At 47.3% G+C, this 72089-nt stretch overlaps 1 protein-coding gene and 1 long non-coding RNA gene across 3 annotated transcripts; one reads left to right on the top strand and one right to left on the bottom strand.

Moving 5' to 3' along the window:
* The first annotated feature begins 4631 nt into the window (after positions 1-4631).
* Positions 4632-18421, top strand: LOC144172815 (uncharacterized). Its single transcript, XR_013323110.1, has 3 exons — positions 4632-5126; positions 15060-16354; positions 18088-18421. It is a non-coding gene; the product is annotated as an uncharacterized LOC144172815 (long non-coding RNA).
* A 23462-nt stretch (positions 18422-41883) lies between these two features.
* Positions 41884-63466, bottom strand: LOC144172763 (uncharacterized). 2 transcript variants are annotated; one of them, XM_077701368.1, is made up of 3 exons: positions 63168-63466; positions 53193-54146; positions 41884-42205 (listed from the first exon to the last, which is right to left on the bottom strand). In XM_077701368.1, exons 1-3 carry the CDS (start codon positions 63450-63452, stop codon positions 42032-42034), a joined length of 1413 nt encoding a protein of 470 aa, XP_077557494.1. In that variant the 5' UTR covers positions 63453-63466; the 3' UTR covers positions 41884-42031. The 2 variants fall into 2 exon arrangements, with proteins under 2 accessions (XP_077557494.1, XP_077557493.1); XM_077701367.1 differs by having other exon boundaries at positions 41885-42205; positions 52849-54146.
* Positions 63467-72089: the final 8623 nt, after the last annotated feature.

The following is a 72089-nucleotide window of genomic DNA, read 5'->3' as shown; positions in this document are numbered from 1 at the left end:
AATAAATAAATTAATCATTTTATTGCACAGTCCAGTTGCCCAAGCAAACATTAAGAAAAAACCTACACTATGAATTTGTTTTCATACCGAGCTGAAAGGGAAACTAAGAAACAAAAACACAGCACTAAAAAAGAAAACAAAAACCCTCCTGAATTTTTCCCCGAGCCCGTTTGAACTAGTTTTAACCGGTTCTAATTGATTCGAGCCTGTACGGAATGGTGCTGGGGAGCCGAACCCTTAATAGACCACGTAAGGCTTGAACCCGAACCCAAACCTATCCCCCGGAAAATTCCGCTTCAACAGCCTGATTCACCATGCAGTTGTACACCAATAGGAACTCCTGCCTGCTTTCAATACAAGGGCTCACCCGCAGGCATGTGGTGATAGGAAATGGCTTGAAATCGTGCTTTCTTCGAATTTCCCTGAAACAAGCTGTACCAAGTTGGTGTGCTCGAAGTACTACAAACTCATGGGAAGTACTGTGTAGTAGGTGTAAAAAATAATATTGTCAATTTTATGACAGAGAACACGAGTTGAAAGAAGTTTGAGGGAATAAATTGAAGTTTGAAGGGATAAATCATTTGACTGTGTATGTTGTGTTGTCCGCACGAATACACTCGCCCTTGAGATCGTGAATACGCTCGCGATTAAACGTACACTTAAAATTGCGTTCCCTTCTTTGTAGCCCCTTAGTAAACCCCAAAAATATCGCTGAGGAAGTAAAAAAACGATCAATTATCTAAACGGCTCAGTACATAGAATATATAGGCACAGGTCACCGTTTACTACAGAAGTTGGATCATCGCTCAGTGTCAAAAGGCCCCGATGCGGAGGGTGCCATATTTCTTATTCTGTACGGGCCGTGTTCGTTTAGGACGATATCAGCGCAATAGCCAGCCGCCAAAGAATATAGAGATGCTCCACGGAGGTCCAACGCGTGCACTGCCCGAACGACCTAGCTGCCCCTGCCTGCAACTGCCTTGTAAATAGTTTGTAAAAAGATTCTCCTCGGGACATGACATGTAAATAGCTGTTTTGACTGATCTCCAACACTACATTTAAGAAATATGTAAATATCAGAGTTTTACAGCTTATTGCTCAGAAAGAAGAGAAATGAATTATTTAGAGCTTCAAAAGCAGCAACAGCTGTGATGTCGACGTACCTCAAATGGGCTCAGTGTGGCTCTATTTTGGGCTAGTTCGTACCGGTACGTACTTTAAAAGGGAGCGTTTGTATTTTACTAGGGACAGACACAGGAAAAATTGCAGATGACACCTACGTTTAGGTCTTAAGATGTATGACGCGCTAGCGTTACTCCGGCGCCGAGGGAGCATTTTGGAACGGAGTTACATGGATTTGCCATTTGTGCTTTCTAAGTACTGAATTTCAGGGAACAGAGCTAGGGTAGCCTGAATTTTTAATAGCCGCGGCGGAGAAAACTCTGAGGCCTTCTACGCTAGCGTGGCTTAAGATACTGGCGTGAAAAGTTGCAGCGGCGGGGTTTCGGTCAGTTCGAGAGGGCAATAAACAGTGTCAAAGTTTAGAAGTGTTTATCGCGCTTCGGTGACTGCAGTTTGGGTTTTTTATAAGACAAAGAGAGAAAGAGAGAAGAAGAGAAGTGTCTGTGTAGTAAAATTTATCGACTCTTCAGGGGACGGGGATAAAGAGAGGGTAAACCCTATGGATTGAGCCATAATTCCAGCACCCCAGAATCAGCTCACGCTGATCTTGAGCTGACAAGCTGATCCCGGTAGCCTGCCATGTGTCGATATAAGTTGGGTATGTAATGCAGTGATTGTGCACCCATGCGCATATCCTTGACCTTGACCAGCTGGCGCAGAAGGAAGTGGTTGTTCGCTCGTATTGAGCGGTTTTAGGTCCATTCCGGACATTTCCTGCCAAAAAACGTCGCCCATCTACATTTGTGGACAGATTTGTTGGTTTGTATCCTAACCAGTGTTGGTGATTTTTAAGAGATGAGATGTGGCACGGTGAAGGAGGGTGTTCTCACGCGTAGGATGAGGAGACGTTTTCCATATTTTTTCGGAGGGGTGAGTATGATAGTCGTGGTCAACAGGAAGCATGAAAAGTGAGTTCGAGTGGATCTTGGTCGGTTGCGTCGTTCCCTTCGAGACCCTTGCGTACTTCTGTGAATTTATTTGTGAACCTTTGTCATTATTTGTGAACCTTTGTGAATTTATTTGTGAACATTTGGAGAATATTTTTCAAGCCCTTCGGCACTCTGCCTGAAGCCTACATACTAATGGCCTATTGAGCGTATGTAATGATATTTAAGCATGGATTCAATAGTTGCGATAGGGAGAACGCAAAGGGGATTCAATTGATATGCGTATGGTGGAAATTTAATTACAGCGATTGCCACAGTACTCCAGAACGACAATTGCTGACTGGTAGTTTCCAGCGTCCCTTCGTCGACTTGTACTGCAGTTCTCATGGTATTGGAACTTTTTTCAAAGGAATTTGATCCTGATTTGTCGTCTGCCCTCACGTAGGTTTGAATGTATACTTGTCAGTAAGGGTAGGGCTTTTAAGGAAAGTTACTGGATCACACTTTAAGAAAGAAGAAAACGGAGCGCAAGCTAGACGTGGACGAAGAAACCAAGGTAAGACATATACAGGCGCGTATCTGTCCTGGCGTCCCGCCTTCATTTTTCAGGAGATGTGCCAATGTATTTTATAGGATGACCGGTCCCAATTTTGCTTGTACCAGTCACTCCTTTTGTGCTAGGAGAGTAACCTTTCTGATTTCTTTAAAGGTATTATAAAACACAATTTCAAGGCCCTTGCAGTGATTTTGAAACTAGGAAGGTTGAAGGCTGCCCTCAGAAAAGGTGAAGGAATTTTCATGTCGTACAGACGCCTTCAAACAGTCCTTTTTCCCCCGCACAGCAGCTGATTGGAATACTTTACCGTTTAACACGCTTGACCCCAACTCTGTACCTGCGTTCCTAAACGAACTGCCATAACTGTTTTTCCAGTTTGTATTACAGTAAAAAATGTCGCGGTCTGTTTCTCTGTTGGTTTAGTTTCCAACGAGTACGTTGTAGTCTTACCTATTACATTGCTTCCATAAGTTTGTCATAACCATGGCTTGTAACTAGCTCTTCCGCGCATACAAGTGTGTATGTGTGTGCGTGTAAAACTATGTCCATAAGATTGTCATAACCATGGCTTGTAACTAGCTCTTCCAGGCATACAAGTGTGTATGTGTGTGCGTGTAAAACTATGTCGATATTGTATAGTATTGTCTGTTGCATAATCACGCGACCTGTCCTTCTCCTCACTGTTATTTTGGTGAATATTCTTGTACCACTTTCCCCCCCTCCTGCTTAAAGCCTGGAAATCAGGCTAGCAGTATGTCAATAAATAAATAAATAAATAAATAAATAAATAAATAAATAAATAAATAAATATGCTACCCAAATGATGCTGCTTACTAGGACTCCTTCAGTGTTGGTTAGTTGTTTCTGAAACTGCAGGCGTTACGATATCTGGCCCATGGTCAGTGCCTGCAGAAGTTTTATCATTTTTTCTCAGTCTGCTTACAGCGCCACTGTGCACGCGTTTACTACCTGGGCAAAATTGATAAAATATTTTTTTTTTTACTTTTCGCGATTGTGAGATCGGCCATACTGTGGAAACTTACGTGAATTCTTTCTGGGATAGCATGCTGGCCGATTTTTATGGTTGTTTTTTAATTCGCCCCACGGCGCCATTCAATCTTTTACGGACAGACCTTTCGGCCATATGACACGACCGTGAAAGATTTTAAGTTTTTTTATTTTCGCGTAATTAGACGCCGTATAAGGCGTCTAATTACGCGAAAATTGAAATGGGTCCCAATGCGAAACAAAACTGTATGTATGTATACTCGTTTTTGTTTCTTACCCGCCGCGGTGGCTCAGTGGCTAAGGCGTTTCCGCTGCTGAGCACGAGGTCGCGGGTTCGATTCCCGGCCGCTTTTCCGATGGACGCGAAAAGCAAAAACGCCCGTGTGTACGAGATTTCGGCACACGTTAAAGATCCCCAGGCGGTCAAAATTAATCCGGAGCCCTCCACTACGGTGCGCCTCATCGCCTGCGTTGCGTGGGCGCGTTAAACCCTACAATCAATCAATCGTTTTTGTTTCTTATTGAGACACATTTTAATTCTTTACTGGTTACAATGTCGGCTTTGCTTGGTTTACGAGAGGCTGTTGTTAATCTTATGCCGCCTTCTTAGGCTAGGTGACACAATGTTAGCGCAGGCATTAGGATGCATCCATGCGGGCACGCCTGTGTATGTACGGCGCCGCTGGCATCGCGGCACCCTAGCCGGTTTCATTTTATGTCGTCGGAAAGGCAAAGTACTTTGGTAATGGCGTAAGTTGAGGGCACGGTTTGCGACCGTGTCTGCTCAGCAACTAACTGCATTGCGCACGTGCGGTGCCTGCTCAGATCACGTATCTGAGCTTTTGCCTCGGCCGTAGTATGGAATTGCCGCTGCTCGTCATTACAGATTCCGGCGAGCCCTCGTGTGTGGCTGCCTCTGTTGTAGTTTTATGTTCGCACCGGTGACGTACACAGACGGACAGACAGACAGAGCTAGGCAGTTTAAGTGCGTGAAGCTGCAGCCCCAGACCAGAGCAGAAATGTTCTGATTTTACCAGCGGAGATACAGTACTGCACGTGCGAAGCCCGATAAACGTAGCGATAATCGGAAGCGAAGGGCGGAGCGCCGACGGAAAAGAATTGCGATAAGCCCCCGCCGTTGTGTTTCATCGCAGACGGCGAACGAACACGGTCGCGCTCGGTGCAGGGCATTGCGGCCGTAGCGAAAAATGTCGTCGCCAGGCCACGAGTACACGCTGGTGGGCTTCTCAGAGGAAGTGGACCGGAGGCCGCTCATCTTCGTCGAACCTTTTCCCGCGGCAAAAGTGTGCAGCGCCTGTGGACTCGTGCCGAAGGCTATCGCTCTGCACGAGTGCGAGCACTACTTCTGCAAGCCGTGCTACGAGCAGTGCCTGCGCCGTGGCGACGTTGTGTGCCCGCTTGATGGCCAGGCCTGCCTCGAGGATGAAATCACCTGGATAAACTACAAAACCCGGACCGTAATGACAAAAAAGGTATGGTTGGAAACGCGACTCAAGTGCCGTATGCCCTCTTTTATTTGTGGGAATTTTGAAACCGTGATTGCTGGAAATAGCTGATGTGGTATGGGTGTATTTTCATTAACGACCTTCTTAGACCCCTCCGAAACTTTGGTACACCATTGTGCATGCCCAGATAGGAATTTCATAAAGCACGCGATGGTGTGTTATGACGACGGCAAATCCTGATAATGTCTGATAGCGTCGGAAGCAGGAACTTCACAGGTTGGGTGCACATTGGCAGAGGGGGGGTCTCAAAGGAGCATTAGGGGAGGATGCAGGGCTTTACTTACTGCAGCTATTGTGAGTGCGCAAATCCGGCATTCTCTTCTTTACCTTTCGGTCTTACCTTCTAGCGAATATGTGATACACAAAGATCTATAGGGGGAGGGCGTTGAAGTTCGTATTGTCGCAGAGGGATTTCCGTGTACAGAGGTCCAAGCTGTTAACAACAACGCGCGAACGCGTGGGCTTCGATACGCGCAGCGCAGCCTGCTGATAGCCACCGGCGTGACCAGCGAGATTAGGGGACGGCGCAGGGGCGGCTTGGCATGCGAAAGCTATGGCCGATTCTTCCTCGTTTTGGGGGGAGAGGTTTGACGCCGAAAGTCGCTCACCACGACCTCACAACGCTTCATGTGCCTGCGCATGCGTGGTAAAATTTCAGCGCGCCAGTAATACACGTCTTGAGGCAATTTCTGAGTCAACGTTACTTTCCTGCACAACCTACGTTAGAATGGCTGTGCCGGACCCACATTCCACCATTGTTATTTCGGAACCATAGCAAAGGCGAAAACAAGACTGCACTTGTTATCAGAGTAAGATAACGTTTAATATAGGCTTTAGCGGCGGTCGTGGTGAGGGAATTTCGGCGTCTAACCTTGTCCCCCAAAGCACGGAAGCATCGGCAACAGCTTTTCCATGCCAAGCCGCCGCAGCGCCGTCCCCTAATCTCGCTGTCACGCCGGTGGCTATCGGCAGCCTGCGCTGTAGATATCGAAGGCCACGCGTTCGCGCGTTGTTGTTAACAGTTTTGACCTCTGTACAGCTTGGCAAAGCACCGCGGCAGCTGCTGCATAGCGTATGAAGATTTAAGGCGGCCGGTCATCATGTTTGGCGATGTCGAAGGGAACTAAGAGGAGGACAGGTTCGGTTGAAGTGAACTAGAATAGCCTGATCCAGTGGCGCGAACGGGAGCCGCTCTGCAGCGCTCGGCTGAAGCAAAACGCGTCTACCGCCGCCAGGGGCGCCACTGCGCCTTCTTCGAACGGTGCCGCCGTTGAATGGGCCATTGCTTGCGGCGCTGGCCAGGTATTGCCGCTGGCGTTTTTTTTAGTGTGTCACAGTAATTAACCGTTATGGAAGAAATATACTCGCTTTTGTTCTCTCTGTACCTTTCTAGGGACGTTTTGTCGCTTATCAGACCCCTTTGAGCCATTGGGCAATGGCTACAAACAATGTTGCGCTGTACCGCCTGAAAGCGGCGCAGACGATAAGCCTATGTGCGATGCGTTGGCGGCGCGTGATCAGAGAGATGGTCCGTCTGTTTCTGGTCGAGACCGTGCATTTTCTGCGTGTGTTGCGTTTCCGTGATGCTCCCCTACAGCAGCAAGGGATATGCAATTGTCAGAAAAATACTTATTGCGAGTGCTGTCTAGCTCCTATACCCCTCAGCGCTTCTATACCAGTTTGTGGCTGATTTGGAAAATGCCTTCATTACGTGTCTGAGCCTTGATATTGTGGAGGTAGTAAAGGCAAAAAGGGAGCTCCAGCTTGGCTGCCCTCACCACTGCAACAATTTGGCAGCCGAGCTCACTGCTTTTAAAATAATACGCTTTTTTCACACACTCGAAAGCGCCAGGATTCGAAGAAACTGAGACGCACAACTTAAACTCGCAGGTGTGTTGCTTTGTTTTAAATACTTTTATGCGATATAACTTCACCTGGCTAAGCCATTGCCGTGACTCCCGCCTAGGGAAAATGCGTTTTCATTTTTATTTTCCAAACTTTCTTGAACTTCCGAAAAAAAGCTCACCTTTCTCGTATTACTTATCGTCCTGGCAATGTCATGCACATTCTGCAAGTGAGGCTCCAAAACATTTGGGGTGCAAAATATAGGAAACAGAATAGGCCGCCTAAATTAAAAGTTCCTATGCATAGTACGGGGATGCCAGATGAGACCACCCTTTTTTTGTAAAGGTTAATTACTGCCAAATATTGAAACAACGACAGCCATAACCACTGCCGATCACCGGAAGTACAGCGACTGCCGCGGCGGCACTTCTCGAAGAGGGCGCGGTAGCGCCACCTGGCGCTTTCTACACAGAAGAGCACGCCCCTTCCTCGCCGTTCGCGCCACTTGATCATTCTAGTTCACTATAGGTTCGGTGCCCGGCTGAGGCTCGCGAGCTTCCGTCGGGCTGGATTGGCTTGGTTCCCTGTAACATAATGGTGGAGGAGCGGGGTTAAAAAGGGGTTCTCGTTTCTCGCTACCGCTGCTACTTGCTTAACGTGGCGTCCGCTATGGACCTTCGCGATGCGATGCATTGCGTCGTGCACACCGCATGCTGCCCGCGTAACAATAGGGTCGCAAAGACCAAAGAAACTTCTGTGTCACACCGTCGTGGCCACCCTGGCTTCGTTTGAGGGTGGCGCTTTCTACTTTCTTCACACTTCCTGCTAGAGTCGGCAGTAAAATTTTGCGAGATAAGCCGTGCGTAGCGGAACGGCTAAAACTTGCATTGCTGCCCCGTAGGGCACAGCAATGCTGGGCCTTATAACGCAGCATTAGCGGTCTGTGGCAGGAGATGACGCCTGGTTGAAGCTCACGAATCTTGCACGCCCATTGGTTCATGCCTGTCGTTACTTTGTTGTCAGGCATCACGGGTAAACTCGCTTCTTCTTTACGTGCTTTCGGTATTTACAGCAGCCGCTGTGGCGCCGCTGGTCTGCTTACACTGCTGCAACAACCCATGAAACGCAAAAAGGGCTATTGTAAATCTTAAAGACATCTACACAAGACGATTCAAACTGCTTAGAGACATCTCGGCCAAGAACGTATTTATAAAAGCAGTCCTGAAGAAGTCTTGTAGCTGTGCTAACGCGACGCTTATAGCCGTCTATCAGGGTGCTTGCAAGACATCTACAGGACTTCTTGTAGGATGTCTCAGCACCTTCTTGTGGACGTCTATACAACTTCTTTTCAAGGAGTTTTAAGAACTTTTCAAGAGTTTCAGGAATTACGTGATCTACGTTTAGAGGAGTTCCTTCGTGGCACCCGCTAAATTATTTCTCTGTACACACAGGCTAGCCTGAAATATAGCTACGAGCTGTCCCCACAATTGACGCACCCAGCAGCTGCTTTTGGAACACTGACTCGACTGCCCGCTGTTCTCCGAATAAATATCTTTGTTTAACTGGCACGCAGTTTAAAAGATGCTTAATCGGAGAAGGGCTGCTCATTGTTGAGTGTTCTGGAAGCAACCACTGGGCATGTTAATTGTTGACAGCTGGCAGCAACATCCACAACCGGCCTGTGCGAACAGAGAAAGCATCAAGCGGGCAGCACAACTGAAGGTGATGTTAGCACAACATAAATAGGGGGTATTCGCATAAACTCACAAGAATAGAGTTGCTTGATGCCAGCTAGGTCTCATTTCACATGTTTTGTGTCCTGTGTACAACAAAACGATAAAATGAACCCGTGACCTTTTGAAAACCAAGCTTTATTTGTAGTGCAACATTAGGTATATGCGTTAAAGCAGAAGGAATTACAGGAGAAAGCTCTCACAAAAAAAGGTAACCGTCAACCCGCTATATACTTATAAGCAGGGATGATAGCTTCATGTGGCAGTCATCAGCAGTCTGGCTTGTTCCCATGAATCTGAGTGTCCTTGCTTCTTGCCTCCAGCTGTGTTGCCCCGTGCCAGCAGGATACCTGGGTAGAACACAAGGCACTGTGTCACTTACAATGGGTACCAGTAGTGAGCAGAGACAGGTACCAGACAGACAGCTGCTTATTAAATTTCGTTGATGCAAAAGCAAGCCAGACAAATGGTTCGTTGGGGCGAGGACTGTGTTGCACTGACTTCTCTGGAAATTTTTCGTCGAAATGGAAATTTCGTTGAAGCAGAGTTCGTTGTAGTGGGGCTCGACTGTATTATCCATATGTATATGTATATGTATAAGAATTAAGGCTGCAGTAATTTTTATCCTTTACCAAAATGAATGAATTTCCAGGAAGGCTCAAAGGAATGTGCACCAGCAGCTGTAAATAGTCACACTTAGACCAGTATGTCCACTCGTGTGGGGAGTGGGGGAGCGAATGACAGGCAGATAGAGGGGAGAGACAAAGGCATGAGGGGGTATTGATTATGTTTTACGCGCCGACGCTACACAGGTGATGAGATGCGCCATAGTAGAGGGCCCCAGATTAACATTCTGACCACCTGCACGGGATCTCGAGTACAAAAGCGTTTTTGCTTTCAACCTCCATCAGAAAAGCGGCCACCAGAATTGAGAAGCGAACCTGCGACCTCAGGCTCAGCTGAACAACGCCTTAGCCACTGAGCCACAAGTGGCGGGTTGTGGGGTATTAAAAGGACACCGAATTTTTGTAAAGCTCCTTTCTTTTTTGTTTGAACTTCGTATAATGGCTCAAATAAACACTTTTCATCGTTTATCCTGTCGATAAGCGGTATTTATTTTACGAGGCCTGAAAAAGGAAAAACTGCCATGCGCGGTCTGAGGCAGCCACAGCAACTAAAGCAGTGACATTCATACAAGTTACTAGGTAACTGGACGATGTCCAAGATTACAATTCAAACCAGTTTGTTTCAGTTCTGTAAAATACGGTATTTACTTGCATAATTTGCACACCCTTAAGTTTTTCCAGGTTTACAAAAACAAAATTTACCTACATATTTTGCACTCCCTGTCTCGCCCAAGACAACCGATCAGCGCGCCCACCAAACAAGCACGCTTTGGATGGCGGCATGGCGCATGGGAGCACAGTGATACACGCATGATACACGATACTGCGCGTGCCTAGTCTTCTTTCACTTTTTACCGTGTCCACGCCTGGATGTTCCTCCCCATCGCCCCTCTGTGACGGAGCGTAGGCGAGAAGGAACATTCAGGTGTGCTACCCGGCTACCCGCCTTTCCCAACACATGCACACCACTTCTACCCGCCGCGGTGGCAGAGTGGATAAGGCGTTGTGCTGCTGAGCACAACGATGCGGGTTCAATTACCGGCCGCGGCGGCCGATTTTTTGATGGAGGCAAAAAGCAAAAACGCCCATGTTTGAGATTTATGCGCACATAAAAGATCCCCAGGTAGTCAAAATTATTCTGGAGCCCTCTACTACAGCGCACCTCATAGCCTGCGTTGCACTGGCGCATTAAACCTTACAATCAATCAAATCAATCGCATCACTTAAATCGTCCTCCGTAGGAGTCAGAACTGCTCAAGCGTGAGCCTTCCACCTCCTTTTCATTCTCCTCCACGGTGAGAATTCACACACAACACGCACAAACGCCTCCGCGGAGTCGACTAATTTCTGCATTGGAGGAGTGAGGGCATATCAGCCCCGCCGCGGTGTTGCCCCAGCCTTGCCAAGTGCCGGCTCATGTTGTCGGCTGTAAAATGCGTCAGATAAGCCTGCCAGCACAGCTTGGAATCGCAACAATCACTAGCTGAGGCATACGCAGTGGATGAATGCCGTCCGCACAACCGGAGACACCCAAAGCGGTGTGTTTTCCCCAACCTTTGGTGTTTGCCTGGCTTCTACTTGTATTGTAAGAGGCGTGTTCACAACAGGCCAGCAGTCGGCCAATTCAGGACTGTGCCCGCAAGCAGTTGGTGCTTGTGGCAATACCACGCCAAGGAGAATTCGCCAGTGCGTCAGTGTCAGTCTGCACGCATTCTGCGAACTTGCTTGTGGGGCAATGAATGTTACGGTGCCAAAATTGTGAATTCAGTATAGAAAATACCGCCCAAAAACAAATAAACCACTCAAAAAAATAAAAAAGTGCTAGTGGGATTTGAGCTTGCGAATTGCATAACAATATACCTAGTGCTCCAGATCACTCTGCCATAAGCCAGTGTTGGCAAGGGCAAAAATATAATGTATATAATGTATACCCAGTTCACATTTTTATCTACGTCTGGCATTCCAAGCAGCTCAGACGACTATTTCAGAGTAAGCGTCCCTCACATTTTCACAAATACCTCACCTTTAGTGACTGCATTCCTTTAGCAGAAAAGCGTTCACAGATGTGTGATCGTGCTGCTAACTGCTGTGCTAGTTTACCCAGCACAAAAAAGCGCTTCATGCATCCTGATTTTTCCCTGTATGGTAAAAGTTTCAGCTGACCTTATTCCCTTAGTACCTATATTAAGTAGAATAGAATGGAAGCTTGGGGTAGTTGGTACATACCGAAAAAGAAAACTGCATAAAACGAGGACACAAGAGAAGATGACAAGACACACAGGGCACAGACCAGCAAGTGATTTCTTATTTGAGTGAGAAACACACCATGAACGAAACTGCGATCTACGCATGTGCGATAACCTAGGGCACAGGACTAAGATAAACAACCAAAACTACAGCCAAAAGACTGAGTGCAACACGGGGGGCAAGGAACCCTACACTAGGCATGTGCAATTGCCTCGCACATAAACAAACAGGCGAGGGCCGGGGTAGTCCAAGGGCACTAAAAATCACCCCCAAGAGTCCAGTCACGAAACGCAACCTCGGTGCTTAGTAGAGACACCAACGGTCAACTGACGCAATCATTGCCTTTTTTTTCAGAATCGCGTACTCTTCAACAATCTCCGTCCTGCGCACACCCCTGTAATGCTTTGTCACTTCGCATGCTTCGATGTATGCTTCGCGGCCTTTGCAGTATTTACAGTGGGTGGCTGGGTTGCTGCCGGTAAAACTGCGGAGGCCGTCAGCGTGTACCGTCAGTCGATAATTAATGCATCGGCCCGTTTGGCCAATGTACTATCACCCACAGGACAAGGGGGTTTCGTAGACGATGCATGCTTGACAGTTACCAAAGGGCTTCTCGTGTCTTTCCGGCACCCCGCATGTCTATTTTCTTCGGAGTTTACACGCTTACACAACTTGGGTAGCTTGTTAGGTGCCAGAAAAACCACACGAACCCCCGCCTTTCCACTAGCTTTCTTGATCCTGTGCCCAACATTGTGGACGTAAGGTTCGGGCCTCCGCATGATAGATTCAGCCCAACCGGCAGTTGTGACTCTGCGACGGTGCCAGCGGCCCAACCAGCTGAGCCAATTCAAGGGGTGTGTGTGGTTGTTCCTATGTTCCTTAGGACGGCGTATGTATAGGGTTGTGTCTTGACCCAATATTCAGTGACCTCCTACTCTCACGTTTCGACAGAAAACTTCGTCAGTTGCTTCCGTTGTTCTGCACTAACGTCACTAAGATTTTCCGCTTCGTTGACGACTTCGCAGTGCTGTATCAACTCAATTCAGAGGGCACTACACATAAAGTTGAAGAAGTGTTTTGAACTCTTTCATTCCACCCTCAATGTCTTTTCGCAAACAATGGAAGCACCGGTCGGAGGAGGATACAGCACTAGGAAGTCGTCAACGAAGCGGAAAATCTTAGTGACGTTAGTGCGGAGCAACAGAAGCAACTGATGAAGTTTCGATATTCGCGGCAGCCACTGTGGCGCCGCGAGACCATCACCGTCGTTCGATTAGGAAGGGCGATTAGGTTAAAATTCTAAGGTTGTGGTGCTTTTCTCGCTTGTCTAAGTGGGGTCCCGCATGCTTCTGGCTACACCTCTTCTAGGTGTGACCGCGGATACCTTGATGGACTCGCAGCAATTCTTTTAGTTTTTTTCTAGCTGGTTTCTCAGTCCTATTTTAGTTGCATAGTAGTGATTTCAGTGATTCTTGTTCTAGCTTTCTGTTTTTTTTGTTTGCTTCCTCCATTAGTTCATGAGATTTCTCTTCGTATCAAACAGATAACTATGTGGTTGTCTGTATTTGGTGTTTGTTCGCTGTTCTTCGCATACGTTGTTTGGTTTGTATTTATTTTTCAGATTGTTACGCTAACCGCTTATTTTTTAAATTCTCCTTCTCGGTTCTACTGTTTACGCAGCGTTTTCAAACGCATCGCGCTCTCTGCCTTGCTGCGGGAGAAGTATCCATTTGTGCGAAACGGCCGCAGAAGAACCGAAAGCGCAATAAGAAGTGCAGAAAATTCCGTGATTTCACAGCATCCCTAGTAGATCGACACGACGTTATGTGCCGCAGTGAGCATGTCGATGGTGTAGGATTGTCGGAATTTCGTTTTGATGGTCAAGGGAACCAGCCCTGAAATTTGGCGGCCGGTACTCAGCAGGTTTCGGTGCGTGCTTCCGCATTGCTCTGCGTACTCGGTAGCCGGTTCGGGTGCTTTAAAAATGTCAACAAAATAGATTCTCTCATCTGAAAAGTGTAAACGCTATTTGGACGGTGCTTCTTGCCTCGTTGTCAGGGATAATTGACTTTCGCCCGTGGAGACATCAGGGCTTATAACCGCTCCTTCCAGGACCTCCAACATTTCTCAGAATTTTGTTAGGTGACGTAAGAAAATTTGCGTTTTTCAGACTGTTACCCGTTTATGTTTTCCTCAGATACAAGCACACGTACGGCAATTTTTCTGGAGGTAACCAAACATTTTGTCTCTGACAAAAATAATTTTGTAATTTCTACCGTTGCAAACTGCGTCATTCCAAAGCCCATCTACTTGTCTTGCTTTACGTGCGCATTGCGTATTTTCCAATGCAAAGGTTCTTGCATAAAATTGACTTAACTAGAGCCCACGAAAAAGTTTTTCATGTCCATCCAGACGCATCCAAAGGCGTCCAGATATGCCACCCAGTCGGAATGGCGCGCTCGAGTGTCAACGCATGAATTTCGGGATTTGAATAAGGCGGCATGTGCCAAAAAGGGAATTGTTGATCCAAGGCGCCGCGGAAACCAAGAAATGAAGCTCGTCGCCGAAGCAAACGTGGGAGACGATTTCTTTGGTTTTCGACCAGGTCGCGCGTTCAGTGCTGGACTGCGCGAGCGAGTGAGCTTCGAGTGCGAGCTGATACGTCAGCCCCACTATCGCAGTTTGCTTTATTGTCGGTTTCACGATACGAAAAAACTTGACAATGGTAATTTCCACAGTTTTCGTATACCGTAGACGTCGAACGATCTGGAACACGATCTACGTAATTCTAATTGTGGCTTTTTGGTTTGAATTATAAAAATTCGGGAATCAATCGCAGTAATTCGATATGTTTCTTAATAACCAAAATAACGGAGCCTTGGACAGCTCATCGCTCTCCTTGTTGACGCCCTCGTGCCCCTTAGCTTCCCTGCGATATACACGATTCATCGCCTCTCTATCTCTCTCTCTCTCTCTCTCTCTCTCTCTCTCTCTCTCTCTCTCTCTGTCTCTGTCTCTGTCTCTGTCTCTGTCTCTCTCTCTCTCTCTCTCTCTCTCTCTCTCTCTCTCTCTCTCTCTCTGTGTGTGTGTGTGTGTGTGTGTGTGTGTGTGTGTGTGTGTGTGTGTGTGCTTGCGCGCGTGTGTGTGTGTTGGTGTGTGTGTGTGTGTGTGCGTGTGTTCGTGACCGCGTGCGTGCGCACGTGCGTGCATGCTAATATCCAATCTGTAATTTTACAGGTACGTAATTTTTGCGCCGCCTGTTTGCATTATGCATTCATTGCATACGCGTTGAACGATAACAATACATTTTTTTGTTTGTAACTCTACATTGTGTTCATAGCTCATAGCCTTGTTGTCAACGCAAGCACAACTAGTGTTCTTACAGTTAAATTATTTACCGAAACGTCCATTACACCACCCCATCTTATTATTATTTTTATACTGTGCAGGTGTTGTGCTGGAATCACCGCAATGGCTGCAATGTCGTCACGGCTGCTGCGGACATTTCCAGACACTTCCACTATGAGTGCGGGCACCACTCGGTAAGGTGTCCCAAATGCTCAGAAGAAATTCCTGCCAGCGACGTGTGCACACATCTGGAATCTCGGTGTGACTCCTCGAGGGTACCTAGAGCAGCTGCAGCCCAACCGGGAACCGTTCCCCAAGAACAAGAAAGCCTTGGCGCGACATGCTCCGAGATTTCAGACGTGTTTCGTCAAAGAGACAACGCCAACTCAATTACCATGTCGTCGATACAAGCCGAGCTGAAAGAAATAAGCCGCACTCTAAAAAATGGTGTCCTCGCCAGAAGCTCCAGTGAAGAAGAAGCGGACGAGAGAAACTTGGAAAGAAGGCTACTTCAAGAAAGTATTAACCAATTGAGAATTCAAACGGCGAAGCTTAAAGATCAGCTTGACGAGTTTGTGCAGATTGTGTATGCTAATCAGCAGACTTTCCATAACAGCTTTGTGGAGAAGAATGAAGCGCTGAAGCAAAGTCTAACCGACGCAGTTCAAGCCAGATTGGACCATTGTGAGCTTGCAACACAGTTTGTTGCTTTCGGAGAAGCAATGGGAGAGGGACAGCGTGAATCAAAGGGTGGGTTTGATCGACTTGCACTCGCTATTGATCGCCAATACGATCGAATCAGTGAACTTCTTCGGAGTACCGATGCCAGTCACGAAACACGGACGCGAAACTCTGCAGAAGCTGCCGAGGCCCCGACAGAGAGGTTGGCGCAGGATGCGTCTAAGATTGCATGGGCAAAAAACAGCACTCCTGAAGATAGGCGGAATGCGTCGGCCCTCCTGACTTCGATAATGCCAGCTGGCACAACGCACACGTGGACGTTTGACGATTATGCGTCCCTCAAGCAAAGAGCACAATCAAAATTCTTGGTGGACAGAATGGGGGATCCGGTGTACCTGCGCGGCTACTTCGTGTCTGTCGGCGTCTGGATTAATAATCAGAGACAAGTCCGCGTTTCATGTGAACTGCACAAAGGGGAACTGGATCGCTATCTCGAGTGGCCGTTCAATCTCCAAATGAGGTTCAGCATCCTCCACCCAGAGGGAAGCACGAAACTGGAGTGGTGTATGACAGCAATTAGAATTCCAGAATTTCATAACTTCAGCTTTACACCACCGGTCGGGAGTAGCGGCTGCCTTACAGTTGCTGGCAGGTATTTCAGCGCAGAATATCTGGAGGACCGGGGCTTCGTGAAGGACGGCCGAATGCGCCTCAGGTGAGGGACCCGCCACATTGATTGAACACTCCACTTCACCCAATGTTCACTGATTCGTCCGCGAATCCAGAGGGAGGAAACTGAAATTACAGCTTTGTCTAACCTCACTTTAGAGAAAGTGAAAACTTCCGGTGAAAAGGCTGTTCATATCCGAGGTGAGCGTTCACTAGTATTGCGAACTAGTGAATGCAGAAAAATTGCCACACACTTACCTCTGAAAAATTAAATCTTCGCGTAAGCACATATTTCCAATGTGAACATTCATGTTTATTTGAATCGTTCGGACAAGCAGGATCACGTTTGTTTCCTGAAATCAACGTGTGAAAAATAAAATTCGCAGAAACCGAGCTGCGGAAATAAATGAATTTCCGGATGTACTCGTTATGAAAAAAAAAACATGCACCCCTCCGTCTACCCGCGACGACGGTTAAACGCGAAGCTTTGTCGTAATGGGTACTTTGGTTGGCCATTCCCGCACTGCGAGTAGGTGCTAACGCCGAAACTCTGGATTGTAAACTCCGTAGGCCTAACGTTTGAGTTTGGGGTGTACGGTGCGAATCGGTACCTGCGGCTTGGCGTCCGGTTCGACCATATCGAAATGAAGAAAGCGGATCGACGCCGCCTTCATAAGCGAGGGACCCAGGTTCGGCTCTGTCCGCGGGGAGCGCTTTTATCTTTCTCTTCACCCACGATCATTCATCATCGTCAGAAATATTTCTGTTTCCTGCAGGGCGTACTGGCGTGCAATGCCATCGGTGTGTACATAAAAGCTTCGGATTCAAAAAATGTAGTTCCGGCATTTTTGATGAAGCAGATACTGTTACACTGTTGGCCCTAAAGATATTTGTCAACATCACTAATACTCGTAATTATGGCCATCTTATTCTGACACGTTTCAGATACGTCTCATTTCGGGACAGGCAAAGCCTCGCACATTTGTTACAGTTCCCACTAAGCGACGAAAACAACTCTTATCAGAACACATGCCTATTTGCATATACGCAGATGTGATTGTGGACGCTTTTTTGAGGGAGAGCACTTACGAAACTTTTATTTCCAGAGAGACAGAGATTTTCGCGTGAATATGCCCCTTCGCATCAGAACAGAAAAAAAAGTTCCTGCGTTTGCGCAGCCGCCCCTTTCCATAGGGGCGATTTCCCGTGCAAGCCGGGTGAACTTCCCAAGCGTTTGGGGTTCTCTGTCGTGTAAAGCAAATTTAAGCTCCAAGATAATTGAAGCAACAGCACGGGAAATTATAAAACAAACTTCCAGTCATGTGCGAAAATTAAACCGCAATCTAAATTTCCGCAAAGGTAACCGTGCGATCATTCGCAATGCTTCCGACAACCCGCGCGGCCGAAGGGTGTCCTCCTTTGACGTCATGACGCGCGCAATTAATCAGGGGCGTCAAAACACGAAAAGCGCCCGTCTTTCAAACGGGGCCGCGCTTTTTGCAAGATAAATGCCACTTGGACTCATGTACGATAAATTTCAATGTGATATTCGGAATCAGCGCGCAAGAAACTGTATAACTTTTAATCTAACTCAAATTTTTTGGAAAGCGCTTCAGCTTCCCTTTAAGCCATGCCATGCTTTCAAAATAAATACCGATATTCACGAAGTACAGTGGTTGCGAGTCGTATTTTCGCGGGGTGTTTTGTTTGTCTTTAACTCAGGCGGTAGTTAATAGACACCAAATGTTTATTCAACCATGTGCGTTTTCTTCTTTGCAGACTCTCACTGGAAGATCCCTAACCCGAAGACGAACCATAGAGACGGCCCTCAGAGTGCGGAGTCAACTTCTAAAGTCCGACAGATTCTGCACGTTCTGTTTCAACGAATAAAGCAACATTTGGCTACGGTCAAGTAAATAAATGTCGGTGATGGCAGAGCTGTAAAGCGTAAATAGCGACGAATAGGAATAATCAATTCCAAAACAAACAACTTGCGTCTAAGGGTGAAGCAGGATAAATCAAATGATTTCTTCAAAGCTGCAGTTTTCTTTTTTTTCATCCGCCTTTTTTTTGCTTCCGTTGAATAAATGCATTTGTGAGAAAGAACTAAAAAGTCAGTTTTGTCTGGAATGCTTGAACAATTTGGAATGTTGACAACTTCAGCTTTCGTAGCACAGTTGGTATGCCCAGGACACTCACTGCACTTGCAAAGAGCACGAGGCATATTTTGAGCTTCCCAGCCCCTTTGCACCCTAACATCGTATTTATCATTGTGATCACATTCAAATTTTGTATGCAAAGCCCGCTACACACCGAAAATAGCCATTTGTTCGCAAAAAACGTTCATCATATCACGACATTCCCCAACAAACACTGACAGTCCATGTGAATGAGGTTTGTCGCGCTCTGCACCTCGACGCGCTTGCACCACAAAGACCTGCTTACATTGTAACAGCTGTAAGACCATGTATATGCTGAGCAAAATTACACGATCATGGAACAAGAATGTCCGGCTGTTGTCTGGTCTATTCAGGATTTTTTTTTCTGGTCTATTCACAATAATTCACAATGTCCTGTCCTGTCACTCCCAAGAAAACGATACACCTGCCCTTGAAACCAGTGTGTCGAACAGAAAAAAAATGCCGGTTCGGTATGGTTCGGGTTCGGGTAAATATATTTTGTTATGGTCTAGTTCCCGTTCGACTAAATCACAACCCGATCTGGTTCGGTAGGTTAAATTATTGCCAAAATGCGAACAAAATGTTTGTATTTTAAAGCTACCATAAAAAATAAATACTATTTGGTGCTTTCAAAAGGCTGCTTTTTCCGATAAACGTTGGGCAATTTTGAAGACAACAGTAAGCAAGAACGCCAGGTACTGAGGTAAACCGATGAAAATGTGACGATTTACCACCTACTTCCCGACCCAACCTTTGTGTTCTCTTAGGGACTAATAGAAAACATCAAGGGTCATGCTGCCTGTGGAATATACTTTCTCCCGCTTCCTTTTTTAATGAAATCGCAATCTTCTCTCGGGAGTCGCCCATCACGCTGAACGTTAAGAGAGAGAGAGAGAGAGAGAGAGAGAAACACTTTATTAGAGAACACCTCAAAGCGAGGGGGTAACCGGCTGCCGGAGCTGTGTGGCGACCTTCGTAGCCCGGGCTATGATGGCCTTCTGTCTCTCCGGGTCAGAGCAGCTCAGCGCTGCCTCCCAGAGCTCCGAGCAATTTATTTGAGGGAGGGGTTCATATGGACAGGCCCACATGTGATGTTGCACCGTGGCCTTGTCTCCGCATAGTAGGCAAAAGGGAGAGGGATAGACTGGGGGATGTATGTGATGGAGGAGGGCCCTATTGGGAAGGGATTCGGTCTGTGCGAGCCTCCATAGTCGTTCTTCCGTGTACGTCAGTGGGAGGTGGGCCAGTGGGTATTTGAGACCAGAGAGGCGGTAACGAGTAGTTATTTCGTGTTAGCTAAATAGGCTATCTCGGGCTCATCTGGCTCCGTGAGAGGCTACAGAGGTGGGGCACGACCGGGAGGTGAGTGCTCGGGCTGTCGTGCGCGCCACCTCGTTGCCCCCTAGCCCAGTGTGGCCTGAGTCCAAATGAGCTCAACTTGGGTAGTAGGTGGGTTTTGATGCAGACGTTTTAGGGCCTAGGGTGATATGGTACCCGCATATAGGACCTGGCGTTCCGGTGCGCGCCGCACCGGAACGCCAGGTCGCCCTGGTGTGGCGCGCAATGGAGGCAGCCCGGACATGAGGCCTCCTGGACTTAGAAGGCTAACCACGCCCTTCTACCCCTTCCCTTTGGCTCATTAAACGTTTTGCCACCACCAACCGCTCGGTGTTTCCACGTTTTAAATTAACGAACTTCGTTTGTCCAACAGTAAAGAGCGTTCTAGGTAAACGGGAAAGGGCAAGGACTCACTGGACATTACCAGGGAACCTTTTAGGCCATCGGAATGCTATTTATTGCCACAAGGAGACTGTGCCACACCGAAGGGTGAAGTAAGCCTCGCCAGCTATAGCTGCTACCACGCCTCCCCGCCGGCTTCGTCGACGCATCAGCTCGAGGCTCATCGCCCCCTCCAGAAATGGAGGGCATTGCAGACATCGACCCGGCAAAGATGTCCGACCCGAGATAGCGGTGGTTCACCAAAATAACTGGCTTTAAAGGGCGTCAAGCACGCGGCCACCACGCAGGAGCTCAACCGGCGCCATGTCGAGGACTCCCCACCAAATAAAGGCAAGGGCGCGCAAAAGCGCAATGTTGCGGCTTTCGAGAGAGAAATGGGGCACCGACCAAGCAATGAACAAGAAAAACTGAAAAGTGGTTTCGGCTCCCGCACGGTAGCCTTGTTCACAATGGCCGAAAAGGGAGCCGAAAAAGATGTTTCGGCTCCCGTGCGGGAGCCGGAACGTCTTTTAAGTTTCTCTTTTTCATTGCTCTGTCAGGGCCCTCTTTCTCTCTCAATTGTACCCCGACCAGCGTGGCATCCGTCAGACCCTTGAATTCAGCAAGTTTGCGGCTGTTCTTCTTACAATATACCTGCGAAAAACAATTGCACTATTCTGTTTGTGGTAAACGTAGAAGAGGCTAAAGTCATGGGTTGGTAGGCTCAACTTCGTACACTGCACTATGTTATTTCATGTGATTTTATGACTGCCTATTTAGAAAAACAGTGTTTTTTTAAATTTTCGATAACAACGGAAACTTGACAATGACCAAGCCTGGATGCTATTTTGGTTGCATTGTTTGAAGGTGAGCTTAGCTACACTTGGGATATGACTCATTTGGTTAAACATAATCGCCAGAATCCTAAGAAACACGGATTTTGTCAGGCTTTTCTTGCTGAAAGAAGCTTGTAGAGTTCGCGCACGATTTGGCTCTAGCAATAGATAAGCTCAAAGCAGTGGACTGTGTTTTCTTGGACTGCAAAAAAGCATTCGACGGTGTTCCATATCAGCTTCTTCTCAGTACATTACGGGCTATAAATTGAATGAATCGGTTATTGCATGGATAGCCGAGAATTTTTCACTTAGACAGCAGTCGGTCGCTCTCAAGGGTTCTTCGTCCGGATATGTTTCAGTGACCTCAGGATTTCCCCAAGGCTTATTTGCGGCCCGGGCCCTCTTTTGTTTCTGTTATATGAAAATATTATTACTATTGGCCTTAAATCGTTGTTCAAAATGTGCGCGAATGAGTGTGCAGTTTACTGGACTATAGCGAATGAACGTGATTCCGAATACGTGCAGCATAATTCGAATTTGATAACATCGTTATGTGCTGATTCAGAAAAGTCGTTGAATGTTAAAAATTGTGTTGACGTCACCTTTACAAGAAAACCTTCACTCCAACTGAATACGTATACCGCAAATTACACTGCTTTAAGAACGGCCTGGGAATATAAATAACTAAAAGTATATTTAAAGAGTGGTTAGAAGTTGAATAGGCACGTTCACAACATAAAAGTTACTGCTGCACGTATTTTTCGCTTTCTGAGACACAATTTTAGCGAACCTCCATCTACCTTAAAAGAACAACCGTATTTCACTCATGTGTGCTCAATGTTGGTGTACGCATGTGTTTGTTGGGATCCCCACATCGAAGAGCTGGTTGATACGCTCGAAAACACACAGAATACGGCAGTGCGATTCGCATTATGTAATTGGCACTGTCAACTTAACGTGAGGGAAAGTATAAGCAAACTTGAATGGTAAGACGGGAAAGATCATAGACGAAACCTCAGGTTGAAATTTTTTCGTAATATCCATCATTCGATTAAGGGTATATAAGGGGAGAAGTATGTCCAAGAGCCATTCCATACATATCCCGAAGTGGGACCGCTAGCTTAAAGCAAAATATTTACTTTCCTTTAAAGGTGACGCGTTGCACGATTCAGTTTATCTCAGATCAATACGAGAGTGTAATTGTCTTCCAGGTATGACTGCATCCACTGTTTATAATGACGATTTCACCGCGCTTTGTAGAATTATTCTGTTATTTGCTCTCAAATTTGATGCTTAGTGTTATGTATCTACCTGCTGTAGTGCATGCAAAGGCAAAGCAGGTATCAGATAAATAAATAAATAAATAAATAAATAAATAAATAAATTAAAAAAAAAACAAATAATAAATAAAGAAATAAATGAATAAACTTGCGGATCAGCAAGTTCGCCTCCGATGGGTTGGGCACCTTACGCATTCAAACTCGACCAATAAAACATTTATTATTCTATTCGGTGCAGTATGCAAGTTTGCTGTATGAATAATACCATTCTATGTTATTGGTTTGAAACAATTTATGAAACTGTAGTTTTACGCCTTTTTTTGCGTGAACACGGAGGGATACAACTGCAGCCACCTGAAGCAAGGCGTCATTCGCAAAGCGTGTAGAATTTTGTAACGTAGTACGGCATTAAAGGGAAATTAAGTTCTTTTGGACTACTAAGTCGTGTGCGCGCAAGTCATGAAAGCATTAAAAATACATTGAAAATGAATGTACCTGTTCGATCTCTCCTAGGATCAGCCCTGCGAAAGATCATAAGAAAAGTTGATCGAGAGGAAACTTTCTTTGCAAGAAAAATGGGAAAAAACCGGACATACTTTTTGTGTGAAGGAAATTTTATTGAATGCGCCTGTGTGTTTTGTGGAGTACCAAAACTCTTCGTGAAGGCATTCGCGCTTGTTTTATGTGCAACAAAACTGGTCAAGCAACTGTTGTAAAAATATTTGATTTAGTCAGAGCATGAAAGTGTTCAGGAAGATTGTCGTTAAAAAATCGGCTCAAAGCGGCACTTTCATCTTTGTGAAATTGAACCCACTAAGGTATGCGCCTTCAACCCCCTCCCTTCCCCGTTTATTACACGCAAGCTACCCCACGGCAGATAGCAGGACCTGCACAATACATCTATTGCAGCTCTGCAAAGAAATGAATATTTTCTTTATCCTACAGTAAAAGAGGCGCATCAATTAAAAGAACGATCATTTGTGAGCACTGTTTAATAAATGAATTTTGCTGTCAACTCAGGCAGATAATTAGGCAAGGCTGCGCTGAAGGCTGGACGGCTGGTGTCTGCACGCAGGCTCACTTTGATGTGGGTGCAGTGGACGCAAAATGGTGGTTTTGTGATGCTCCACAGCGCGACAGAGTCATCGGCTTGCGCTGCATGCAGTGGTCGTTCACCGGCCTCAGTACAGTTAATGTACTGTGGCTGAACTCCAATGCCCCTAGCATGGCCGAAATTCCGGCAGCTTTAGTGCAGCTGGAGTCCGACGTCCGCATCTCGGCTGTCCTCCGGTGGCCATCCTTTGGCCGCACACGGCTGACTTTGGAATGCGGAGCCATACGGCTGAAATCTGGCCGTACGAACGTAAGCCGGTCGACTGGCCGACGGACACTGGCCGTTGGACAGCCCTGGGAGTATGGCCGTATACCGCCAAAAGGCCAGCATTAGGACATGGGCCGAACACGGCTGCCGGAAAAAGGCCGGACAGAAAATCACCGGCCGAAGTACACCGGCTTGAGTTAGGCCGAACAGTCCTGTGCTGCCTGGGAGGGGGGTTGACTGCGTGTAAACATGGTATTTCGATTCCTATGTTGTCTTTTTGTGGGGTGGTAGAAGCAGTAGCTCTGATTTTGCGGGGGAGCGTTGGAGGCCACTGAGGGCATCGCCTTCTACTACAGCTGTCGAAGCAGCTTGGAGGCTGAACGTTAAAAAACTGTAGTTAGGCCTGCGCACCGGCGAGTCACCCTGAACATTACAAGATGACGCGTTTAAATACCAGCGGTGTAGTTTTTCAAATCAATTGTACCATAAAAGAAATCATGCGGCGGGGACCTAACGCGTAAATGTGAATTCGATTGCTTTGCCACATAGGATAATTTGTCAGCGCTCCCATTCTCCAAACGTGAGCCAAAATTATGAGAAAAGTGAGCTTGAGTTAACGCTCAGTCCGTCAATATTGCTCTGTTTACTGGAATGCGTTTTGAGATAGATATTAGGTATGTGTGTGTCACTATAAATACGTATCCGTTCCGCCTGACCACCGCCATCGTTCCGTCTGATAAGTTGCGGAACCTTGTAGTAGATTGTGCGATTGCGAATTGGAACGGTTACTGGACGCGTAGTCAGCAATATAGAACTCTTTCGGGAAGATGCTTGGGGTGTGTTTGCGGGCGTGTCGTGTTGCGTTACTCCGAGAGCGCGAGGCGAGAAAACATCGCTACGCGATACCAGAGTCCTTGAAAAGCATTGAAGGACTCTGGCGATACCCACTGGCTCTGTAACCGAAGATACGCGGTGGCACCCCGTGAGAGAAACTGTAAGCGCGCGCCGTCACGTAAATGGGGCATTCCGACACGAACAGGAACAGGTGAACGCCCCTTAGAGTGAAAAAATAAACCCGCGTTTCTCCACATTGGGAGACCCGAAAAATGAACTTATCGCACCTCCGTGGCCGATCAAAAAGCAGTCGCTCTTCATCAGCAAGTGGAGCAAATCCAACCGCAACTCCAAGCCCAGGAACAGCTGATTTAAAACCAAGAAGAGCAACCTCAGAAACAGCCGCAGCGTTCGCGCTGCATCCCTACGCCAATTCTGCACGGCCCATCTCTGTACACCAAGCCCCGCTCAGGCGGTCGCTCTCAGCGCTGGCCCTGCTGCTCCTGCGGCTGTCGTTAACCCGGTTGTCTGTCGTGTCGCCGTCAAGCTTCCGCCGCCTTGGGCAGACAATCCTGAAGTTTGGTTCCCAAAAGTAGAGGCTCAAAATTTCCTGGCAAGCATCCCCCAGGGCTGGACTGACTACGATTATGTCGTCGCCGATCTCGACCCGGGCTGCGCAGCTGAGCTTCGCGACGTACTCCAAGTCCTCCGACCAACGACAGTTACCTGAATTTCAAGAGGGAACTTATTCGACGGCTTTCCTTTTGGGAATACTAGAGTGGCAACAGGAGGCAAAGAAAACGCCGAGCCAAAGAAAACACATATATTTAGAAAACGTCAGCTGCTGAACGGCCAGCGGCAGCTATGCCTTTTGCTGCAGCTTCCCCAGTGCTGGCCTGAGGACCTACTGCTCTGGCTCAGCCAGGTAAACAGCCGGTTCGCCATAGCTCGCATCACGTCGCAGAGCCAAAAATTCTATCACCTCGTGTCTGCGCTTCCTCCCGAGATCCTCCAGCTCCTTGGAGAAAAGGAAGCCACGTTCGATCAAGAATTGCTTCGAGAGCTTTTTATTCTACGCCTGCCCAACTCCGTCCGCATGGTGCTGGTGACCGCGAGCAGTTTATCCATTTCCCAGCTGGTCCAACTTCAACACGTGTTCAACTTATCACGTCCGGGTCACCAATTCTGTGGCAACTCGAGGCAACAAAATCGCCGAGCCACAGAACCACACATTATTAAAAAAACACGTCACCAGAAAACGCATCAACTACTTCAGCACGAAGAGCTCGGCAACCGAAAGCCACTGTAGTTCCGACGCAACAAGCCTGCTCTCGCGGGCGACGTGCACGTCGGCGACTCCTTCCTCCGAACTGTGTGGCTTCAACGTCTACCGTCACACGCACAAGCCATCCTTCAGGTTTAGCCGACTGTATACTACTGCTAGACCAACTCTCCGAGATCGCGGACCGAGTCGTTGAAATCTACACTTTCGCCGCCAGCCCCTCCCCCAGAGCTCGTGTGCTTTATCGACATCACCAGTCGTGCCAACTCTGTTAAAAAAACCTGGAGCAACACCCACAGTCACGCCCCCGCAACCGCTCACAAACGCCCCACCGCAACGCCGACTCATCGCATCGCGTGGACGATGGCCGCTGCTACTACCACCGTCGCTTCAGCAATTTGGCAAAGAATTCCGACCACCCTGTTCGTCCTAAAGACAGGAAAACACCACCGCCAGACACGGCCGCGAGCTGCCAACCTGGAGGCCGTCGTATTTTTCCCACCGATCAAGTCACGAAACGGCACTTCCTCATCGACTGCGGTTCCGACATCTGCTGCTATCCAATAACCTTCCTGCGCGACAAACGTCCTTGCACTTCCTTCGAGCTCGGTGCGGCGAATCACTCGAGCATTAAGACCTACGTCTTACTTTGCCCTAACGTTCAGCCCATACACCTACGGCGTAAATTTATGTGTAACTTCGCCATCGTCGATGTAGCAGAGCCAATCCTCGGGTCCGAGTTATTCACGTACTACAATCTCTTGCCGGGCTGTCAACACGACCAACTTATCGGCGCCACAACAGATCTCTCCTCACCAGGACAGCGTATGACCACCCAACATCCCAGCATTAAGGTACCACTCACCGCCCAACAACCCAGCATCAAGGTGCCAAGTGGCAGCCAACCTGTACCTTGGCCGGGTTGATGGTAAGCCCTGCTGATTTAATCTGGCGGAACACCTCTTAAATATACAAGATGGGGCTCCATAACGTCTCGGCCTATGCGAGGACATTGTGGAAGAAGGACTTGGCGAATTGTTGCCTTAACCCTACAAGCACTGTGGCTGGGTAAACCGGGGTATCAGCCACATGAAAGGGCATTCTTTTGTTATAACTGTGCATTGGTGGCAGAGGAGGACTGCTATTATAATGTCCTCAGAAAGGAAATGGATCTCTAAAAAGCCCTGACCGAGTTTGAAAATGGGAACCCATTTTGCTCGCCCTAGCTGAGCCAGTAGCCAGTATATTCCGGGCATCGGGTAGCCGCACCCCTGCATGTGCGTTATGTGACCGATAGCCAACGTCCACGCAGTTGGCTCAAGACGTGATCTTTTTTTCCAGCAACACGTACTGGTGCGCTTGCCTAGTGGCCATCGGTTCGACGAACGAGGCCCTGTGCCAGAAGGTCGTCATTGTAGCCATCCAATATACCCGGCTTCTTGGCGTGGATGGGTCATAGCTGGTAGCGTGAAGGGGGGTTGTCACCGGGCTCGATTGGGTGTTCGACAAAAGATCTGCAGCGATGACTTCCGGTACAACTATCGGCTGACATGATGCGGCACCTACGGCATACAACGGTCTAGGTCTCGTGCCCAACTTTGATGCTGATGTCACCAGTCTTCCCAGTAGCTGATGCTGCCTCTGTGGTTTCATATGCTTGCTCACACCAAAACTCCAGTGCCACTGCTATCTTCATGGAACCACCACCAAACAGGCAACAAAGACAACAGGTGTCCTCTTCCACCTACCCAACTTGTTCGCTCTTCTCCCATCCTGCAAAAGGCACCACACCCTCGTCCTCGGTCCAACGCTTACCCCCAAGCGCCACATGCAATGACATGCCAGTTGCAGTCAATACAGACTTTTAGCTGACCGTTTTTCACGCTCCGCTATGCTCGCGACGGCCCGCCTAGCACAATCGGAGCGTCAGCACCAGAAAGGCTTTTAGCTAAGCCATAAGCGTATCTCCCGCGACGGGGAATGGTTCGCGTGACTGGTCTTTTCCTGCGCATGTGTAAACCAAAACTTCACCCAAAAGGAAACACAAGAATCTGTATTCGGTCGCGCAAACAAATCAAAATACCCTGTTTTTTGTCTCTTTTAGCCTTTTTTCTATAATGTAGTCGCTGAAACGGTATAATGGTTTGAAATATTTTAAAAGAAGCCCATAAACTATTTAATAGCCAAGACAAGGATGTCTTTCTTGGCGCTGCATAAAAGCAGCCCCGCGCTTCGGTCATCGGAGGACATTTTTCGCTTGCGTTCCACCTCGTTGAGGTGTGTGGCACGCTTTCCTATTCGGAAGCGATTTAGCGATATCGTATTTTGTGTGCCAACTAACAAAACGGAGTTCGCCGTAGCGCGCTCACCTCGCGGGGGGAAGCCATTTTGGAATTCCGCGCGGAAGTGTAAACTCCCGTGACGGTCAGCTAAGAGGCACAGGTTAGCGGAGCGGGGCCCCGCTCCGGCATCGCCGCTAGAGCTCTAGCGCGCCACGCATGCGCAATGGCACTCCGGCTTGCTACCGGAGCGGAGCGGGCCGTCAGAAACGGTCAGCTAAAACTCTCTAATAAGACTCTCCCGAGGGGAACATCTCTGAAAAGATCATTAACGCAGATAAAGCTCTTTTGTCGGGCGGTGGTTCCCCAACAGATGTAGGCCTTCAAAACAATGAGGTCTAGAGCAGATCTGAAGAAAGCTGCGCCTCTTCGCTCCAGATGATTGAGCCGCACACGTCGTAGCAGAGTACAGGCAACTGGTATGAGAGCCCCTGTGTAGGAGCATATGGAAGGCAGTAGGTACCATACGGACGTCGAACAAGGGTTCTTTCCTGCTGGCTGTTGTTGCTTTCTGTGCCGCGCCGTTGTAGATTCTCGCTGGGTCAGCACGAACCATCAGCCATTTCCCGGGTCCTGGGCTTGGAAATTTCCCGGCTGGAGGAATCGACAACGCAGCGGCGGAGTCCGTATACGGCGGTCGGTTGCACAGTGGCGAGCAGTATGCCCGAACCACCCGCAGCGATGACATTCCGTGGGGAGTTCACCTTGTGGTTGTCATGGTGATGTGAGATGGACAGTTCCATTAGTGACGACCGCACAGCGCTCTTGCGAAGCTGCTCGCGGTGGTAGGTGAAGTAGCCAGCCGCGGTTTGTTGGTCACACTAGTGGCGTGGATACAGCGGACGCCGCCGCGGTGAAGGGGCCAGTAGGGTTGGGTCCAAGGCATTACTTGTGGTATCACAGAATTAAGGTTCCGGGCAATTGGACTCCTTGGTAGAGGTGGAGTCTTGTACTGGTATCGGCGCCGCGCCTGTCCCGGGAGACCACCGCGGCCTTTGCCAGCTGCGCAAAAATAGCGATACCCATCCCCTCCCCTATGTCCTGGAGCTGAAAGTGCATTCGCCGCACTGCGGGGTCCTCCTTCTCGGACTCGGGAACTTGCTCACCGATACGCTTGTAGTAGGCCACGATGGTGAAAATGAACTGTTTGAAGTTTTCTTCATGGTGCTGAGTGCACTGTTCCAGGTCGTGAGCCTCGCTTTGCCTCGATGGAGGGGAATTCCATCGCAAAAGCCCCCTAAAATCGTCACGATGGTACTTGTAAACATTGTCGGATTATTTGTGCAAATTGTAGCCTGTAGTTCCTAGGCCATGTTTGGATGTCTCTCGCGGCATTTGCTCGAATTTATTCAGAAGAAAAATCAATTTCCAAGTGCTGTCCCTCGCTCTGCTTCTTCTTGCTTGTTTCCTATTACGTTTGTATGATGCTCACGCGATATGGCTCGCCTTGACTGCTACTGCATGGCTCGACGGCACTCCGAGAGAATCAGTCGGCCGGCCACCACCGGGTCGTCACAATTCTCGTTCACGCAGTTGAAACTAAGCCAGGATAATTTTTTTTTCTCGAAGAATGTGGGTATTGTTTCCTTCTTTGTAGACTGTAATGAGCTTACTTGAAGTCTGCGCAGTCGAAGTGGCCCCACAAAAACGCCTATGAGACGCTCCGCTGACGTTTACGGTAGTAGAAAAGTCCTGGGCTAATAAAAGGCGAAAGAAGAGTGAGCAAAGCTTGTGTAGGTAGCAAGGCACTAAAACCAACCGACATTTTTGTCGTAAAGCGTAAATTCAAGGTGCGGGAAGTGCTTTTTGCGCTGGGAGAACTAGCACAGCGGTCAGCGGTCAGACCACAAATTTGCGAGCGCCTTTCTGCCTAATAAAGTGTGTGACTAGATGTGATATTTAGGGGACGCGTACAGCGCGACCGTGATTCAGGAAAGAGTCCTGTAAGCTTGTGTAACTGCTGAAGCTAAGAAATATAAACAAACTGTACTGTATATAGGAGGCATATGTGTTACGTCACACGGCAGGGGCGCTCCCATCGTTCGCAGCCACCGCCAGTTGTTGCGGCAAGGGCGCCGAGGCGACGGCATCGTTTTCAGCTTCCGTGTGAATCTCGTCTTTACCACTCGCCCGTGAGTACGTTCAGGCAACTTTTTTTTTATCGCTACTGTGAGCGCGTCATTATTTCTGCTCCCAAGCGCGTATGCACGCGAGATGAGGGAACCAGAAAAGTCGCGCGCGATGGGAAAATTTACGTGCGGCTGTGGTGTTCCTTACCCGCTTGACTATGACTGATTATGAAGTGTTACCAGATGTCAAGCTCGTTTCTCGCGATTACCTTGCCGACATCAAAGACGTCGTTGCTGGTGCTGCAATCTTTGTGACCCAAGTAGAATTCACGGCCTACAATCCATGGAGGCCGATTGCCTAACCAGTGACTGGATACACGAACCCCTGGTCGTCCTCCTAGAAAATGAGAGTGAAGGCGTATTTCTGCCGTTGTTTGAGTCGCCGTGTTTGAAGATGTGCTCCTAACGAGGATCCGCAGCTTGAAGGTACGTCTAACGGCAGCACTCCGAGCGAAGACGGCTGCGTTTATGGCTGGGTCTATCGTGGAGTTAACGTCGAACTTCGCAGGTTTCTCACATGAAGGGTGCAAGTGCAGTCCCAATCCTGAGGTGTTTTTTAATCTTAGCAGTTTAATGATTACGTGGTCTCTCACTGTGGAGATTTCAATTGCTGTTCTCGCTAGGTTAGCCTAGCGTAGCCCCGGCTACGTTGAGCGGAGTGTCGGATGCTCAACAGCTCGTGTGCCCGAAGGACTGATTGGCGTTCCATGAAGTCCATGTACATTCAGAATGCTGGTTCAACGTAGATCCAGCGTGCATGTAGACACATCGTTATTTTGTCCGCATCGCTTTTAGTGCCACTTAGCTTTTTAGAACCACATGTTTCGCAAACGCAGTGGATGGCGCTACCTGCGCGAAGCGAACATCCACTACTAGTCCCATTGTCACTTGCGCTGGTCGGATCTTGTACGACAAGCTTTCGGAACGAGTATATTTTATGAACCTCACATTTCCTTAGGTCATTAAAGCCTTAATATTTGCGCACTGCGCATACCATTTTAGACACTGCCTTTCGTAATGCGACTGCTTTGGTCTGTACGTAGGTCCGTCATTTGCAACCGTTCCGCGAAAAACCTCTTCGCCATTCATTAAATAAGACGGATAAGCGTTATTTCCCCATTGAACCTGCAAGGAGGGGAATGATGTTACTTGAACCAAAATTTTTTTGCTTCCAGTAAACTTTGCAAACCCTTACTGACAAATACAAGTCATAGGTGGATTCAGCAGAGCCACTCCGCTCCCTTCGCGCTGTTAGTTCCTGCCTCTTTTTGTACGGACATCGATTTACTCTTCGTATCGCCAATAAAGGAAATCTGCAAGCCTTCTTTTCGCCAGTACCCTTTCTTGAGTGGTCGTTACAACCGCATAGAGCGCAGAACACGATCTCGCTTCCGATGTGCTCAATAAAACGATGTGGAACAGCAAAACCGATGTGATACAAGCACATCCGGAGTGGAGCGATTCAATTAGAAATGACCATTAACTTAGAGGGAAACAAATAACTACGTCACTGTTGGGAGGAGGAAGATGGAGAGGTGTTATAAAACAAAAAAATCACTTCACCGAGGATATCAGCGGGTTCCGCTAGCAATTCTAGTCCAACGATATCACGACGCAGCAGTGAAGTTGCGTGCGCCACCTGTGAGATCAGGCTCAGTGGTTATTTCCTTTACCCTATAGCCGACCCGCCAGGCCTCGGTTTATGGCCGATTGGTCTAGAGCCTTGGGTACATCGTTTTGCGATTTGCAAGTTGGAATCCCCAAAAACCCAATGAGCTTTTTACTAGTTTGAAGTTCATTTTATACTTTATGGGTAGGGTTCGGCGTTTTCGGATAAATCCGATAAAATCCGAAAAACACTCGCCGGTAAAAACTTTGCGAATTCGGATTTATCCGAAAAACTTCGAATTCAGGGACCGCCGCTTGTGAAAACCAGACTACCCTTTATCTTTCCCTGGCATCCTTGAACAACTTTTCGTATTCTATTTTCATGTTTCCTCTGTTGTTCGTTCCACTTGCCTTCCCAAGCTTCACAAAGGGTGTCGCTTTGGACCCTTATCATGAAAAACAAGATCTCTCCCCACAAGAATAGTCGAACCAAGGTCAAACACTTCTCACCTTACCTGCCACTCCACTTCGGGCCTTTTTCCCGGATATGTTATTTTCCTAGAATTTCATTCGCCTTTCTCTGACCTCATTTCGCTAAAGATTGAACGCTTGAGTAAGCGGAAAGCAACAAGGACGAACGAAGTGGAAGGATCACGGCGCTACTATCAACTCGTTTATTTTCGCTGTGACGCCCGATTTTATACGGGACGGAACACTGCGAATGAAAGAAAAGAGGGAAAGGGGAGGAGCACAAACAAATACAATAAGAACTAAAACGTGGAGGATGACAGTTCAAACACCCGCATTAAACAAGGCACTTTATGAAGGCAAAAACTAGCGATTGGATAAAATTTTCAGTTCTTTTTTTGTCAGTGTTAGGGAAGCTGTGCTAACGCATACGTCTTTCAATTAAACAATCTTGTAGGCCTCGATGATTTCTCTTGTTAGCTGAGCCTCGTGTCGGCCTACAATGCTGGTCTTATCAAAATGTGGCCTACATCCACAACCTTATTCGATTGTGTTCGATATTCGTTTCCTATATTCAATTCCTTCTTCGTGTGGCAGACAGTACGTTGGTCAGTCAGGTCGTTGCTTAAATGATCGACTTAGAGAGCATAGGAACAATGAGTAACGGACATCTGGTCATACATTGCAGAAATTGTGAATGTAGGCCACATTTTGACAAGACGAGCATTGTAGGCCGACACGAGGATAAGCTAACAAGATAAACCATCTAGGCCTACCAGATTGTTTTATTGAAAGACAAATGCGTTAGCATAGCTTCCATAAAGCTGACAAAGAAAAAAATGAAATTCCTATCCAATTACTAGTTTTTGCCTCCCTAAAGTGTCTTTTTTAACGCGGGTGTTTGAACAGTCGTCCTCCACTTTTTGTTTTTAGTTTTTATTGTATTTGCTTGTGCTCCTCCTTTTTCCCCTTTCTTTCGTTCGCAGTGTACCATCCCGTGCAAAATCGGGCGTCACAATGAAAAGGTCAGTTCATTCCAGCATAACCGCGCAATGGGCAGGAAGCGAAAGCTCCCTGCTGATTACGCCAAAGAATATCCAGATTTTAAAGCAACTTCCAGCAATGACCTCGTTGTCTGCAACTTCTGCCGCGTGCAACTTAGTAGAGCTAACAGGAAAGGAAAAGGAAAACGTTTTGGCGGATGCATGCACGAGATTGGCCCTTTCATTTTACGCACTGCATTTGCTGGGTCTTCCCATATGTACTGCGAATGTCGAAAGAGCATTCTCAATGTTTCACTTGGTCATTCGTAAGGAGCGTACATGTGGTGACAGACACCAACATTGGAAAATATGCCTGCATATACTACAACAAGTTGTAAATGGATGCCAACACGAATGTTTCAAATGTTGACCCTGCAAAAATCGTCTCTGCTGTTTGGTTTCTTTTACTGTTGTACATGGCATTTCTTAAAGATCAATACTGCATGACCATAATAATCCGAAAAACTCCGAATTCTTTGTACTCTGAAAGGACGCTCCGAAAAACTACGAATTTTAAACAATAAATAAACTCCGAAAAACGCCCTCCTAATTTGCTCAAAAAGAAACTCCGAAAATGCAGAACCCTATTTATGGGTAATGTTTTCTATACTGAATTCACCATTTTGTCCTGCAACCTTAACTGCTCATCGAGCGAGTTCGTAGAATGAGTGCAGGCTGACCCGGACGCGCTGGCAAGTTCACGTTGGCGTGGCTTTGACATAAGCACCGACTGCTTGCGGGCACAGTCCCGATTCGGCTGACGCTTGACCTGGTGCCAACACACTTTTACGATACAGGCACAAGCCAGCAAAGCTCCAACGGGGTGGAGGGGAGGGGACACAAGCACCTCGCATTTGAGCGTCTGCATTTGACGCGGAGGGCGTTCACCCACTGCGTACGCCTCTGCAAAGGTTTTTTTACTATTCTAACATGCGCTGGTTGGCTTATCATGATCATTTTACAGCCGGCCACATTGCACAAGGGCGGTAGGACGATTCTCGAGATATGGAGGGTGTCCAGCCAACAATAACGTCGGAGGCCAAGCATGCTGTGTAACGGAACTTAAAACAAAACTGATTTCAATTACAATCTTGGTCATCGTCGAAGCACATCGCATCTTGAATGCGCGTCAGTGGTGTTAATTGTGGCCACCGCAAATGCTTCATGAATATTTTTTCTCTTTATTCAGGCTGTATAAGTTAACTACTGCTATATCGACTGGATAAACGATGAAGAGTGCGTTTCTGTGAGCCCGTATATGCAATGCAAACAAACACAAAAGTTTGACGAATTCACCTCTGTGTCCTTTTACAGGGATGCCATTCCGTCAACACTCCGTTGAAACCCCACCGCAACTTCGCACTCTCCTCTAGCGTGCCGGCACATCGTTGGTCAGACAGTTCTCCGAGTGCCCTCCGGAGACGATGCTAAACGTCTCCAGCGCTCTAAAAGCTCTTCGGTGGCTGTAGGTCTCGGAACCCCATTTAGCGGGCAAGCTGAATAGCCGCCGGCTTTGGTTCGGAATCGTGAGCGGCGGTATGCCGACGGGGGGTGTAGCCGCCGCGTCGATGCGTGTGGGCGTGGGAGCCGTCGTGACCTACCCCCTAAAGACAGCCACCACGTCCTCGCCCTCTATCGGAAATACACCCGTCTGTCATAGAAGTTCATCCCAGACGCCTTGAAGGCCGGGAATCGCGTTTATGTCCGTACCTCGGACGACCCCCACTTGTGTGAGTCAGGAATGGAAACGTGCCTAGGAATGTCCCATCCACGAAGCTCTATTCCACATCTCTAGCACCCACACCCACACATTTCCCGGCCTGCGCAGGCACCTGCCTCCTCGCGCACCTAACGCCAACTTCGGGCGCTCCGTATAGCACTACTTGTCCGTAAGAGTGTTATTGCGTTTGGCGTGATTTTTGAATATTTAGAATGGAGAGCCACGGTGAGTGCGTCGAGAATCACTAGACACAGAGAAAAAACGCTCAGTTTCAGCTCCCTGCCTATGACACTCTAAGTTGCTAGAGCGGACAACTAGATACACGCACGAACTGTTGTTTGCATAGGGACCCTTCCCCCCCCTGCCCTCCACCCCCCCAAGTCGCTACCCCAGCTGACCCTTCGACCGTTGTTTGGATAAGAAAGTGCCATCTTGTGGAACTGCGGCTTTGTTTCCCGCGCTCTGTGAACCTTGTCTTGGCATTTATTTATCCGACTCGCGCTCAGAACACATCTAGTAATCTTGATGGATCACCACGTGGTTATGCGCTCCTGCTCTGTCACGCTGGCACAGCCGTTGCAACCGAAGTAGCCGCGGACTCGGCCGCTCTACCTCGTCCGACCTCTTCACAACAAAGTGGTGACCAGGCGAGGTCTGGGTATAGCGCATCGCGCACTTTTCTTACAGCTGCATTTCAGGCCGAAGGGCTGGTCACGGTGACAGTTCAGTTTAGAAAAAACTGATTGCTCACCATGAATGACATTACCAATGAATGTGACGGAACATGTGTTGGGATATTCGTTGTCTTGTTCACTGTCAATTTTTCATGGGTAAAACGGCACGGACGTCAAGTGTATCTGGTCCCAGTGGAGAAGGTGTTCGTCCCTGCACTGTCTCCGAAAACGTTTTCTCTTGGCAAAAGAATACAGGCTCCCTCACGAGAGGAACGAGCACGAGAGCGTTGCAGCAATCACAGAACGCCAAAAGCCACGAATAAACTTTGCCAAATGCAACCAATACGTTGCCAGATTGAATAACTTTGTCATTCATCCGGAGCAATGTAGGACTTGGTCGCCGAGGTCGCGGTCTGGCGGTTGTTCGACAGCGCTGGAGGTAAGAAACTGTGAATGACTTCGGACTTATACTTCTTCAACTTTAATGCGCTTTGTACACTGCTTTGCTTAGTGTATACAAGCATTCAAGTGTCCTTGGGTAGCGCGCAATGCAATGGAATGTAAGGATGAGCTGATTTGTATTGCCGCAAGTATCTGTAGCGGCATACTGAAAGCTCCGCAGTCAGTCACTCCAATGTGAACAGCCGCTATCAACTGCATCAGCGCCCACCTCTCCTAATCACCATCATCAAACGAATGATCATTACTGATTGAGCGGTCAAAGTTGAGGTGATTACGAAGGCTGGTCTCTGCGTCTCGCCGTAGAGAATTTCACGTGTTAAGACTACTCTCCATGTTTCATGTTGCAGCGGCGACCTCTCCTCGCGTGGTGGCCGTGGCCACCACATGGAGAGTGGTGGCTACGGCCACGGTCACGTGGCCGTGTCCGTGGCTAGGTAAATTCCGTGTAACAGATGAGTCCACTGAATTAAGCGTTTTTTTTGTGGGTTTGAGTCTTCATTGGGTCTGTTTCTCTAAATGAGGCACATACTACTACCCGTGAATCGCTTGTATATGTCTCGTACATTTTCCGCCGCTGCTTTTTTCGGCCGTCCTTCAATGCGAGAGTTGGCGACTTCGGTGAATTCAGCACCCGTCTATTCGCTCGCCCTTTTGCATTCGTCTGCTCTCCGCGGCTGCGGTGCGTTGACGTGTGAGATCGTTCGCCGAGTGGTCGCTGTTGCCGCTATTGACTCGCTATGGCCTAGTTCAAGCTCGCCGTCTGGAACTCTTTTCGGAATGGAAGGCCTCGCGCTATGAGGGAATTACGCAGTAGCCATCTGTCGGTACTGGTTAGTTTAAGCTCACACTATAGGAAGCCGTGGTGATATGCAAAGCCTGGGGCTATAAAACGCTTTAAAGGGGTCCTTTAAATGACGCTTTCTTTTGCTTTGTCCTCAGGTTTTCAGAGGACTGCGGCTGCTGCTGCTTTCTGACTTGGGGCGCGGCTGGGATTTCTCTTATAACAAATAGCGCACAGATTGCCTATAGTGCCAGTGGGAACCTAAAGTGGAACGTGTGAGGTGCCTCACCGAGTTACGCGAGAGAGGGCTGGCGTCCTCGTACCACACTGGAGAGGAAGTCCCTAGAAGCGACTTTCGGAATTGGAGAGGAGGGGGAACCTAACGAAGCCATAGGTACTCGGTGTATCAAGTTCTCAGCCGTTGGACCTGGTGGGGCTTGTTCACCAGGAGATGGAAAGTTCGAACGATTCTCCTTACGTGGGGTGTTTATGCACGCACGCGCCGTGGCTCACCGTTTTGAGACATCAGCAGGTACGCCAAGCCGAATGACAAAAAATGCCACACGCCAGTTCCTTTCTACCCGGTTGTGTCACGATGAACATTTCTCCTTGCATTCATTCCCACCTCTGCGTAGACTCCATAATTTTTTTTCTGTTACGTATGTTGGCGCAGGTCACCGGCTTCTTCGCCGAATAGGCGGTTTAAAGTACCCTCTTTAGAATCTCCGAAAACTCTCAACGGCAATTACAACTCGCCTATGAATTCTCTGTGACGGTGTGTTGTTGTTATTGGTATTTGTGATAAAGGAAAGGCAACACAAGGGCGAGATGTCAGAGGATCTGGAATGAATGATGACTGGGGAGGCAATGCAATCGATGGTAAATGTATATATTCCGCATGTAAAACGCTCACAGCTTCAGTTTTCACACTACGCAGGAAGATTCGATTTTACCGTAGCACCAGTCTAAAATTTGAGTGGGGAAAAGTTTGAACATGAAAAATGACGCCGCTTTTTTGGGACGATGTTCATGAAAGTAAGTTGTCAGGTCTCGTTACTACGAACCCCACAATAACGAATTTCTCACATTTACGAAGATTTTCAAAATGGCTGCCAGATTGCCTATATTTTCAATGTAAAAATATTTCACAACTGCGAATTTCATATAGGGCATATTTCAGAATAACGCACGTAATTTATTTTCTCGTTTACAGTCTAGGAATATCAGTATTAAGGATTCGGGCAAAGTAACAGCGCGCAAATCTCGCTTGAGTGGTAGTAGCAGAAGTAGTAGTAGTAGTAGTAGTAGTAGTAGTAGTAGTAGTAGTAGTAGTAGTAGTAGTAGTAGTAGTAGTAGTAGTAGTAGTAGTAGTAGTAGTAATAGTGGCAGTAGTAGTAGTAGTAGTGGCAGTAGTAGTAGTGGTAGTAAACTTTATTCAAAACAAAGGTGGAAACAAACTGCTGTTTCTGTGTGTGTTCCCCCAACTCGAGTAGCTATCATCATAACTATGTTGAGTGCCGATTGCTAGCGCCATCACAAAGCTGCAGTTTAATGTGCGATAGCCCAGCCAGCCTAGCTGCCTTTGCCCCTTTTTTCTCTCGTAGCTTTGGGTGTGTGTCGGTCACCGGTCGGTGCTTCGGTTGTTTCTCACGCTGTTCACGGGTGCGGGCAGGTATTTCTTTGTTGTGAGTGATCTCGCTGCGAAGTTTGGGCAAGATCCAGCGGTGAATGCAGCTGGCGACACAGCCTAGAAGAAGCTAGCGCAGCCATCGTCCCGACGCGAACGAGGACTTCTGTGAGTTACACAACACAGAAGAAGATGAGGTAGTGTCGAAAATTGATGTTTTACTGCACATGAACAAAGTTCACACGTTCATCGCTCGTTGCGATGATGTACCCGATGGGGTATTGGGCAGAGTGAAATCCGTCGTGTGTGCTGCCCTCGCCAGAAGAAAATAACTGATTTCTTCAAATAAAGCTGCTGTGAAGTGAGTGCAATGTTTTGATTTCAGAGTTTTCTTGTCTGCACACGCGTATACTCCCAAGTTACGTCACTTAACTCCTAGGTATGAGCACTGGTATGCAGCTGCCAGTTTTTCATTACAATGATATTTCAAAATAACGAATGATTCTGGGCGGTTCCACGGCGTGATTCGTTCTGTCGAGATTTGGCTGCATTTGCCATTGTTAATAATAAAACCGAAAGTTTGCTGACATATATATGGCTTTGTAGCTGGCAAATGTGTGTAGACGCTTGGTAAGGGTATTTAAAAGAGGGGGGAGCTAAAGACTATCGACAAAGTTGAGTTTTTGGATTATAAAGCCGATGGCATTTTTTCGGCGTATGCAATTCTTAGTTTTGTTTTAAATTTTGGCCATGGCGTTTCGAAGTGAACCCAGAAAAACACTTATTTAATTCAAGTGACGGCTCTTTGTCTAATTAAGACATGATTCTTAATGCGATAGTTGTTATTTTTTGACCAGGGGAGGGCAATTCTGCTCTGTGCGTGGCAGTCGAGCGACACTTAGCAGCATATTCACGTGTGATACAATCGACATCGAGAATCACATTATGGGATGGAAATCCATACAACAACCGCAAATCTCCAGTGATAATAATTTATCAGGAACAAGCTACACCAAGAAAGAAACCAACGTAAATTCGGAGTAAGCCACGATTAGCCTTCGCACATGGGGCATACATTCCGTCAAAAAGATTCAATCGTATTGATTCTAGCGGTTTGGATCGGCTAGCTGGATATTATTTTTATTTTTATGGATTTTATTTTTACCTCAACCGAAGTGGTCTTTTGTCGGAAATGAGCCCGAACCCGAAACTTTACTTTTTGAGCGGGCTAAACCGGAATTGGAATTCAGGTGAAAAGAAAAAGAAAAAAAATGGTTACCAGTTCATGACAAAATTGTTAGATCATTTGTTGTGGGTAAGGGGTAGTCAATATTATTCGCGGCTTTTCTTTTTCACGCATGATGAAGTTCGCAATCTGTTGCACTTTTAACGTTCAGATGAATCAAAATGCAATAAACGCTCTCTACGTGGCGACAACGTGGACCACCACCACGTGCGCACCAAGATTGTATGGGTGCAAGGCTGGGCAAAAGAAACGTCACACTCTCAGAAGCCGGCAGGAGATTTCAAGGTTGGAAGCTCCGACTTCGTTTTTCTCTCGGTGGGATGGTGCAGGGGTAATCGGACGCGGGATTGCTGCACTGCGCACCGACCAAGGCTGAGAACCTAAATTTGTCTACTTGTACCAGTTCAAAAGTGCTGAAATTCGGGCTAATTGGTATGTAATAACAAGAACAACAACAACAACACCGCTACGGAGAGAACAGCGAAACAAAGATGCGAACACTTGCGCTTACCTTACAAAGTAACTGTTTTTAGGGCATCGGGGTAATACAGGCGATGCAACCCTATGAAGCAAGACAGAGAGAAAGAGATTCTGAAAGGGGGTCGCCGAAACAAGTTTCTAAAACACACAACAAGGGATGACACAAAACACGTGCCAAAAAAATTTGACTATCGATTCAAAATAAAGAGATTGTACTCTTTCGAATCGACAGGTGTGCCAAGTGTTAGGAACTAGACGTTCGCGCTCACTGATTGCCACTAAAATGTTTCGTTCTATATTTTGTCGTGCAGGAAAAGCTGCTATCCACAATCCGATAGAATGCCCTGTTGTGTGTGCGTGCGTGTATTACGTAAATGTTTTTGTAGATTCCTTTGGTATACGAATGCAGGCCGAACTCTATCTTAGTGGGCGGGATGTCGAGGGGTGATAATGCTCTCCTGCGCTCTCTTACTTGCTTGGCTTGGGAAGTTGAGTGGATTTGGAAAACAAAGGCCAACCTCGCGTTTGAAACCATTTGGTTACGCGCTCAACTCAATGATGGCCTCAAGGACGCTCTTTCCACCAGAAAAGATAAGCAACATCATTCAACTTTTCTGCTTCCCATAGTCAGCTGTGACGGAAAAAGAAATGAATAAAACAGAGAAACGTGTGAGGTTGTCGTTAGTTTTTACGTGGTACAATAATTTGAACAAGAAAAAATATATCCCGGAGTCATGCTTGTTGGCGGATTGGATGAAAAAGTGACTCGCACGGTTTGCTTGATATCCAGCCGAATGGTCCCAAAATGACTAATATTACACCACGTGTATTTAAAAGGGCAAATATATTAAATGAACAAACATTGTGGGTGAGTTTTACGGCAACCTTAAACTGCAAACATTTTTCCGCATTGAACAAATAAATCAACACTGAACCGGTTTGGGAACCTGTTCAGGCTTGCAGCCGGTTATCGTATTGGTATGGTGCACGGTTTATTCGAATCAGAACTGAACCGTAATGAAATGAATCAAGAAGAAACTGAAGTGGAACCGAACACGCACTTGTTTCGTGTCGACGCGCTACTTTAAAGCCATGATTTGCCTAATTGTGCCTAGATTAACCCGGGCTGCCATAGCCGCCCCCTACGTTTCCACGATAGGGACGTGGGACCCCCATTTAACCCCCCATTCATGACCTCGGCGTATGTGTGTGCTTTGAGTGGCCCAACAGAGTCGTTCCAGGAAAAAGATGTCACATTGTCTTTTAGACTTTAAGTGTCCGGAATAGTTACGGGATGAACGGGAGGCTCACACATGCGCTTTGTATTTGTGTGTATACCGTAACTATAATCTGAAATGTTAAGATGGTCATAATGATGAAAAAAAAAGATATTTAGACCCGAAGAGTGTCAGGATCCTCAAAACATGCCTCTTGTACTAGCCATGCAGTAAGAGACCCGGGCACACTAACTGGCGTCACTAATACGGATGTTTTAAACACCCGAAATTGTTAGAACATTCCAGATTGCAAAAAAGGGCATTTTGATTTCTTTATTTCATGTAGTTGTCATGTCCAAAAGGCAGAGAAAATTAAGAAAGCAATTTTCACTCGGGAACAAGCAGTGGTGCTCCCCTGCTGCATCTGAACACCAAAGTTGTTCCTTTTGGAATCGATTATTCTCATTCGGCACTCCTTTACGCGTTTATGCTGTTGTTGCGCGGACATTCAATCGCTTGAGCATAGCCAACTGCGGCTTTCACAGGTGCAACAAAGCTTTCACAATAACACGAGCTTGGGACGTTCCCTTTGCATTCTGGAAAGGCCGTCTTCATGGTTCCTCGTCGGCTGTGGGGTCTTCGAGTGTAAGTCTGCAAAGCGAAAAAACAAAAGAACCAGATTGAATAAACATCAGACAACATTTTGAGTAGTGACTGTTGTGTTGAAAATAAACGAAACCCCCAGCTAAAATATGACTTGCAACCATTGTACCTCGTGGATATGGTTTTTCTTTTTCCTACTGGTGTAAATTGGCGTTGATCATATTAGGTGCCGTGTACTTCCTCTCTAGCATCATCTAGGCCCCATGTTTAACTCTAAAATGAGATCTTCGAGATTTCTGTAGCTCTTTGGTATCTTCATGGCAGCTTTTTGTAATCTAATTCGTAGGCGTTAGCAGCCCATGGCGTCGTTGCTATGGAGTAAAATGACGCGTAGTAGCCAATGGAGACGTCAGGCTGGTGCATAATTGTTGTTTTCGCATCGAATGGGGCTTTAGCTTGCCGCTAGATACCATTTTTCCTCCTTGAACCACGCAAGACTTTGCGTAAAAAGCCACTCCCATGAAGGCTGCAACCGTTAAAAGGCATTTGCGAACTGTTAAAGAAAAAAACAATGTTTAATAATCTGGTGTGCGGAATGAGTATGCTTTTACGGGGTGGGGTACCTGAATACTTTGTGTTAATACGTTTTTTGTTTCTGGAGATAGAAGGCAAAAAGAACGAAGCGAATGAGAAGTGAGGAGAAGCAACACTTTCTTTAACCATGTAGGCGTCTACAATGACACGAAGGTGTACGCAAATAATTGCGAAGTAAAAAGTAATAGAACATAATGGTTTGAAGTCCTATTTCCGGCGTCCTTGGGCAGACCAGTATGTAATTATAATTTGGACAATTTTAGTTTTTTTGATTGGGGTCAGAAGAGAGAAGTGATCATGCGCTGTTTTTGGCCGGCTTGCCAGTGACCGTGGTTATATCATACTGCCCTCGAATGTAGCTGGCTTTATTTTACGCAGGTTTTTAATTATAATATTTACCCATTTGATAGTGAGCACCAAATGTTTGTATGTTGACATACTAGTTGTAGTGTGTTGGCATACTTGAAATCTGCCAAATGTCAAGTATGCTCAAGCAATACAACTACTCCTAAAAGGAGCTAAACGCAAGGGCGCGGCTTCGATTCCCGGCCGTGGGGTCTGCTTTCTATATTGACGCGAATGCCTAAAACGCCCGTGTGTTTGAGATTTTGGCGTACGGTTAAGATCCCCAGGTGGTCAAAATTATTGCGGAGCCCTGCACTACGGCGCGGCATGTGAAACCGCAAAACCAAATCTTGCAAATGTGCCTTACCGGTGCAGCGAACGCATGTGTCGGCATGTGAAACCGCAAAACCAAATCTTGCAAATGGGCCTCACCGGTGCAGCGAACGCCAGCGAACGCCAGCGAGAACAATGGCGGGACATAAACGAAAATTTCAGAAGCCCTTTTCTCGTCCGAAACTGCTTATTCGGTAGCTAGGAAGAAGATGAAAAAAAAAAAAACGTTTGTGCACAGTAATGACAGTAGAAGTAGACAATATTTACAATACACATTGTGTGTACTATCAGGGAAGGCAGACGAGGGAGGTAATACGAAGACAGGTGATCTGTCAGGGCTCTCCGCTTCCATGAGCCAACCTTCAGCAGCACTACCGTCCAAAGCATGGTTTTTAAACGGCGTGCACGAATTGCGGGCACACTTTGCGGCTCGGACATTTAACGTTTCACGATAATCGAAATGCCTCTCACTAAAGCACTGAGAAGGTTCCAGTAGGGTGCAGAGGATGCCATTGTAGCTGCCACACAGCGTTATGTTTTATTATGTGGAAAGATTTTAATGCAAATTCCGGCAAAAATGCCGGCGTCCGGGGTCCGTAGCAGAAATGGCTGCTTCCGCATTATTCCATACAGCGATGCGTTCCATAGGGTACATAACCCTCACATACTCTTACATACAACCTACATATACCCTTGAAGTAATGAGAAGTGCTCGTCTTGCCACTTCCCCTAATTTGGAGGGACAGCAACAACACAGTCGAACGAGCAAATGGAGCAACAGTTGAGTTCGCCTTTGTCCTTGACGCTTCAATTGTACATGAAAATATAGAAAGGATAAGATATTTTTATAGATAACAGGAAACTTCCTGTTTCGGAATTCGAAAACCTTATTGTCAAGAGAAAATGAAAAACAAATGATGCCCTTATTCTTGCGCTGATTGCTTTTTCATCAGGGCCCGTAGGAGGGAAAGCTGCAAGGCAGACTGAGTACGAGTGAAGCACTTTTAGCTGATATAACGGCACCTATGGCAGCATGCGACAAAAGTCACATATTTCCTTATAATATGAAATATTAGGAAAATATGTGGTTGCTGCTTTGGCCGCGAATTGGGAGTTCGGTGGCCTATCCAGCACGCCTGCCGCAGTACTGGCACAGCGGCGCAGCTGCCACAATCACTCCCTAGTAAAACAAATAAGCACTAAGGCCTTCCAAAGAACAACAATACTTCGCATTCCCGACTAAGAACAAGTGCTGTCATCTACCATAACGCATCGATGTCATCCTGCACATAGTCATTTTGTGCGGAGGGCAGAGGTAGCTGAGGCGCATTTGGATCCATGTGTGTTTTATGTACATGTTATGAGAATTTAAGCGTGAAAAAATACGAGCCTCTCTTTCGGCAAGCCAGATACTTTTATAGCATGAAACGTTTAAACTAGGGAGGTGCTAGGCGGTTGTTGCTAGTAGTTTGAATGCCGAAGCACTTTCCCATTGTATACACATGCACCATGTTAATTAATATTTCAGACGGGCACCTTCGTTTTACCACAGTGCAAATAGTTAAATCAATTATCAATTCCTAGAGACCAAAGGCGGTCATCGGAAACTAGCGCAGCTTTGGGTAATCTCATACCGCCGAGGTAAGGAATGACCTCTTGAGTGTAAATGCAAGTTGGCCTACATCGTCAGATTAGAGTCTTAGGATTGCCGGTATACAACTCGCAGCAGGAAGAGTGGCCTATTAACGTAAAAATCCTGTATTGGCGAAAACAGCCACGGCCGCGTCATGCGTTTTTGTGTAGTGATGTTTGTCAGATAAAATAAGCAAATGAGATTGGTGGGGCCAACCGAAAGGTGTCTCTGAAGCAAACACTGAGGCATGGTCATGCAAATGGTAAATGAATACATGCGAGAGGTCTTGCTGGTTATGCGCCTTTACAAAAATAGATGAGCAACCAGAACTAATAAATTATCATGCTTCGGCACTGGCGGTATGCTTTTTGTTCCAGTTTCGATTCCTTAGAACTGTTTGCGTTGCGTACAGGTGTAATCAATGTGTTAATTCCCGCGCGTTGACACCAGAGCATGCCGTAGTTGCTGACCACTAGTCATTAATAACAAACAGCTACTGGTGCAATCAGATGTTGTTAGTGCTATCGATTTGAAATAAGACGGCCGTTTCCTGATTTTATCCATAGCGCCTGTATTTTCAACGCCTGCTTCTAAGGTAGTAGCACCTCGTATGTACGGCTGGGAAATCTTTGCGGGCGTCATCTAGCTCTCCCCATTAAAGGGGCGCTGAAGTGAATTTGTGAAACTTCTCTTTTTTTTATCCACTGCATACTATGGCTGTTCATAATAAACGCTGTTCATCGTTTACACCGCCAATAAAGCAATATTTAATTGATAAAGCCTGCAAGAAGAAAAAATATCTTGCGTCATTTGCAGCAGTCGCAACAACTAACAGCAGTGGCGCGTATTCGAGTTGGGATGTGAACCGATGATGCCCAAGTTTGGAATTCACACAGGTTTCGGTTTCGGTTCTGGGACGCAACGTGCTTGGCATCCGACAATAATGTTAGCATTTTCGATATATCAGGGATCGGCATACCGCACTTCTGCCATGTTGTCGTTTGTGAAATGCGTCAGATAAGACATACAGTGCCGCTTAGAATCCTAATGTTCGCTAGCCAAAGCATACGTAAAACGGCCACCGCTTCATCGGGTGCGCTACACTGCAATGCGCTGCGCCCCAACCTTTGAGCTCCTGGCTCGTCCCTGGGTAGTAAGAGGCGTGTTCGCACCAGCCCAAGAGTCGACTGATTTGTCACCGAGCCCGGAAGGAGTCGGCGCTTATGTCAACACACGAAAACTCATGAGAGTGTCAGGGCCACTCTGCACGCATTCGGCTAACTCGCTCGAGCAACAGTTAAGGTCGCAGGGCAAACTGGTGAATCCAGTATAGAAAACATTACCCTAAAACAATAGAATGAACTTCAAAGTACTAAAAAGCTCAATGGGGTTTTGGGGATTCCAATTGCGAATCAGAAAACGATATACCCAATGGTCTGGACCACGCAACCATAAACTGAACGCTGTCGGGTCGGGGAATCCGGGGTATAGGAGGTATTCACTCAGCCCGATCTACCAGGTGGCGCACGCATCGTTAAGGCTCGATCGTGATACTGTTCGACTAGAATTGCTAGCAGCAACCGCGGATACCCACTGTGAAGTGAGGTTTTGTTTTGAAGTCCGTCTTCGTCCCCCACATCATAACAGTGACGTAGTTAGTTGTTTTTCTCTAAGTTAATGGTCATTTATAATTGAAACGCGGCACTCGGTACGTGCGCGTGCGAAATCGGTTTTGTAGTTCCAGATGGTTTTCTTTGACAAATTTGGAAGTGGAATCGTGTTCTGCTTTCTCTACGGTTGTAACAACACTAAAAAAAAGGGCACCGGTGACGAGAATACTTGGAAATTTTGTTTATTTCCTGTACCAAATGTAAATCGATGTCAACGCAAAATGATGCAGGAAGTGACAGCGCGGATGGAGCGGAGTTTTTGCGCTGACTCCACCGTTGAGTTGGATTTGCCAGCAAGTGTTTTCAAGGTTTACTGAAAGCAAAAACACTTTAGTTCAGGTAACATGGTTCCCCTCCTTGGAGGTTCAATCAGCAGATAATGCTGATACGTCGTATTGCACGAGCAGCGAAAAGGTTTCTCAAGAAATGGTTGTGAATGACGGACCTACGTACAGCCCGCTGAATCGTCTCAGTGCCCGCAAGCAGTCGATGCTTATGTCACCACCAGGCCAACGAGAACTCTTCAGCTCGCCAGCTTAAGTCTGCTCGCATTCTGCCAACTCACTCGTTGAGAAATCATTACCCAAGCACAAACGAATCAACTAAAAAAATTACACCATCTTCCCGAGGGGAACCCTGAGGCGATGCGAAGCATCGCAGAGTTCCAATCCAATCCAATCCAATCCAAGCCAAGCCAAGCCAAGCCAAGCCAAGCCAAGCCAAGCCAAGCCAAGCCAATCGAATCCAATCCAATGCCCCTCGCGAGAGTGTTTGCTATCGGAGAGGAGAGGGGGTGAGCGGGGGAGAGCGCAGCTGGCGTGGCGAGGAGAATGGGGGAGGGGTGGACGCCGATAACGCCGACAACAACGCCGGTTGGATGCAGGGACAAGGCGAGTGAATGAGATGCGTCGCATCTAAAACGAGTCCTACCGGGTATTCGAACCTGTTACCCGGCGAATGCGATAAGTTTTTGTTTTGTTTTTCTCTTAGGGAGGTAATGCTGTAGAGTAAATAGAAACGACGTTTAGTCTTTGTAGTGTATTTAAGCACCTTTTTGACAGTGCACCAACAAAGAAAGATGCTGTAATTAAGCATCGCACGGTGTTTGTCCTTTCTTTTCTAGCGTATCACGTACGGGAGAAAGCGGCAGTAATAACTTTGTGGACGGCAGTCAGGTAGCTCCGAAACATGCCGACGAAGTAGAAGCCGGGCGTTGCGTGCATGACGTGCAAGCGGGAGTATCCAGTCGAGAATAAAAGGTTCGAGACAGCTGAGGATGCGGAAGGGCAGGACTTCATGGATGGAGGGATGCCATTCCGGAAAGCAATGGCGTGCGCCACGGGACAAGCGCACCGAGGGTGCCTGGCTCCGAGGCGAGAAGACAAGGGGAGGCCAGGGCCGCCGAGCATGAGGCAGCGGGCGGACAAGACAGCGCTGGTCACGGAGTAGAGCCTAACGCTGCCGTGGAAGAAGGGAAGGGGTCGCCGCCGGGCAAGAGCTACTCAGAGGCAATCAGCACGAAAGCCTCAGTGGCAAAAACACCTGCGCAGCCAAAAGAACCAAGGGAGCGGCGAGCCACCGTTGTGGGCGACTCGAACATGCGCAGGGCAGAGCAGGTGATTACAAAGAGGGTAGGTGAGGAAAACCAAGTTAAGGCTTGCACGCTCCCTGGAAAGATGGTTAGCGTAGTGATGGAGAAGGCGAAAGAGCAGGTGTGGGACACAATGACATGTGCACAAAAAAGGCACACTTGGTAGAATTAACGAATGGCTCCGTTATATTGACGCAACTTTAAATAATTAATAAGGCGGAATGACATCGTGAGTTACTATAATGCTCTGCATTTAAAAGAAATCCTCCGTCGCATGCCCCCGCGCGAGGGACACGAGTAAATGCAGAGCATTGGGGTCGTTTACGTGGCGTAGGGTTGGTGGTGGTGGTTGTGGTAGTTGTTGGTCTCGCGCTTGAAGCGGGCGTCGGCACCCCCAAACTCCCGGTGACGTGCCTGCGCAGCCCGCTGGCGTTCACGGACGGCCTCCGGGGCGGCGTCTCCACGACGACGCTCGGCGGCCGCTTCTCATGCGAGTACCGCGGGATCCGCGGCCCGACGCTGACGTGTCGCAGCTGTGTGTCGCGCACGAATCGAAGGGTCCGTGGCCCGACGCTGACGAGCAGACGCTGCTTCTTCCTGACGAAGGCCTGGATCCGCTGCTCGACGTTGACGCTTGGCCGCGGCTTCTCGTTCACGAAGGTCGGCGTCGGCGGCACGCTTACGACGCTTGCGTTCGGCGTCGGCAGCGACGATGGCACGATGCCTTGTACTGGTTCCGGGACGCTGATGTTGGATTGCGTCGCGGTACTAGTTGAAGATCTTGCTTCCATCGTTTATCAACTGCGACCGCCGACGAACGCAAGAGAAGAGAGCGCAGGAGTTGACTGGAGTTGAGCCCGCGCCAACCCGCTTTATAGGGGGTGGTTGTATTGCGGTAACGTTTAGTGTTTGGGGGGTTGGTGCTATCACGTGTACACCACGCAGCTATCACGCCGCTAGCTCGCCGCTGAGTCGCCAACGCACGCCACTGACGACGTAGTTTGAATGAGTCAAGGATATAAGGCGCGTTCGTAGCCTTTGATTCTGTGTCGTTTTGTGGCGCAGTGCAATAAAGAACAAAAATTGTTTTGTGGCGCAGTGGGTAGAGCACCATGTACCTTGCGTTCCGCCCGCAGGGTCGTGGGATCGAAACCAGGCGCCGGTAACTGTTATTTCTTTTTCTTTTTATAGTGTAGGGGGAGGCTGGCTGCTGCGGACGCCGACGCACGGGTGTCATCGTGAGTTATACAAATGCTCTGCATTTAAAACATCGCTAAGTAAAGGTACACAGGCAGGAAGAATTATACAGCACTTTCCGCTTGAAGGTGACGGAGTAAAGCGGCCTCAAATAAAGATGAATCCGCTAGGGATGCTATACTGGCGGGTGGATGGTTCCAGTCATTTATTGGTAGAAGGAGAAGAGAAGATTTTAATTTTTCTTTCCCGGCAAAACTGGTGACAACTTGTGCGCATGATCAACACGTAACGAATTGTGATGCGCTAGAAAAATATGTTTTGAAGAAAATAGCGGCCATGGTAATACAGTGAGTGGAAATCAACCAAACGAAATAATTTAGACGTACAGCCGGTAAAAGGCTTGTCTATAACACAGCGTTCGTACTCTCAGCCCTATCCTGCCCCGCCAGAGCGCGATTTGAATAAAACTACTGCGGAATTCTGAAGTCTTAGCCCTTCGCTTTTGCCTCCGACATGTCTGGAACAAGTGTGTTTCGGCAGTTTTCGGATGTAGCTGGTTGAAGCTGAAATCGCTGTTATAGACAAGCGTTTTACCGGCTGTAAGTTAAGGTTTAGAAGACCTAGAGAATTTTTAAGGGCCGATACACTTCGGTAGCGACAGTAAGAACGCAAAATAAACCTTGCCTCAAAAAGAACGACGAAAACACTCGCCGCTAAAACGGACCAACCATGTATAGCCTTGCATTTGTACGAGAATGCCTGACTGGCAAGGCTAACACTTTTAACGTTTAATAAAAGAGTAATTGGAGGTTATTGGTCAAACGTAAATCACAATACCAAATGGGTGGAAGAGGAAGAGGATGGTGGAAGAGGACAAAAATCAGGAAAAGCCAAATAGTTTACTCCGAAAAAAAGGATGTGTGCCATAAAAAAAAATGGCTGCGTATCTGCTCCTTTCGTTGCAAATGCCGTCAAAAGATGATAGTCTTTATCGGCTTTTGCGAAGTAAATGCCTCCCTTCGCTTTCCCGCTCACCTCTCATGTTGTTCCTCTTGCGTTGAGCTCCTCCACAGGTAAAGACACCAAAGGTTTGCTTAAATCATTTTAAATTTCCCGCGTTCCACTGCTCCTAACCGGGTGTCTCGATGCGAACGCTGCCGTACGGCGAAGACGCGCGTTAATCGAAGCGTCCTACTTCAACGTTTATAGAACCGCGTTTCCCTACTCCACGTGCGTTGCAAGCATAACGTGGAGCCTATCTAGTGGAACCTTGCGTAACTGTTGCCGGTTGATTTCTTAAAATGGCGCCAGAAGCTATAGTGGCGCGGGCGACAGCAGGCGACGGCGGAGTGAATTCTTTTTCTGCAGTTGATGAAGTATTTAATTTCGCCAAAGTCAAGCATGTTTGATTTTTTATAAAGGAACACTGCAAATATCACTTCTGTATTGATTTGTTGTCGCATATTTGCGTAATGTCTTGTTCTTCTTCAACAATGTTGACAAGTATAAACATTCCACCGGACATAGACGGGTAGATTTAGCTGTGACTATATAAGACTATTGCGCAGGCATTGTTTTGCTTTCGCCGGGTGGCTGAATCGAGTCACAGACAGACAGACGGACAGACATACAGACATACAGACAGACCAAAATTTCTGGGTTTAAGTAGCCCAAGAAAGACTATCGTCTTTAAAAACACAATAGAGAAAATATAAGCAAGTAAGCTGAATGAGTGCAAAACTATGCATGGTACACATATCCCCCAAAAAACGAGAATTGTCATCAAAATCCCGAAAACGACGACGGAAACGCAAATAAAATGTTGTTAAAACAGAGCGAGCGTGTCAACCCCTACATTTGCAAAAATAAACATAATTCGTGCAGCGAACATTTCCAGTATAAATAATAGTGTTTGGGTAAATCTTTGCGGTAAGAAAGGAAGGCAGAACTGTAACGGAAAAACTGCTCCAATATATTTGACCAATCATGGACGATTTGAGCAATAAAAGCTCTAAAAGGTGATAATCGGTGTAAGAGTACTGCCAATGAAAAAAAGACCTACCGGAATTTCTGCACATTTTGTGTCTGTTCTAATCCTGGAAGCTATCTCGGGGGACAGAACCATCCCCAGAAGAGACCTTCGAAAAAAAAAATCAGCGAGAACATCGCCCGTCAGACAATGGCAGAATATGAGCCTTTTTCATGTTTCTCTTTCACCGGTTAGTTGGAACTATTGGGAAAAAAACCTATCTCCCCAGGTAGGACAAAGTAGCAACGTACCCATATGAGATCGGCTGAATTACCAGGATAGCAGAAACTGAAAACTGTTTGGTTTAAAAGCGCGTCTCAGCACAAAAGCATGTGCATTACCTAGTTTTCCCGAAATACAGTATTCTTAGACGGAGTTCCACAGCAGGAAACAAATACATTTCTGTCCCTTCGCTGCTACTAATTTCGTTTTACGTGTTGAAAATCCATAAAAAGCACGTTGGTGTAAAAAACTTCTCCTACAACCAGAAACCATGCTTGTACGATGCCTTAATTTCGACATAAATGTTTACAGGATAGATAGGTGCCTACACTTAGTAAGGCATTTTTGATTTTCAAACAAAATGCTGTAGCCTTTATTTCGTGAAGCTACAACGGGCTTTAAACAGAAGCAGAACAATACAGCGACACGACGGCGCTGAGAGGCAAACAGTTTAGATGGGTTAGCACCTTCAATGTATCACATTCATATCATTTACAATTTTTACCAGAGACGTTTTCTGTATACTGACGCGTGTTCTTAAGAATTAAATCAGTTGTTAGTTCATGTGTGTGTTGTTTCTATTCCGTTTAAGTCCTAAATCAGCGCGATTGAGCAGTATGTACAACCAACTAGCCCCAGTTCTAGCAGTATACCTGGGATTTGAGGCATGCCGTAATGGAGGGCTCCGGAACCTTCTTCCCCCTTTGGGGATTACGTGTGACGCAGTCTCGACACAGATGCGTTCTCGCTTTTTGTCTTAAATCTGAAAAGCAACCACCACGGCCATGATCGAACTCGCGTTCTTGAGCTGTGTAGCACGCACGGACTACGGAGCCACGGAGCTACCGCTGCGGGCGCTTTCTCCGTGCTTTGTGTATGACAGTTCTGTAAATGCCAGTAAGCAATACTGGTGAGCATAGACCTAGACAATAAACGAACTTTTCTCTGGTAAATTGTAACACTGTATTAATTGAGATTCGGCCAAGCGTCTATTTTACTAACGTCCCTCTGGATGCGTGAAATAATCAGCCACGAGTGGGTGAACTGGTGTGTTTGATCAATGTGGGAGTCCCTCACCTGAGGAGCATTCGGCCGTCTTTGACGAAGCCCCAGTACTCCAGTTGTGTCGTCATAAAACGCAGGCTTATAGCTGTAAAGCTGCCGTCACTTGCTTCTATCGGTCGTGCAAAGCGGTCATTATAAGCTTGAAGTCTACTTGGTGAAATGCAGTGCTCCAGTTTCCCGTTTCCCTGTGGGTGAACGATGCTCCACCTGATTTCAAGATTGAACGGCCATTGAAGATAGCGATCCAATTTCCCTTCGTATAGAACAAATCGAAAATATAATTCGTCCCGACTCCAAAAACGAATGCCCGCAGAGACGCAGTAGCCGCGCAGGTACACCGGCTCCAATATCCTTACCGGGAAGCGACGCAATTGTGCGCATTGCTTCAGTCCCTCGTAATTCTCAACGATGAACGTGTGCGCTGTGGCCGCAGGCACGATTGAAGGGAGTAGAGCCAACGCATTCTGGCGATCTTCTTCGGGGCTCCCCGTCGCCCAGGCAATCATGGACGCATCCTTCGCCAAGCTGTGGGTGTGTACTTCTGCACCTTCTTGAGTGAGTTGGGTCGGTGTTTCTTGATTCTCACAGGCATTACAAAAAAGTTCGATTATTCGATCGTATTTGCTCTGAATCGCTGTTGAAAGTCGATCAATTAGCGCCTTTGTTTCTCGCTGCCCGTGTGCCAATGTTTCTCTGAATTCGTCGAACTGAGCCACCAAGTCACCATGATCTATTCTTGAGTGAAATTTGCCGCTAATACTTTGCTTGGACGCCTCATTTGTTTCCACAAATTCGTTATGAAAAGTCTGCTGATTCGCATACACATTCTGTATGAACTCGTCAAGGTGATCTTTTAGTTTGGCCATTTCAGTACTCACTTGGTCTAGACTTTTTTGTATTGTTCTGGTTTCCAAGTTTTTCTCGCCAGTTTCTCCGTGACGAGGAGCTCTAGCCATAGGATCAATTTTTTCAGTACTGCTAATTTCTGTCGGTTCGGCTTGAATCGAGGACACGGCCGTTGAGGTGGCGTTGAGTATTCGCTGTAAGCCGTTGGAAACTGCGGAGCATGTGATGCTGGGAGCTTCTTCTTGTTGGGGAACAATTGTACCTCGCTGTGCGGCAGCGGCACTGGGTATTCTCGAGGTGTCGCAGCAAACTTCCAGATGTGCGCATAGGTCGCTAGCAAGAATTTGAGCGGCGCATTTAGGACACCGTGCCGAATGGTGCGCGCACTCGTGGTGAAAGTGTCTAGAAATGTCCGCAGCAGCGGTGACGGTATTGCAGCCATTGGTGTAATTCCAGCATCGAACCTGCACCATAGAAAAGATAAACGGTTAGGGCACGATGTCTTGTGCTCCCTATAGCCATTACGATCCTCTGTCAGTATTTAGAAATTCGTGACTTGGAAAGAAAACCAAAGCTGTGAACGTCATGTGGAGTTATATTTAAAATTGCAGTAATATGTGCAATAGGAAAAAGCAATGTTTATGAAAGCATAACCTGAAAGCGAAGTACATCAAATATACACACGTACTTAAGGACGACATATTAGACACACACATATACATAGAACATTAAAAACTATATGTCCCAGCGCACCGGGAGTGCACAAAGTGCGCAGGGCTTTGGAATACTCAGCTTTTGGTTATTTTTCCACCAGGCATATTTGGGATTTGCGGTAGTACACGGGGACGCCCGAGTGTACCAGTTTAAAGACACGTATTACGCGTATTGATAAAACCATAGAGCATGCAATTTGAAACTAAACGCACAAAATAAAACTAACTAAACAAAAACTAAAAATAAAACTAAAAGCCCACACAAGACTGACGGGGTATTGGTAATGATCCTTTTAAGGAGTATTGGTGTTGCCGCAAGCATTAGTCCTTTTTGGAGTAACGGCAACAGTGCCAGCTGCTCTTCCCTCATATTTAGTCCCTTAAACAGTTGGTCCACCATGGAGACTATTGTTTCCTCGCAGATTAACTGTTAGAGTTTCCTGGCAGTTCATTGGAGTCCAACCGTTCTTATTCGGAGGATCAGTCGTAATATTTTCCGTCGCTCGATATCGAGCTGTTTATGTTCTCTTAAAATTTAACGTTCATCCTTGCAAATGCCCCCCCCCCAAGAGAATAAAGGTTCATACTAGACGACGGCATGTAGGTCCATGCGAAAGTTTTATGGCTAATAAGTGTTGTTCTATTAGACCGACTATTCAGAAAGCAATAGTAAACATAACGAAAAGGAACCATATTTTATGGCCACCCAAAATATTCACAACAAAAACGTGTCACTCGCAAGATTTTATTGCAGCCCAGAGCGGGCAACATGCATAAAGGAAGTAAGCAGCAGCCTACTCTGAACCCCGCAGATCAAATACGAAGGCTTGTTGGACACACGTTACGTAAAGTCTATGTCAAACGCCGTGTATAAGCCTATTTAGGGTTTCCCAGGGGCCCACATGGCGGCTGCAATGAGCGCAAGCGTGTTCCGCTCTTACAAGGTACTTGCCCGTTGAGAGGACACAAATGCCCTCTATATATGTCGCTCTCAGCATGATGACATCTTTGCACTTTACACCAGTCATCTACACTGTCTTTTATGTCATTTCACGTATATTTTTACTAAAATGTTTTACATTTACTATCACTTCGTCCTCATAGAATAAATTTTCCTTGGCGCTGTTTCCCCTTACTCAGACTTGCCCCATAAAAACCCCATCATCATCATCAGCATCATCATCGGCTAGGAGCGGATGTCGTCATGGTCATGTCAAAAGAAATAGGACCACAAAACAATACTTAGAGGGGCACACGAAGATATTTTATGTATGTAGAGTCCCCATGGCCAAATATGACAACTCAAAGTGCACGAATTTGCAGTGTGTGAAAACAAACTTCAACACGGTTTCAAAAATCCGTGATAGGGAAACAAAGGAAAAATGAAACAAAAAAAGAGAAAAGGAAACAAAACAAGGCAGAGAAAAGGAAAGAAAACAACAAAGCCTGATCCATTCGATATACTTTGCATAGTGCTATTCTCAGCTGGGAGAAGGACGTTTTACAGCATCCCGAGGTATATAAAAACTTCGGCGACGAAGCATTTCATTGAAGATGCTAAACTCAGAAAATCAGTTTCTAGCAACTGCAAGAAGCACCCGTAAAGCCGGAAGAAGCACCACGAAAATAAAAAAATAAAAAAATCACAATTTTATGAACTGCAGCCAAACGTGGGCAGCCAGTTGCACTGAGTACTGGGCTAAAAATTCATTAAGGCCCTAGCGCACGGCCTTTAACATGCAAAAAAATCTTCTAAAGATGCATTGTTGCTTTTCAACACCAGCATGAAGTCCCCACTCATACCTGCAGTACCACCTGGAGCCTCAAGCTTCCTAACACAACAGATTGCTCCACTGTAGCCGGTGCTCACAAAACAGTGGTACTATCAAGGTATTTCAATAATTCCATGCAGGTTCGCATACATGTTGAGAGGCTTACGTACGTAGCATGAAAAATTGCATCTCCTTTTTTTCACGAGACATGTGAGAAGACATACACTTCCTGTCAGAAGCCGATCTAAAACAAACTAGTATGGCGCCGATCAACAATAGGAAAACAAGGCGAATTGTTTTAATAATGTTATGAGTGCTGCTTAAGTGCGACGAAAAAGGGCGTTTTTGATGCGTTGCGGCGATATCGCAAATGGCGGATTTAGTTCCACAACTATTCTGTGCGAAATTTTCTCAATGCTTCCTCGGTCTTAGCTACACTCAAGGTTTATTGGGGATATGTTGAGGGTGTTAATATTACAGCAAGGTTTTCAATATTCGACTGCAAAGTAGAGTTGTCGCTCCAGGTGACACAGCGTCTTGCCAAAATACAATGTCCAAAGTTTTCTGCCTAAACCTCAATATTTTGTTTTAAATATTCGTATTGCTGTATGCCACTCTTGGTGGTTACACGTCAGGCGCTGTTATTTTATACACGGGTCAACTTTCTGTTGTGGTGGGAAGAAAGCTACGAGGCGGGGCACACTAACTGAGTTGTGTTTCCTGCACCAAACTAGTTCACGACAAATTGCTTCCGGCGAGACAGATATGCATTTGCTACAGCTCATTCGTTCGCATGAGCTCCATAGTTGAGTGCGCTGAGCCACGATCATTGATAATGCAGCCATATTGGTGTCTCCTTCCCTACTCTTTATTGGTTTCTCAACAGAAGCCAAAGCTTTGACTGTAGTACTCCGACCGACCTAATAACTTACAGCGTTGACGATACCGTCCGACTCTGTGTCGTCCATAAATCACGTAAATTCTGTCGGCGCTGCTGTTTTGATGGCATGCACTGATATGTAAACTGTTCTGGGGCTGAAAACTGGGCAGCACCACGGACGTGGGTAGCGTGCTTTAGTAGCGCGGCGTGGTTTAACGAAAGAGCAACACGCACACAGTACGGCGCGAAGTCAAATGCCATTTTGGATAGCATTTAGTGCATCGAAGGGTGAAACTATCGTACCGCTGCACTGTTGTCGTTCCTAGACTTCAGGTGGTCTTCCAGTCAGCAAACGGAGTCGTTTTACGCTCTCGGGAAATTCAGGTAGCACTCAGAACCTCCGCCTTGAGCCGTGTCACAGTACGCGAGCTTATGGCGGGAAACATGCAAGCCGAGAGAAACGCGGAAGCAACGGAGAGTCCAGGTTGCATGATTCTCACTTCAGTGTACACGTGTCACGCCATTTGCTTCATTGATTTTTGCAGCTTTTGGTTCGTAGGCCTGTTAAAAATCAAACGCGGTGAATGAAGTGGTGCGTTACTGGACGGAAAGAGAGGTGTCGTCAACAAGGACGCCATTTTTAAAGAGAACCTGCGCGACGCTAGTGGCGAACATAGCGACAAAAGCAACCCGCAAATCCAAAAAACAGGGCTTTCTGTTTTTTACTGCCTTGAGAAAGCGACTTTTTAAAAATAATGAGCCTATACTAGGGTCTTAAGCGTGAACGGCACTGCGCGTTTTTGCAGGCAATTTGTGCCTGGCGGGGTCGCGCGAGCTTTATTTTCACTTTGCGACCTCGGTGGCTCCACCTATGCCAGAAAATGGCGCGCGACACGCCCTGCTTGGCGACATGCGCCAAAGGGGAGACGCGCTCTTTCGGTCGGTAGTTTCCAATTTCGAAGCGTTCGGGACAGCCGGCAGGCTCCGCTAGAGATATTTAGGCTCATCAGTGGGAGGCTCGCCGACGGGATAACGAGATAAACAGTCGGCATCTCTGTGCAGTTTACCGGACTTGTACACGACTGAATAATCAAAGTCTTGGAGATATAGAGCCCAGCGAGCAAGCCGACCTGTGGGATCTTTCAGAGAAGAAAGCCAGCATAAGGCGTGGTGGTCGGTTACAATGGTAAACGGCCTGCTGTACAGATATGGTCTAAATTTGCCGACGGCCCACACCAGAGCAAGGCATTCACGCTCGGTTATTGAGTAGTTGCGCTCGGATGGAGACAAGAGGCGGCTTGCGTAAGCTATCACCCGGTCGAGGCCCGCCTGTGTTTGGGCTAGCACCGCCCCTATTCCATGGCCGCTGGCGTCCGTGCGGATTTCCGTCGGAGTAGAGCTGTCGAAGTGAGCCAGGACGTCTTCGACCGGCGGGGTGATGTCACGGGACGTGGCGGAGAATCCCCGTGGCGCCATGGCCCACCACCAAGGATGGTGACGACGAAGAAGAGCTGTGTGCGCCGCGCTACCAGGCCGGGCTCTGTTTTGGCATTATGTAAATAGTTCTTTAACCATTATGTAAATACATCGCTTCATCGCTACATGGTCTGTGTCATCTGCCGCCACGTTACATTTGGTGCAGGTTGCGGAGTTGATCGTCATCCTGGCCCCAGCTTCGCTTCGTTTCGGGTGCTTGAACATCGCTGAAAGGCTCTTGGATTGCGTCGGCCCGCCCCAGCCCCTGTGAGCCATGGACGCACGATTCCCCAGCCCCGTGTCCCCAGCCTATGACCTGCCGAGATAAACCGACGTGACCAGCCGCGAACTACACAGAAGACGATGCCATTCCCCTGCACAGAACTCCGGCGCATCTCCGAGGCCTTTGGACATTGTTTCACTGTTTCGGCGGGCATTGATGCACCGGGGTCAGTTCTCACAACGACCATCATCCTCATCCGTGGCGGCAAGGACTTTTCCCTTTTTCCTCTCGTCGTGCATTGTCACCGCATCTGTACATTTCCGACGGCCTCGACCGGGACGGTCGCTTTCGACGAGGGGGATGTGTCACGAAAAGAAGAGAGGTATCGGTCCAATCTCCAGAGAAGAAGACGAAGACCCAACGGTGGGTTCCCTCATGGCCGACATCGTGTATATAGTGTAAATACATCACTCGCATCTTCCATGGGTCATTTCCTGCGTCCTGCCGCCACGTAACAATATTTAGGCTTAACACAGCGGCGGATATTTGATGTACGCTGTTTCCAGCGGCGAGGATGATGCTTTATAGTGCCGTTTTCATCATATTATTAACTCCTTTCCGGCACAAGCAACGTTGTTTGTGCCTTCAGTGGCCGTTGAAAAAATTAAAGCCGTTTACTCAATGTGACTGCCGTCGGAAGTGCAGAGCAGTGATTCGCCATAACGGGCTGTAGCGCCGTTATCCGCTCACTGCTACCACCCAATGCCATTCAAATTTCCCGCCTCCACAGTGCTCGCGCGCACCCTTCGTGAAACTTCACCGGCAGGAGTTCTGTTCTTTGTGTGTTTGCTTTTCCTCCCGCACATGCCGGCGTTGCACTGGAACGTTTTTTGCAGACTATCGTAAAAACCAACCGAACAAGCGTTCCTCACTAAATAAGCTCTGGCGCTGCCGGTTAATTAGGTATATTTTTCCTAAAATGTGCCTACAGATTTCTTTGCGCAAAACAACGGGAGATGTATTACAACCGCCAGCGGTTCACGAGTTTCGAACGCTTGTGACTATGTAAAGCGCTTGGCTTTTCGAAGCCTCTGGGTTACGCCGCGAAGACAGCCGCTACGATGGAACGCCGTGTGGCTCTACTGGGGTCCAGTGAGTGAGCTACGACGACAAGCGAGACTGTGAAGTGCTCTGCACTAAAAAGCGGTAGGCCAACACCCCTACCCCCCCGCTCCCATTTAGGACAACGGTAAACGTGGTCGCTAGAGCCACCCGGACAACTTCGCGGTCGGTGACGCCACCGTGTTGCCGTCGCCTGCCGCGCTGCGCGCTCTGTGCGGGTGGTTTTCCTGGGTGCATAAGCGCGCCTGTGGCACGCGTGGCGCTGTTTCATTGAAACGCCCCATGCGGTTCACGCTTTTCAGCATTAGTGATTTCTCCTAGGAGTTTTCCCTGTTACTTGTTAACAAATTATTCTCGCCTACTGGCGGAATATTAAGGACATACCTTAAACTTTTTTGCGCATTTCTATGACAATACCTGCCTGCAAAATACCAATTCGATATCAAAAGTGTAAAACATAAAATTGTAAAGCAACCACCCTATTTACTCACATGTTGAAGGCCCTGTCTACATCGCGGAATAAAGCCGTAGAGTATCCGTCGGCTTCGCTGCAAATAGCGCATTTCTCTCACGCCTGCCTCCTCTCATGATGAATTCAGCCTATGTTTCACAAAATATATTCCCCCGCGGGCAAACCACTGGACCGCTTTCCGTGAGAGCGTTTTATTTCTGTTGTGCATGAAACTACTGCAGCACAATCGTTTGTTACGCTAGTTCTTATATCGCCTCACTTAGGCGCCATTTTTATGCGTAGTAATGCGTTTTCATTGCGCGAATGAACACTGCCATTCACCCAGAAATCTAAGGTGGTCGCATATCGGTCGGCGTATTAATTACGCTTAGACGACGCTACTGTTAGATGCACACCGCAGCGCTGCCGCAGTCCGCGGTACGCCACCACCGGCACCGCGGGAGTTCTCCGGCACTGTGAAATTACCAAAATGAGCGCCAGCGCTGGAGGTAGCTGGCGCTGCTTGCGCGTGCGCCGTGAGATTGGCGCAGCGCCGGTGGTTGCGCTCCGCGGAGCGTGGCCAGGTGCTACCATGTTGCATCTATCAGTAGCCGCGCCTCTACATATGAGATATACCAGGAAAAACCCGTGTGGTGTCTCAACGAAACAGAACAGAACGGTAATCAGAAGTCTCTGAAAACGCGATTTCCTATCTTAGTTGCTCATGGTTGCATTATCCAAAAATTCAGTATACCAATCAAACAGTATGTCAACACGATGTTTGCATAGTCTATTATTGTTTTCTGGTATCAGGAACCCGTAAGTTTTTGAAAGGTGCCAAAAAAAGAATAACCTGAATGGACCCAGTAAATATTTGCCTCCTGGTAATCCCCGTAAGCTGTGAAAAGTGCTACAATCTGATTGCACCTCTTCCTTAATTGTGACAACACCCCTTGACTCTTAGAGAAGGTCCGTGAAGCAATAACGTCTTCCTTCGAAGAAGTTGAAAAGGTGTGGAATGATGGTATACTGCGTAGTGTAATACCATTGCTTATTGAACCTAATAACTACAAGAATGTGCACAATACGCCTCGAAATTGCAGTTTTCCAAATGTACATGCATGGCGCATTGGATGTACTGACAATTGGTACCTCAATCACAAAATTACACATAGTTTTTTTAGGAAGAAGTTCACCGAATCTAGGGAGCCGTTTTTCGCTGCTGGCTTTAAAATCAAGGACAGCCCATCTATTTGTGAGGTGACGTAAGCACATACTCGGTCCAAAAAACGTTTGTGATTTTTTAATGTATTATGTATTGTGCTGCTCGTTAAGCCATTGCCTATTGTAAAGTATAGCTACGCTGCACACACACGCTTATCATTGGGTTTTAGGCTGCCTCACAACCCTATTTCAGGGTGTTCAAAAGCCTCAAACTCTTTTCTTTAGATATTTACAATTTCTATCCTTTCTTATTCGGAACGTCTTTTAAAAGTCTGTCATAGGGGAAGATTTCTCCGCCATTTTTGGCCAATAAAGGTTTGAAAATGTTTAGTTTGTAGTTGGAACTTGTCATGATAGCAATGTACCCATGACATGTCTATAGCTTTTAATTCCAGCAGTATTTATGACGAGTGTTGATGTGAGTGAGTCAGTAAGACATAGATTGACTGCCCTGTTTTCACTATTTGGTTTAACTGAACGCCGCTGATTAGAAATTAGACATCGTATTTAAAAGTGTCTGAGGAGGACGACCCCCCGATTTTAAGAAGCTTTTCTTACATCGATATTTGGCGCCGTTAGAAAGTATTTACGCCGCAGGAACGGCAAAAGTACGTCGTCTTGCGACGACATTTGTGGCCAAATGAGCTTAAACGCTGCGCGTATCGTTCGGTCGAAGGAAGAAGAGCGGAAATCGAACAAGCATCGGCGTTCCATTTGAAAGACAAGTACGCAGAGGTGCGCCGGACACACGAAAACATACCGTAACCACACCTTCCCTGGCTTCTCCTTCACAGAGTGGAATGTTTCCAAATTTTGGGTGGCTTCGCTTTTGCATCACATGTCTTTGAGCCGTTTTCTCTTCGTGTTATAAAACCTAAGCATTACTTGATTACGTAGAATCGGTGTTCATAGTACACTAAATGGCCGAGTGTTTAAATACAAAACCGGTGAATAGACGAATAGAACGACGGAACGTGTTCTCAAGAAACCTCATAAACAAATTAAAGAAAAGTCACTTGAAAATAAAATGAATTTGTTCTGAGGATGGTATTCAAATCCCCGTCTTCCGGAATACAATACAACAGCTCGACGTTTCTAGCTAACTTAACGCGGCCATAGTGAATGGGCTGTAGCTCCGACATAGAAACGAGTGCTAGTTACATGCACTGCCATTTACAGGAGCAATTTCCGCAAAATGTTAAGGCGCAAGCAAACGTGTAGAAAATCACATTTTTTGCTGAAATTCCCATTAAGACAATCGGCCACCAATCCTCTCAGCCTACACAGTGGGTTTGAACAAGGACACAGCGCCTATCTCAAGGCCTTGCCGCGTGTTTAACTACGCCACCTGATAAGGCGAGGAAGCAGAAGGACTTTGCAGTTACCCAAGGTATGGAGGTAACTCCACTTGCACGTGAACAGTGCGGAACTTGCCAACCTCTGTCTGTCGTGTTCCAGTAATCCGACCCTGCTTGTTGTATACATAAGCTGATTATTGGGGCACCGGAGTTCTGTTTTTGATCTATCACAAAAAAACTGCACCAATTTAGACATCGATGTCTCCGAGTTACATACAATCTGGACTCCGGAAAAAAAATTCCCCCGTTTGTATCAACTTCCGTACCTGCTTTGTCAAAATGCTTCTGGCAGGATGGTTTATCCAGGCCACTTCCTCTTCCGAGCAGGTGTCTCCGTCCAGTGGGCAAGTAATCGGTCCTCGGCGCTCGCATTGCTTGAAGCAGGGCTTGCAGAAAGAGTGGCCGCAAGGGAGAAAGGCTATGCCGTTTGGTACGAGTCCGCATGCACTACACACTTTCGCCGGGGGAAGAGCTTCGACGAAGTTGAGCGGTCTGCGGTCAAGTTCTTCCGAGAATCCCACCAAGGTGTACTGCCGGCCGCCGGGAGCCATATCCCGCGATAGGAGCAACGCCCACAACAATAGCAGAGCCTTCGTTTGCCGCTTAGTGTACAAGACTCGGGCGGACGCTTATCTCGCTGCGGTGACGTCATAGTCGCGACCTCCGCTCGCGCCTCTCTCGAGGTTGATCAGGATTCGGGCTTTCATAAGCGCCTGCCGTGTGCAGTACGTCTCGTACTGCTAGCTTAGTTCAGTATCGCTGGTTTGTTGTTCGGTGAAAACAACCGCGGGATACAAAGAACAGCCCGATAGAAATGGGACGATGTGATCATAATTTTCATTTCAGTAATTATGTAGTGGAAGTCGTCGGTATGTCATAGGTCTACATACAGAGACCTCTCTGACAAACACTTGAAGTCAAGAAATGTGTACTTCCGGTAATATTATGTGAGGCAGAAAGGCCGATTTAAAGATTCATGGAAATAAGATTACTTAGCACCCGAAGATAACAAAGTGTCATGCGCACTCGCGCAGAACCAAGGGATCGCATGGGCGGGCTTCGGTGTTGCTGAATATCACTAACCGCTATTAGAAGTTTGGGCGATGAAGGAAAAGAGCAGAGGAAGCATGTGCTCGAAAGGGAGAATAATGGGGGAAAGAGCGAGGAAGTTAAGCGATCACAGTGGCGCTACCTCTTGCCCGTTCTGCGGCAATATGCTGCTGCGTCCCCGTGATGCGTGCTTTATGTATGGGTCATTAGGTAGGAGCACCTTGTTTGCCGCCCCTCAAATAAAAAGGACTGCGATCAACCTTCCTGCAGTGTCACTTATTTCTTATCTCAGCTGTACGAGGCGCGGATGCGACTTGCTTAACGTATTTGACTTAATAAGCATTTTATTGTCTGGTTTTAAGCCCGTGCACCTTCAATGTACGGTAATTGTCTGTGTCGCGGTGTCACAGAATTGCGCGAGGCAGTAATTTAGTGGCCGAGGCCTCGGACGGGAGGAGCGACAAACAACTCCCCCCTGGATACGAATATAGGATGTGGTTCGGACCTGCTAACCGGCGATAGGTCCACGCCTGATTGGCCGCTGGCGTGAGGCACGAGACGGGGCAAGGGAAAAGAGTTTCAAAACAACGGGCATTTACTTCACATTCACAGGAAATTCGAAACAGACAGACAGGAGGGTTGACGAGTTAATACACACTGCAGTTGACACCCCGTTGGGGTCAGAGCTGCCAAGACACCGACACGAAGTACATTAATCACAATGAAAGAAAAGGTACACGCCGTTACGAGCCCGAGGAGGAGGCGACAGTAAATGAAGGGGACAGTAGAGTGTACAATAGGCGGGGTTGGGGGCTTCCCCCAACTACTAACAATAGGCCCGCTAGAAACACATACAGCGTGGTGCACTGAAGGAGGCGGATAACAAGCCCGTGCAGTCCGCATAGGGAAATACAACACAGAAGATGAATAGGAAGAGTCCGAGGAAAGGTGGAGAAGGGGAGAACATCTTAGCTGCGGTCTGGCTGATGGTTTCGCCGGGGTGACGGAGGCTGTCGGTCGTCTGTGGTGGGGCACCGCTGATAAGCGACGCAATTTGGGTGAACTCCGGCCGCGCACTGTCGCCTCCTTGAGGAATCTTCGGGGGCCCGAAGTTCACCGCTGTCGTCGCTCGGCCTCCCCAGCACAGCCCTCAAGGCCGACGCCGCGTCCCGGCCGTACGTCCGGCCACCACCAGTTTTTAGCCCATTCTCCCCGGAAACCCCGCACTGCACCTCGCACACAGTCCACCGGGCCGCGCGTCTTCCAAGAATTCCCGGGGCGCAGCCTTCTGCAGGCCGCGGCACTCTCGCCCAACTCTCTCCCCGAAACACATGGCCAGCCGACCCGGGTGCGACAATGGCGGCGAGAACATTCTCCGCTACGCGGTACGGCTCCTCTCGGCCCGAAAATGGCGAGCGGCAAGAAAACCCTTCAAGGATGGACATGAATTTCGCGACACGCGGGTGCATTTGTAGCACAAAAGGGTCACTAGGCGTTTCAGCGTTTCAACTGCAGTATCTAATTTTAGGACTATTCCGTCTCGCTACAGAAAACAATGCAAGTGCATGCGTTTGCCGCCGCCATGCACACCTTGTTGAAACCGTTGAACTGGGAGCTGCGGTCCACCATCGCACGCGTGGTGCGAAGCATCGTTTTATTTCTTGCACTGCGTTCTCTTCGTTCTATTTTTAAGGCAAAAGCCTCGAATGTCCCACACTACGGAAAAAAACGCCGTTGCTTTTGTGGTCCGGTCAGGAAAGTGACTGCGGGTGTAAAGAGCTAATAAATGAAAAACAAATGCATTATCTGATGTGATTTGAGCCAAGGTGTGCTCAGTATAGCAGACTAGGCTCTACCAACGGCGACATCTCCGCAATGTCCTCTTTCGAAGCACCCGGAAGCTTGTGCTTGGGCATATTGCCTGTTGACCACCTAATACAGGCTAGGGACCGCTTCAAAAACATACTGATCGGCCACACGCACAGGCGTGGCCTACGCAGAAAAATAGCTCACGTTATTCGGGAGATTGAGAATCGAGCTTGCAGTCTGGTATCTGAAAACTGGAATTAAGTATATGATTCCCTACATTACACTTTCAGCACCAAAAGCCCTTGGAAAAGCCTCCTTGAAAAAGCCTCCCCCTCCGTGGTTACCGGTATTGAAGACCTCTTTGAGATAGTTGGGCTAGGCCAGAAATTCACCTTGTGAAAACCGACTTCAGTACCTGGAATTGAATTTGAAACTTGAGAATGAATATTTGTGCTGGTGTTATCAGTCTAGATCGGTGACGCCAATTCTGAGTTATACGTGGAGGCATTCCGAGTTAGTAAAACGAGGAATTGCAAAGTATGTGTTTGGTAGCGCTTTGGATGGTTCATGCGTGCATTGCGCAGAACAGGGTTTTGATGGTGAAGTGCATCGCCTCCGAGATGCCGGTTTCGCAAGCAATGTTTTGAGGTTAGTGTAATAAAAATTAGACAACTAAACAGAAGGAAGGATGACGTTGGTACGTTTGCATTATTCTACGGCAGGAATAAGAGGCCAGTAGTAATTCCCTATCGGCACAAAATGTCACTTGCGTTGAAAAAGTTCGTTCCAGGTACAATGTAAAGGTTCTGTTTACAGCACAAAACAAAGTTGGCAGGGTTTGTTCTTTGGTTGAAAAAAAAATGTCTGGTGACCATCGCGCAGGCAGGAATGAATGCAGTGTGACATTTCATACGCGGGATGTCACGTGCAATCTTGGCTGTGTTCATGTGCTTCCACTGACTTCCGATAAGGAGTACGTAGGACAAACGGACAGATGCGTCAACATGCGCCTCGCAGGGCATGAATTGTCCTTGAAAGGGGCTATATCGTCACATCTTGCGGAGCATTGCAGCAAATGCCGGCACCCCGGTAGTCGCAGGCTGCTTTTCTGTGATACAATGATTGTGTTCAAGCATGTGCACCAGTTGACGAGGGCGAGGGAAGTAGCTGAGGCGTTCCAGATAAGCCAGATAGTCAATGATTGTGTCAGTCAGGAATCTGTTGCCTTACAGGCGAAAGAGGTTGTGCGTCTTGGTAGGTAATGAGTTGCACACCCCGTGGCAGTGGATGATGTAGGTGTTTTGAGTTTGTTTTTGTGGGTGGTTTTATGGTTCTTTCTAGTTTTCGGGTTGTTCTCATCTGATTATTGGAGACGCATGTGTGGTCTGGTGACTGAGAGGGTATATATTCTTCGTCTTTTCTGATTAAACGTCAGTTTTGAGTAAGCGCTCGTCCTGTGTTCTCGTTTGTGTCACGTTTCTTTAGTGTTGCGCTTTTTGAAGTGTTCGACATGCTGTAGAGGCACAGCGAACAGCACAGCTAGAGAGACTATCTCGCAGCTCGGCCGGTCGGTGCATCGTGACGTATGTGGGCCTGGTGCCAAAATCATCACACTACACACGACGTACTGCCATTCCGCCGTGGGAAGATACCACCTATACGCGAATGTCCCCATCTTCAATAGTGAATGCCGTGAGGCAAGAGCTAAGGCCCTTGCTAAGCAACACCCACCAGGGTCTCTCCTTGCATACAACTATGCTGCACCATTTCAAGACAGGAACGCACTGGTGCTAGCTGTGGCCTACTGCAAGGGGAGCCATATCGCTACAGCCTGTGTAAGCTGCACGTCCTGCACAGACGCCGAGGAAATTGCAATCGGCTTACCATAGCCCACAGCCGGTCTCTACAACTCAACATCATAACTTATTCCAAATCACCTGTACTATTTTTTTTAATTGAAGGGTATCATCTAGGACCTTGGCAACACTGTTGTAAAAGCCCAAACCTTGCAGCCTGACCTTACGCATCGTATGGTCACCGGCACATCTGGCGTGATGGGAAATGAGAGAGCCAATGAGACTGGTCGAGATATGGTTCGCGGAGAACGTCATTGTACTCCTTAGGATAGCCGGCAACCTTTGGTTGTAAGGACCGCCTCTATATTTTTTACAATATCCTCGATCATTTCCACCAGGATCATGCCGGTTTTCCACCATCGCATGATGATGATGTCTGAATTTTAATGGCGCAAGGCCAACTAAGGGCAAAGAGCGCCAAACAAAAGTTATTTCATGAGAACGAAATGGACATAAAAGTAGACCATTTCAGTAAAAATAAACAAAGTAAAACCCAACATAATGAAGAGGGCCAGGTTGTTAAGTTGCATGATAAAAAATTAGGTGTAAAATTTTACGTCGGTAAGAAACTCAAAAACACGTTTGACGGAAAACATAGGCTCGTCTCCTATAAAGTATACAGGTGTTGTAGAATATGTCGTGTGTATAGTTGTGGGAAGTGTTTGCGTCGTGTTACGTGAAGTGCCTAGCATTGAATGAGTAAATGGATTACGGATAGGGTCTCCCCACACCCGCTGCACATGGGTGTTGAGGATCCAGTGAGCAGGCAGGAGGGTGTTACGTGTGTGTGGCCTATCTGTAAACCTGCTAAGGTCACTTCGGTGTGTCTGTTGTGTGAATCGGTTGTGTATCGTGCCAAGTGTGCTTTTACGATGTGCAGTTTGTTGTCTGTCTGTTCACTCCAATGTTTTGCCATGTTTAACGCAGTTGTGTTATGTGTGGTTTGAAGTCGGTGTAGGGTACTGTTGTCATGTGCACTGTGTGCGTGAGTGCAACAGCGGCCATTTCATCTGCTGTCTCATTTCCCCCGATCCCCGAGTGGCCTGGGACCCAACAAACAGTCACCTCAAGGTGTGTCATATGCCGACATAAATATTTTAAGAACAAGATTGGTGATCTAATTGCAGGACTTCTTTAAGGATGATAACGCCCGTACAATGCTTAGAGAATCAGTGCAAATGAGAGATTTTGAATGTGACATTTGACAATGTGATTCACAGCAAAAACGATTCCATAAGCCTCTGCTGTGAAGATGCTACAGGTTACATTAATGATCTCAGAAACTTTAAAATTGGGTCCGTGCGCAGCACATGACTAGGCGAAGGTAGTTTTGGAGGCGTCGCTGTAAAAGTCTGTACACTGGTACTTCTCCTGCAGTGACAAAAAGTGCTGCAGGATCGCATTTCTCGGTACACTATTTTTATCTAGTTGGATGAAAGATAAGTCACACGACACACGGCGAAGGTACCGTGGTGCCATAAAATCGGTGCAATATGATTTCAAGAGGTTTAGAAATGGAGACATTAAGTAAAGGCGCCTCGTCTCTCACTTTTTGTGACAAGGGAACAGAAACCATGCAAATACCATGCAAAATATCATGCAAAAATATCGTATGATCAGGTATTGAAAGCCATTTTTACTTCTGTCTTAATCTATTTGGCTCAATTAGCTTTAGACGTTTCTATGGCTGTCTTTAGCGATTCGTACTGACAATCCTATGGGTGTATTTAGCTTCTTCCATACCCATGTAGATATCGATATGAAGAGCTAAAGACAGCCATACAACCCTCTATTCACGAAGCTAAAGACACCCGTAGGAAAGTCGATGCAAATAGCCAAAGACAACCATACAACGGGCTATAGAAGAAGCTAAAGACACCCATAGGAATGTCGATGGTAATGGCTAAAGAAAACCACAGAATCGGCTATAGAAGACGCTAAAGACACAAATAGAAATGTCGATACGAATAGCTAAAGACAGCCATACAACCGCCTATAGAAGAAGCTGTAGACACCTTAGGAATGCCGATACGAATAGCAAAATACAGCCATACAACCAACTATAGAAGCTAAGCACATCTATAAAAATGTCGATATGCATCGCTAAAGACAGCCATAGAGACGTCTATACATAATTGGGCCAAATAGTTAAAGACAACCATAAACAGTATTTTATATAGCAGACCATACGACATTTGTGTATGGGATAGATTTACCTGACCCTGAAACACATCGCCTGCGGCGCTCTTATTGTGCGCTCAAATTTTTTCGCGCATGCCTAATATTGGACCGGTCCTTTGGTAAAATCAAATTCACCTGAAGCAAGGCGGACATTGAATCTGTGCGCGTTTAACACGATCACTCATTCCACTCCAATTTCATTGCATTCATAATCAAAGCACCATCCTACCTGTATAACAACATGCATTTAAATGCTCACCTACTCCACGTTAACACAAAGGACGTGAAGGACCATTCACTTACACTGAGAATTTCGGCCAGAGTTGCAATTACCCTTCACTGTTTTAGAGGTATGAACAGAAAGCCTTCGAAGACAGTGGACTGATTTGTATGCATTGCGGGACTACTAGCGCAAATCGTAGTCTGGTGTCTCTACGCCATGTTTCGTACACTCTCGCTGCGTTTACGCGGCTTCATTCAGTTCAAAAAGAAATACCAAAATGCTCTCCTCCTCTATGTATCCTCCTTAGAGATTTTTATGACGTTTTGTATGATATCAAAACAGGATGGCTTGGCTTGACTGGGAAAGTGCACGGCTTGCTTACCATCGGAAAAACCGTCCGCGCAGCGTTCAGTCGGCCGCCCGCTAGCGGGTCGTCGCAATTCGCTCAGTCAGTTGAAACTACGCCACGGCACGTTCGTGCAACAAGAAATGTGCCCTTGCTTTGTTAATTTGTTGACTGTATCAAGCTCTAAGTCCAAGTAGCTCCACACAAGCGCTCATGCGATGCTGCGCTGACTAGTATGCTGTAGAAAATTCGAAGTCCAATTTTATGCAAGAGAAGAGCCACCGAAGCAATATAGGCACTACGGAAATAAAATCAATCGAAACTTTTATCGTACTGCGTAAAACCAAGGTGCGGGAAGCACTTTTGTACTTTCAGCGGTTAGCAGCCCGACCACACATCTGCGAACTATTTCCCGTCTAAGGAATGGCGTCGCATGGCACGAGCTATTGTGGGAATTTGGGGGACGCCTACTGCACGGGCACTATTCAAGAAATATTCATAAGAGATGTTTCAAATATAAAACTAAATTAAATGTAAACTGGCTGTACAATATATATACGCTATATATTTCCGCCCCTGGCGTTGCTCGTGCATGCCGAGTGGTATGGAGCAATGGAAATTTTTTTTGCTAGTGGCAAGTTCGAATCCCTGATAGTGAATTCTTTTTTGAAGTTTATTTATTTGTTTTTGGGAATGTTTTCTATAGCGAATTCGCCATTTTTACGCTGTAACGTTTGTTGCTCTACGAGGGAGTTCGCAGAATGCGTGCAAGCGAACACTGACCCACGGGCGAGTACTCGTTGGCGTGATGCTTTCATAATCCACGACTGCTTGCAGACACAGTAATCCGCTGGGCCTTGGCCTGGTGCGGACACGGCTCTTACGATACAGGCAGGAGCAAGGAAAGCGGCGACGATGGGGGAAAAGCGCACCGTATTTGAGCATCTGCGGTGACGCGGAGGGCGTTCATCCACTCTGTACGCCTCGGCTAGGGATTGTTACAAATCGAAGCTGTGCTGGCAGGCTTGTCCGACGCAAGTTACAGCCGGCAACATGGCAGACGCGGTGTATGCCGATTACTCAGATATTGGTAATGCCCGTTCAACGATAACTTCAGATGCCAAGCCTGTTGTGTCGCAGAACTGAATGCAAAACTGGTTTGAATTCTAATCTACGTTTACTTGGTGCCGCCACCGCAAACCGCGCCATGTATTTTTTTCTTCGTGCAGGCTTTATAAATAAATACCGCCTTTTCACGCGAATGAACGATGATAAGTGTGTTTATTTAGGCCAATATACGAAGTGAAAGCCAGAACAGGAGCTTGACAAATACACTTCAGCGTCTCTTTCAATGCCCGACTTATCCAAAAAAACCCGCGTCCAGAGTCTGCAACAGCGAGAGCTCCTTCGAAAACGTTTCATAACACAAAGCGCTCCACAGCAGGAAGCACACCCGCAATTACAATGGATCCTCCTTTTGAGTCTCCATGATTGACTCTAATTCCTGTCTAGCTGGCAAACATTGGCTGTTCATTATTGTCGGCGTGGTCATGTCAGTGTCCCCCCAAATGTTTCGACCATTCGAGTAAACCGCTGGAGTACAGAAGGCAGAAGTCTGGTCGCATCGGTGCTTGAGTCATCCCTGTTGAAACCTTTCAGCAGCACAACGAAGAAGTCATCTTCGAGCGCGTGAAGCGTGGCTTCACGTACACGATCCTTTCCA

The sequence above is a fragment of the Haemaphysalis longicornis genome, unplaced genomic scaffold, assembly GCF_048455015.1.
Source record: "Haemaphysalis longicornis isolate Haplotype H1 unplaced genomic scaffold, Haemaphysalis longicornis Haplotype H1 scaffold_26, whole genome shotgun sequence".
In the NCBI taxonomy this organism is placed as follows: Eukaryota; Metazoa; Arthropoda; class Arachnida; order Ixodida; family Ixodidae; genus Haemaphysalis; species Haemaphysalis longicornis.
The sequence above is the reverse complement of the archived record's forward strand: the minus strand, read 5'-3'. Positions and strand labels throughout refer to the sequence as shown.

Coding starts and splice junctions, on each gene's coding strand:
- LOC144172763 (XM_077701367.1), bottom strand. CDS start 63,452: ATGGCTCCCGGCGGCCGGCAGTACACCTTGGTGGGATTCTCGGAAGAA. Junction 54,147..63,167: donor GAAGCATTTTGACAAAGCAG/GTACGGAAGTTG, acceptor TCTATGGTGCAG/GTTCGATGCTGGAATTACAC. Junction 42,206..52,848: donor GACGGCCGAATGCTCCTCAG/GTGAGGGACTCC, acceptor TTCGCTTTGCAG/ACTTACACTCGAAGACCCCA.